General features: G+C 35.3%; 3 protein-coding genes across 10 annotated transcripts; 1 reads left to right on the top strand and 2 right to left on the bottom strand.

Moving 5' to 3' along the window:
* Positions 1 to 21,536: 21,536 nt before the first annotated feature.
* On the top strand, positions 21,537 to 27,656 carry LOC120089361 (importin subunit alpha-9). 8 transcript variants are annotated; one of them, XM_090305791.1, is made up of 12 exons: positions 21,567 to 21,801; positions 22,145 to 22,384; positions 22,831 to 23,229; positions 23,362 to 23,515; positions 23,868 to 23,970; positions 24,463 to 24,647; positions 24,790 to 24,869; positions 25,226 to 25,376; positions 25,858 to 25,939; positions 26,069 to 26,127; positions 26,215 to 26,520; positions 27,076 to 27,656. In XM_090305791.1, the coding sequence occupies exons 3-12, from the start codon at positions 23,225 to 23,227 to the stop codon at positions 27,238 to 27,240; spliced, it is 1,290 nt and encodes a 429-aa protein (XP_090161917.1). In that variant the 5' UTR covers positions 21,567 to 21,801; positions 22,145 to 22,384; positions 22,831 to 23,224; the 3' UTR covers positions 27,241 to 27,656. The 8 variants fall into 8 exon arrangements, with proteins under 8 accessions (XP_038902726.1, XP_090161917.1, XP_090161918.1 ...); XM_090305790.1 differs by having other exon boundaries at positions 21,607 to 21,801; positions 22,171 to 22,384; XM_039046798.2 differs by lacking the exon at positions 22,831 to 23,229 and having other exon boundaries at positions 21,537 to 21,801; positions 22,171 to 22,384.
* Positions 27,657 to 28,269: 613 nt separating this feature from the next.
* On the bottom strand, positions 28,270 to 34,457 carry AAE18 (acyl-activating enzyme 18). Its single transcript, XM_039046796.2, has 14 exons — positions 34,012 to 34,457; positions 33,763 to 33,892; positions 33,409 to 33,662; positions 32,716 to 32,917; positions 32,306 to 32,346; positions 31,589 to 31,717; positions 31,319 to 31,392; positions 30,390 to 30,610; positions 30,177 to 30,271; positions 29,882 to 30,098; positions 29,660 to 29,785; positions 29,345 to 29,443; positions 28,705 to 28,911; positions 28,270 to 28,613 (listed from the first exon to the last, which is right to left on the bottom strand). The coding sequence occupies exons 1-14, from the start codon at positions 34,278 to 34,280 to the stop codon at positions 28,500 to 28,502; spliced, it is 2,178 nt and encodes a 725-aa protein (XP_038902724.1). The 5' UTR covers positions 34,281 to 34,457; the 3' UTR covers positions 28,270 to 28,499.
* Positions 34,458 to 37,683: 3,226 nt separating this feature from the next.
* FUS9 (Ubiquitin-conjugating enzyme family protein) lies at positions 37,684 to 45,561 on the bottom strand. The gene is made up of 4 exons (XM_039046273.2): positions 44,964 to 45,561; positions 39,201 to 39,274; positions 38,906 to 39,053; positions 37,684 to 38,161 (listed from the first exon to the last, which is right to left on the bottom strand). Exons 1-4 carry the CDS (start codon positions 45,199 to 45,201, stop codon positions 38,064 to 38,066), a joined length of 558 nt encoding a protein of 185 aa, XP_038902201.1. The 5' UTR covers positions 45,202 to 45,561; the 3' UTR covers positions 37,684 to 38,063.
* Between the last annotated feature and the right edge of the window lie 26,528 nt (positions 45,562 to 72,089).

Below are 72,089 nucleotides of genomic sequence, written 5' to 3' on the forward strand. Positions count from 1 at the left end.
TATCAATGATAAACTTTTATAACTAGTTATCAACTTTGAAAGGAAACTATTAACTTTGAAAGATTAACATTTAAAGCTATAATTGATAAAAGACTATAAATGGGAGGTCTAAAAGTGACTAGCACCGATATCTACCTAAATCATATCACCAATATCATTAATATAGTTCATTTAATTGATAAATACCTAAGTCATATTTGATATGTGGATATCACCGATAGCTTCTATTAGTGGTTATCACTGATAACTTCTATTAGTGGCTATAGCTTTTAGCAGTTGCTATTAATGATAGACTTTCAACAAATAGAATAAACTTTTATAACGTTGATGCCATCGATATATAGATATCACCTAAGTTCTATGATCGATGTCACTAATATCAATTATTTCATGGTTATCGATGATAACTTTTATCATTGATAACATGCTACCAGCGATAACTTCTGTCATTCCATTTTACCATCAAATAATATGTTATTGTTGATAACTTCTATCATTGATAACATGCACCTACACTTTATTGATAGACATTAAAAGTTATCGCTTTATTAGTGATAACTTCTAGGCATCCCATTACACTTTATTTCGATATTCAAATTTATTATTAAATTCACTAAGTTGGCTATCATTGATAATGATAAACTTTTATAAGTGGCTATGAACTATGAAAGAAAATCTTCAAATATTAAACTATCAATTATATAAAATATTAATGGCTATCACTGTTAGACTTTCATTAGTGAATATCAATTTTGAAAGATTAACACTCAAAGCTACCAGTGACTATTATTGAGAAACTTTTATCATGATTATCAATCATAGACTTTTATCACTAATAGACTTCAATCGCTAATATCTACCTAAGTTCGATATTGCTGATACATGAATATGACTAATATCTATCTAAGTTCTATCATCGATATCATTGATAGCTTCCTAAGTTATCTCATCGATATAGATATCACCGATATCTATCTAATTCGTATCATCAATATCACTAATATATACATAAGTTATATCACTGATATATGAATATCACTAATATCTATTTAAGCTATATAAGTGATATCACTAGTATCATATTATCATCGATTTTAAAACGCTAACATTACTAAATTCATATTTTTCACATTTAAACAGGGCTTTAGTGAATTCTCTTCTAATATTTAAAAATGTGAGTTATAGCCAGTGGATTCTTCAATCAATGATAGAATTATTTGTGTAACTAATTTTTAAGTATATCGTGGCTATCACTATTACATTTATAATATTATGTCATAATAATGAAGTCTATCACGGATAGTTACTAATAGATTCTATAAGTTTTAGACATTTAGTTTTATCTTGAGTATTTACTAATAAATTAGTATACGTTAGTTGATAAAAGTCTATAAGTCATAGACTTCTATCGCTAATTAAAGTAGTCCGTCAATGATAAAAGTCTATAATTTATAGACTACAATAGACTTAGTTTCTTAGTGATATCATACGCTGTTAGTGATAGAAGTTTATTGCTAATAGACTTCAAACTGTTAAAGTCCTAAAAAAAACTATTGCCCTGTTTGATAATGTTCTCATTTCTCTATCTCTCTTTTTATTTTTTAGAAATAAACTTGTTCCTTCAAGGCCAGAAGGCTTTTTAGAGGTGTCATAGATAAAAAAAAAAAAAGAAGATAAAGCCTTCTGACTATTCATAGAAATAAACTTTTTGTAAATAAAATTTGCACCAGACACCTCTAAAACTGTGAAGAAGATAAAGACATGAAAATACTCACCCTCACGTTCTTCCATCATAGATAAAAAAGGGGGAGGGAGTTAAAACTCCTTCCCATAAATTAATTTCAAAAAATTAATTTAACAAAATAATTCAACTAATTATTTTAATAAACTAACATATATGTGTGTGATAACCACCTTATCATATATTAAACTATATGTTATATCAAATATAATGTAACATTTCGATTTTTTTAGGAAAACTTAAGTTAATTATCTCAAATTGCTGAGTTTTAGTTTCCTAATATTTGGAATTTGGAAACAAATTGTTACAGTTGAAGAAGTTTTATTGGTTAATGTGGATTCTTTGAGTATGAGTTTTAAATTAATTGGAAGGGATAATTGAATTATTTGTATAAGAAATTTTGAGTTTTTGTGAAATTTGAAAGGGAAAAGAGAAAATTGTGGTTTTAAGATTTTACCCTCTTTAATTTTGGAACTTGGATCCAAAATTTAAATAAAGAATTAGGAAAAGTTGGTTTATTTGGAAGTAATTAAATCAAGTACTTAAAAAGATTTGTAAATTTGGATTCAAGTTAATTTGGAAAGTTAGAATTTAATTTTGGGATTTAGAATTTTTGGAAAGAAGTGATTTAAAGTTGGTGAATTTATTTTTAGGTTTATTTAATTAATGAGAGAAGAGGTGAAATATTTGAGTTTGATATGACATATTTATTAAGGAAAGGATATATATATATATATATATATATATATATATATATATATATTATCTATGTATTTGTGTGATGGAGAATTAAAAAGAAAAGAAATATGGAATTTTCAAATCCCCACTTTCTCACTTCTCTCTGATTTAGACGAACTTCGGCTGTTGCACTGCCGACATCCACATCCTTTCCTCCATCAAGTTGCAACCGCACCGCTCCGACCTTCACGTCACCGAATCTGCTCGTTGTTAGTCCTCCCCTCTTCCAGTCGTCCTCTGTCGAACGTTGTCGTGAGGTTCGTAGTTTTGGGATAAAATCTAAATGATTTTCATGGTTTTGTTGAGGATCTTGAATACCCAATAAATAACGTGTTTAATTATCATTTCAATCGTGATTTTGGAGGTTGAATTTGAAAATTTGAAGGAGTTTAAAAGGTCGTTAGCGTGCTGTCAAACAGAGTTAAGGTGATTTCGGCAAGAATTTTGGTAAGATTTGGGGCTTTGTGACTTGTTCAATTTGAATGTAATTTATACGAATTAAGTTATTAAGTTTTATTGCTGATTTTGGCTTGATTAAACGCTTAGGTGTGAACCTAAAGGTTAGATTTTATTTTGGTTTATGTACTAGGATTTAATTCAAAGATTGTGGAGATTATAAGGGGTTAGTTGCTCAAATATTTTGCTCGATTAAGGATTCAAGAATTTCACAAAGATTCAATTGCTTTTTGGTTCAACCTAATATCAAGGTAAGTAATCTTACTACCGGAACTGCTCTCGGGCCAGACACTAAATATATGCCAGCATGACAGATGAATATAATGACAGAATGATAACATGATAGATGGATAGTATAGTATGACCGATATATATTTTTGTATGAGAATCTGAAAGATATTTGTGCACATAGAGACTTGCATGCTAGTAAGAGGTGATACTTGATTCACTGAGGGTGTATTTGATATAAGGATATAGAGGCATATATGCATGTTGTATAGCCATGATGTTGAGGTGTATATGTACGTTATAAAACCATATTGTAATAATTGTGATGTTGAGACTGTGATAGTGTCTTTACTGATTAGTTAGATGCCTACTAAGTATTGTGCTTCCTTCGAGATTCACCAGATTATGTTTCCTTCGGGATTCACCAGATTGTGTTTCCTTTGGGATCCACCAGATATTGTGTTTCCTTCAGAATTCACCAGATATTGTGTTTCCTTCGGGATTCACCATATTGTGTTTCCTTCGAGATGCATCAGATATTATGTTTCCTTCGAGATTCACTAGAGGTAGTGGGTATGCTTAACTACAGTAGGATAGAAACCAGTTTGTCATGTATGTATGTGTCCCATGAGAACTAGAGCAGTTTTTATGTTCCGCCAGCGGTAGGCATCTAGAGGATATAGATGCCTAGCCCGACCCCAGTAGTGGGGTTGCTTACTGGGTACTTTATACTCATCCTTTCTCTTGTTGTTATTTCAGGTAAAAGTAGAGATGCACTGGCGATTGACAAGTGGAATCCGTGATTGAGCCACTGAGACCAGTTTTATGCTTCCGCTCATGAGATTTAAATTTCTTTTTCATATTTTTCTTAACTTTCAATTTTGATATTTGAAACTTACTATTAAGAATTACTTTCAAACTTATTCGTTATCATTTACGATTTATAGGTACCCTATTGTTGTTTTTAATATTTGAATTTAATGAAGGGCTTTTGAACTTACCTTATTTATTTAGCATTTATTTCACTATAAAAAAGTGTCTGTTTTAAGTTCCATGCATGCACGTATTTAGTAACAGCCTAACTTGAGTCCTAGGAGGTCAGATCGTTACATATAACATATAACATATAGTTTAATATTGTATCAAATACAATATAATCTATAGTTTTCATTCTCTCATTAACGCATGGTATTTAATATAAATCCCATTTAAAAATTATTATATGAATCCAATTCATATATTCAAATATTTATTTTCTGTCAAATAAACTTTATATTGTAATGTATTAAATACATTATAGAACAAAAACACACACACATAAACTATTGCCTCGCTCAGGGCTTTCACATGTTCCTTCAAGAAGTTTGTCACTGTCTACCATTGACTTTTTGTTTGTCTTTGATTTGTGTCTTTTGTTATAGGAATCTCATTCTTTTCATTATCTTTGTGTTTGATTCATGTTTTTTGTTTTAGGAATCTAACTTCCAGACACAAGTACTCGAAACACAAGATGATTTCGAACTTATTCCAATTTTACATTTGGAAACCCCAAAAACACAATGATTGACACCAGAGTCAGAGGATGGTCAAGTACAAACAATAGGAAAGGAAAAGTTTTGATTCCTCTCTTAAGCTACTTTGTCTTAGATTTAATGTTTATGGACACTGATAGAAGCACTTCTATAAGTCATACTCACAATGATAGACTTCTATCGATAAACTTCTATCATTATCTATCACTGATAAAAACTGAAAAAATTATAATAGAAACTGATTGAAGTCTATCATTGTCTAACTTAGGTAGAGAATAATTACTCATTGTTTTATTGCAGGTAGGGGTGGTCATTCAAACCGCAAAAACTGAACCGTTTCTAAAAATCGAACCAAAAACTCAGTGAAATCGAAAAATGCAGTTCGATCCGGTTTGAAGAAATTTTGGAACCGAATTAATTCGGTTCGGTTCGATTTTACTTTCGAAAACTGAATTTGAAACCGAACCGAACCGTTTTTAATTAATATATATATTTATTTATTTGTATATTTAAAAAAGAGTAAAACTGAATTTAAAACCAAACCGCTTTTAATTTAAAGAATAAAATCGAATTTAAAACCGAACCGAACCGTTTTTTAATTAAAAAAGAATATAACATGGATTTTTTAAAAGTGCCAATACCGTTGAAACCGAACCGAACCGCATATATGTGGTTCGATTTGGTTTCACACTTTAAAAAAATTTGTTTGGTTCGATTTGACCACCAAACCGAATCGTTTTCACCCCTAATTACAGGAAGTATTTGAAGCTGATCAACTTCAGAAGAAGGTAAATATATGCACACAATGATAGAAGTCTAAAAAATCTAAATGATAGACTTAGACTTCTATCAGCATGTATCACCAATAGACGTCGATAGACTTTTATTAGTGTCTGTTATTGATAGACACTTCTTGATAGAAGTCTATCACTTTATTGATTCTTCTGAGGTCTATCACTACTATCAATGATAGACACTGATTGAATTCTATTAATGTTTATCACTGATAGACAATGATATACTTCTATTACTTCCTTGATTCTTATGAAGTCTATAGTGTCTATTTGTGATAAATTTCTATCACAGTGTTATCAATCGTCATAGATAGAAAACAATAACACATTGTATTATTGTAGCAAAATGAATTAGAAGTTGTGGAACATGTAGAAAAAACTGATCATGTTGAGAAGAATAAGGTAAATATCTAGACACGATGAAAGAAAGTGCTTAAGTATTTTAAAATTTTGGATCTCTTGCAGGAAGTTGAGCTTGAAGAATTTAAAGAATCTAATCTAGAGATATGTGATAAAGAAAAAGAGAGAGAGAAGATCAAAATTTAAAAATGAGAAAAAGATAAATATAATTAATGATATTTATAAAATACTATCAATGTCTAACACTATATTATTACTTTAAAATACTTTATTGCAGCCTGTAGAGGAAGAAAAGAATGTTGTTGAGGAGGAGGAGCAAGTTGTTGAGGAAGACACTAATGAAGAAAATGAGAATGAAAAGAATAAAAGAATTGAAAATAAAAGAAAACAACTAAGTGAAAAGATGGTACATAGTTGCCAATGATAGTTTTCTAGATATTTGTACATAGTTGTTGATATCATGATAGATAGAGTGATAATGGTCTATCACTGTCTATCATTAATAAAGAATGATAGACCACTATCATTGTCTATCAATGATAGACAGTTTTTCCATTCTAATATTTATATCACTAACATTCTTTCTTAATACAATTATTTTAGGTTGCTAGAGGAAAATGAAAACATGGAAAGTTTAGACCAAAAGTATTAGATGACGATAACATAGTTGTGAATGAGAGGTTGAAGAGACAAAGAAAACCAACAAAAGGCAATGAACAAAGCCTCTCTAAAAAAAGAAGGAAAAGAAGGAATTAGGGAAAGTCTCCACAACAACAGCAACGTCATTAATGGACAGTGCTCCAAGCTTCGACTCAAACATTTCTCAACAAAAATCTTAAGCTCAATCTCAACCTTTTCCACTAAAATCTCAGAATCTCACTTAACTCCCCAACTAACATAGTGGGGAATGGGAAGTTGTTTAATTTCATCCACTGAATATGATTGGATAACTCTATAAGAAAAGGATTGAAGATTCTACGCATAGTTTTCAAAGAAAAGAAAAATGACCTCTCTAAAAAATTCTCTCAATTTCAATTATAGAGAAGTGTTTCTTTACAGAAAATTTCTTCTCCATATTCCTCTCTCTTTCATTAAATCACTCCCACAAATGAGGCTTGCCAGAGAATACCGGAAGGCTTTTTGGAAGTGTCTGGTGCGAATCGAGTGTTTTTGTTCGTGATTAGAAGGGGTGGAAAAGATTTCAAAGAAAAGGTTTTCAAAGGTATTAATTCGTCATCTATTAACACCATGCTTAATCTATTTCATAGTATGTGTAATTTGTAATGTATGTTATTTAATTATGTATTTTTCTCCCAAAATCAATAATAGAAGCGATTTTACGCTTCCGCTTTGGGATTCACTGTCATTACTATGATATAATGAGATCTATTCATTTGTTCTTAATCATGAACTAAATTCTCTAAGGGGTTCAATTATGTGAATACCCTAGACTTTATGACTTGAGCAATGCTTATGTTTCATACATCTTTGATTTTTGCATTTCCTTTGTTGAGTTTATGGATAAATGTCGTTTAGTTAAACTGGTCACTTAATTTAGTGGTGGAATCTTAATACCGAGAAGATTAGGATATAAACTGATTTTACAAAGGAATATGAGACTACGAGCCTTGAAATAAGATTGTCACATTGCTAGAAATAATGGACACTACTGGATAAAAAAAATTACATGTGAATTAATCTAAGATCCATCTAACCATAGAAATATAGACATTAGTTGCTTAGAGCTTCTAGAGGAACTTGACACAATATCGAATAGAAGAAGTTTTCTATCTATGTTAAGTCAGTGTCCCGGTATGATGCGGTCCGCATTACCCAAGACACATTGCCCTTTTGATTGAAATATATTGTATCTTTGTTCAACACTCTTGTTTACTACTTTTGTCAACATTCAACCTCAAAATCATTTATTTATCTGTTACCCCTTGGTTTGCATAGAAAAACATTTTCTTAGAAAATTGAATTGTATAAATAGTCTTATGAGATTTGACTCTTGCAATACTCAAAGATTTATTACTTCATCGATAGTGTATGCTTGCACTTAGATCATATGTATTCTCATTTTCATCACATACGTTTAGTCGATCATCAGTTGTGTAGAACCACTATAAAAGAACGATATCAATTTCTCTATCTCTATCCTAATTTGTTTTGCAATTAATTTATTATTTTATTTTATTACATTAAATTAATTGCAATATTTGTTCTTTAAATAATTGCTCCTATTCATTTATTTTGATTGGTAGTTTTAAAATTTCTATATTCATTACCAATCTTTTAATCCTAATTAAAGGGTTGTTTTCAAATATAGAAGAATGAATCAAAATATTACAAATATTACAAGATTTCTCTTTTCAAATATAGAAGAATGAATCAAAATATTACAAATATTACAAGATTTCTCTGTCTATCTGCAATAGACTGCGATATAGTCTATCACAATATATTGCAGATAGGCTGTGGTATTTTGCTATTATTTGTAAATATTTTCAGCAGTGTTATTATTTAAAATAATTTTCTATAATTAAATAGGGTGTTTTAAAGTGTGTTTATTAATTTCTTGTTTAATTCAAAATGAAATTATTTGCACGAATTTTTTGTTTAAACTACTTACTAACAAAAAGTGTATTAATATGTTTAATTAGGTCCACGTTAAGAAAAACTCATTAGTTGAAATAAACCCTATTCACCACCTTAGGATTGTCATACCGATCCAACACAACCCACTAAAGTATTTCTAAGTGTGTCTTAAAAAAACGAGGGTTAGATTTATTTTAACAACCATTTTACAATAGCATTATTTACAACTTTAAATAACCAACTCTCATTCCCTCCAACATTTTTAATGAATCGTTAACAATTTTGGCAGTAACCACCTTCGACATCTAATTTCAAAGACAATCACCTCCAGTAGCCAATTCTGGCGACCGCCTATGCAACCAACTCCATCGATCACTCCAACAACCTATTCATTCAATTTAATAGTCATATTTTATAGTAATTTGACATTAATAGAAACATTTTGAGTGTATAGAATACCAAATAAACTTGTGTATAAATTACTTGTGAGAAAATGGAACCAAACACACGAGTGTTTATTATTTTAAGTAGTTTTTATAATAAGTATTTAAATGAAAATCACTTTTTGAAAAGGAAAATTATTTTAAATGACAAAATTGCTGAAAATATTTACAACTAATAGCAAAATATCACAGTCTATCTGTGATAGACTACGATAGATCGCGATAGATTACTATCTGTGTTTATCGTGACTGTGATAGTTTACTATTAATTGTAAATATTTTAGTTCATTTTTCTATATTTGAAAACAATCCTTTTGAAAAACATTTTCCCTAAATAATCTAAACATGTTCTAATATATAACTTGTTTATAGGCACAAACAAAGTGTAAAGCAAGAAAACTATTTATATATGGACAAAAATCATTCATAAAATTGAACAAGCGAATAATATAATAATCCCCTCAGGAATCTTTTTAAATGATTTATACATTTTTAATTAATATATATGATATAATAACTTATATTAGTAATGTGAATTCGTTCTTGAAAAACATATTTGAACAATTATTCTTCTTGAACTATCTTTGAACGACAATCTATTATAAGTTTTTTTTTTTGGATTTATGTATCTAAGTTGGTAAAATATTCTTTTGTGTATAATCAAGGTGGTGGTCTGTACTTGACAACTATCACTTTATATATACGTTTTTGTGTAATAGTATTGAGTTAAAAAATTGGTTGATTTTGTACGGTTCAAAATATAGAGCTTTCTAATTTAGTTAATGATATAAATTTTTAGTCTAATCTCACGTATTTTTAGCATGTTCAACAATATTGGTAAAACCCTAAAATAATGTAACTTAAAATGTAGCACATTTTTAAAAATGGATGGAACAAATACTTTTATTTATATATACAAAAATATATTTAAGGTATTGGTCTTGTATAAGACAAATAAAAAAAAGTTAAAAAAAACAACCATACACCCTAAACATGTAATACTTAAGAACTCAATGTTAAACAAATTAGCGACCCAAAATCATAAAACCTAAACTATAATTAAATATTATGCATCCAAACACAAATGTCTTAAAGTCAGACTAAAATAATATGTATCTTAAATACAAATTATTCAACTCGACGGTCTATTATAACCCTACATATTATAGTCATAAAAATTTAAAGTCAATAAACCTACCATATTTGAATAATAAATTTAAAACAACCATATTATTCCATTAAGTTTTTTAAAAATAAAATATTGATAAAAAAAATTTAAAAAAAATCTCAACAAGTTGCTGTGTTATGGCATAAGCCAAAAAAATATAAGGAAGGGTGCAAAAAGGACAAATCTCAATTTATACCCCTAAATTTTGGGTAGTATCAATTTAAACCCCAAAATTAATAATGATATCAATTTAAACGTTGAACTTTCATAAGTGTGGAAAGAATATTTGAATGAATATTTTCTTTATAGATTTGAGATTCCCATAAGGAATTTATACAAAAAGAATGATTAACTAATTCCTTAATATAAAGCATAAATATATGCATAATACATAATTTAAGGCATAAATATCGCAACACCTTCCCTCAAACTCAAGGTGGTAGAGATAACTTGAGTTTGTGAGTGGATAAACGACTGAAGTAACTAGATGACAGAAACTGAAGCAGAAACTAAAGCAATTCTGAATAAAATCACGGTAGATCTGGACGAAAAACAGAAATCATGAAGAACGAGAATACAGAGAACTTCTAGGTTGTAAACAGGAACTCACGAATTCTAGGTTGGAAACAGAGACCTACATGAAGATCTAACAAAATCCAGAGTTGAAAACAGAGATCTACATAAAGATTAGAAAATAAAACGAAACAAAGATTCCTAAAGTAAAGATTGACAAACTAACAAAAAAAAAACAAGTGTTAAAACCCACGAAAAGAACCCAATTTAGTTAATGAACTAAACTAAAGCCAAACCATAGGACAGAACCAAATCGGACCAGATGAACCGGACCAGTTTGAATAACATGAAGCAGTTTTTTTTTTTTTTTTTTTTTTTTGAGAAATTTCTTCAAAACCCACGATGAAAAACAGGGATCTTAGGAAGAAAGGGCATGAAGTAAATCTGAATTGTGGGCATGATTTTTGGATCTGACAGCAACAAGTAGCAATCTTAGGGAGGACTTTAGCAAATGAAGTCGGCGGACGCTTGCGGGTGGATTTGAGCTAGGCAGCGTAGAGGATTGGCGAATCTGTTTGTACTAAGACAACTCTAGGGTGCTGGCGGAGATGGTTGGAAAAGGCTGGGCTGCGGTGGGATTGGACAGATCTTTGACGGTGATGAGTAACAAAAGCAGATCATGGCTGAACGGCGTAGGAACGAGTCTGGGCGATGCAACAGATCTAAGCAACCGGGAAGTGCATATCGCAGGGGGGAGCACGACGGAATTGACAGCAGATTTGGGCGCAAATCGGGTTGATGAGAGGGTGTTGGGTTGTATGTCCTGAAACTCGCAATTTGTAAAAACATATTCTATTTGCAATAAAGATGTTATTGACGTTTATTCAAAGAGACCGTTGTTGAATATATAAATTGTGCTAGTAAAGACTAAAGCCAATAAGCAAAAGATCTATGACTATTAAATGAATATTAAATCCAATAAGCAAAAGATCCATGACTATTAAATGAATACTTGAACTTTATGTGGAGATATAAGAGTGGATCAAGTTTGATAAATAGTATATAGTATACGGATAAGATTGAATACTTTATTATGCCAATTGGATGTGGCGGCCCATTTTGTAAATATTACAATGATTGTAAAGTGATACAAACGAAGTGATTCTAATTCGTTCATGTGGAGACATGCGAGTAGGGGTGTCCCATGCAATGATTTTACGTAAGACCAGACCTAGAAATAAGTCACTCTTACTTTATAACGTTGTTTACTTTTTAAGACGGACTATTTTCAAAGCGATGACTTAGGTAACTTAACTTTAATCCTCAGTTAACTATGAACTCCTGTTTATTTGGTATTATCCTTAGATTTGCATAGGTGAGGGTTGACTTAACAGTGCCGGCTCAATAAGCCTCCCATTTCAGGGGTAATACCGGGTGGATAGCAAGGGACATAGGGTGCAAGATGGAAATCCCTCTTACCCGCTTTTTAGGGATAGTAGAGAGATTGTTCCCTTACTTTAAGTTATGAACAAGGGGCCCCACTCTCTCGTTGGCCCGAGAGGTACTCGATTTGGTGATTAGATCACAAACCAGTTGTTCATTTGAGGATCAATGGGCTCTAAGGAATAAGAGGTAATCTCGAGGGTAAAATAGCTATTGACCCAGATGTTATTACAAACAACATGTGAAGGGTTAATTTACTAATGATGGTTATACCGGATATAATATATCTAGGGAGTGCAACTACTGGGCTTTAGTGGAGTGACATGGTAGTTAACGAATTGTAGTTAATTAAGTTAAAAAGTTTAGCCGGTTAATCTCGGATCGTTGGAGCCCATGATTTAAATATTATATTAGCTCACAAATAGAATAAACCTTAGAATAGCGTGATGAGTTTAATTTGAAACGTTCAAATTCGAATTAAGAGAATTAGTAATCATATGTGATATAATTATACGTTTAATTAACGAATTAAACGAAATTGAAGAATTGGATATTTAAATATGATTTAAATATTAATTTCATTCGTGATTGTGAAATTGATGTTTAATTAATTTAATATTTAGTATTAAATAACATAATTAATTAATTCAATTAAATTTAAATTGAAAATTGAATTTTGTGAAAATTCATATTTAGAACATCAATGTTGTTTTAATTTAATTTTTGGAAACTTAAATTAAAATTGTCATTAAAAATTCAATCAATTGATTTTAAATCAATTTTAAAATAGAATTGATTTTTTTGGAAAAATCCAATTTCAATTTTGATATAATTGAAATTGACTTCGACTTGTCAAATTGGAAAAACCCAACTTTAGTGGGTTACTCTAATTGAGTCACATTCCACTTTAAATCCACCTAAAACTCCAAGTATGAGGTGTCTTCATAGTATGCAATATGATTGCGTGACTAAAAACAATTAAAACCACCTTGTTTTAGTTGATGGTATGCCATTGTAAAGCTTTTTTTCCCCTCTAAATCTTAGAGATTGAAGAAGAAGTTTTTCGAGTTTCAGCAGAAAAACTCTTCTCCTCTGAAGTTCTTTTCCTAAATTATGTTCATTTTGAGTCTCACAATTAAATCTAAGGTCTAAGAGAATAGTAAGGAAGATCTATTGGTGGTCTACACCTTGTTGCTGATTAGATTGAAGTCTTCAAAGGTGAGTTATTATAAAACTCTTTTTCTTGATATGAACATGCTTACTTTGTTGCTAAAATTAATAAATTAGAGTACTTAATGATTCTGAATTCTTTCGCTGATTGCTTACTTTTTCCATCAATTGGTATCAGAGCAAGATTTACGCACTAAATTCGTGTTAATTTTAGTTTGGTGAGTGTTTTTCACAAGTAGTATGAACATGGTGACTGATATGTTTTTTTTTCTTCCAATTTTGGCATTAAATTCTCTTCAATTTTATTACAATTATTGTAATTGGCTCTTGATTGATGGACCTTAATGTGTGTTTAAGAGTCTGTAATTTTATTAGAGTCAATAGAGTTGAAATTAGGGTGTAACTGAAGAAAGAAGCAAAGGTGGTCAACAACAAAAATTTGGAGATGAAGCTTCTACCAGGTAGCGTTGCAACGCTACCTGTAGAGCATTGGAATGTTGCTTTTCATTTTCACCCCATATTTGAAGATTAGGCCATGGCGTTGCAACGCTGGGACGCAGCCCTGAAAGTGCGCACGTGACCCAAATCGGCGGTCCAAATGAGCCAATTCGGGTCTGGGAGGTCCGATTCAACCTGTTTTGGTTTGGTTCAGCACCTTTTGAAGCTTTGGAAGATCGATTCGGGCGGCTCGGGTTGGTTCGTGCAGTCCATAAGTGTTTGAAGTCGGTTTTGCTGATTATTGTAATAATTTAGGCCTTTTGCTTGTTTAAAAATGCCAAAACTGGTCCATATCAATATATGTTTAATTATTTATGCATGTGATGCATGTTATAATTAAATAAATCTTGTATGTGCATGTAGTATGCCATATAAATTTAAAATTCCACCATAAGAAATATGTTGCATGCATTGAAAGTATGTTATAAGAAATTATAATATGTTGTATGCATGTTTAAGGTTTCAATGTTTAATATAAGTGTTATATTAAATTCTGACAAGCTTGATGAATATTATGGATGCAAAGGATGTCTAAAGTTTTATAAGTTGCTATAAAATTGGGTTAGATATTTATAATCCATGACAAATATAAGTTGCATGCTCACGTAGTTTAACAACTTGTTTTAATAGTTAAAATATGTTGTTATCTTGTAAAATTGTGGTTACAAACTCAACCAATATATAATCCTGTCTAAGGCTAGAGGTAGTTAAGTTGACGGTCTATGGAACACCTCCTACCTGAGGATTATGGCTGAATAGTTAAGCATTGTTAACCCGGTTTTATAAGCACATGTGAGCGATGTGAGATTTTAAAATTGGTTTATCACATAGATATCGTAGATTAAATCTAAATATAAACGTTATACTTGAATAATCACCTAGACTTAGGCTGTTTAATTAGCCAGAATATACCTAAGTAAAAATTTACCCAAAAGATATAGAACCCTTCAGTGGGAGATTAATAACATATAAGATATGTTATTCTTAGTTCTCGTATCCCCAAGAGTTCACACCGTGAGATTCATACTCGGCTTTGCGTCACCTTAAGAGTGACCTCCGTTCGAAAAGTGTTTTCATGGGTCAATAGCAAGGTGATTAGGGGGAAATAGTTCATAGTAAATGGGTGAAGATGTGTGTCAAGGTGTCCTACAGTCTCTTCTATTAGTTTAGACCGTGAGATTTCTATGTTGCGCCTGCTTGTCGACTTTATGCAATCTACGCTAGTCGTTTGACGGCAGCTATCCCCTCGGAGGGTTGTAATATGGGATCCAGAACAACTCAAACTCCATAAATGGATAGGATTTCTTAGGTCCATTCCCAACTTTGACTTTCCACTTTGGTAGCATCGTTGAGGCCGACCTTTGCAATTTGAAAATGGAAGGTTACACTTACAGAATTACTAAGTGTTAGTAAGTTCTTGATCGAAAACGGTAACTAAATAATTATAGGAATAAGAGTTATTCTGGATATAGTATTTAATCAAGAATGTCTTACTTTAGTGAAGGAGTATTTGGCTACCCCTCGGTAGCACTTATTCTGACTCATTATAGTATCGTTGGAAATAAATAATGAAATTTTAGATACATTATTAATTTTGCTAAAATTAAATTGGGTTTAAAAGCAATTTACTAATTGGGATTTGTTTATAATTTCAGCATCTTGAATTCTTCAAATTTACTCTCTTATGACACGTTTAACGGTAATGATTATTCAATATGAAAATTAAATTTACTAGCATATGATGATTTAAAATCTGTTTTAACAGAGAAATGTCCTCAATCTCCCAGTTCTTCTACAGACCAAAAGGTACAACAAAGTAATTATGATTTATTTGTCATTGAGACATGCTTAGTGGAAAATGATAAATTAACCTAGATCTAGATTCAGGCAGATGCTAATCATATCTGTGTTTTCGCTTAGGAAACTAGTTCCTGGAGACAACTTACAGAAGGCAAAACAACCTTTAAGATAGGGACTGGTGAGGTTGTTTCAGCTAAAGTTGTGGGAGATATAAAGTTATTTGTTGGAGATAGACACATTTTATTTGAAAATGTTTATTACATTCCTTCTATAAAAAGGAATTTAATCTTTATCTCATGTTTGCTAGAGCAAAATTACAAAGTCTCTTATGAAAATAATGAAGTGTTCATTATTTCGAAAGGTAGGCAAAACTAGAAATAACTTATACGTGTTAAAACCAACTGAGGTAAAAGCCATTTTGAATATAGAGGTGTTTAAAACAGTTGAAACTCAAAATAAGAAACGAAAGATTTCTCCAAATGCCTATATTTGGCATTTAAGATTATGACACATTAATCTTGATAGGATTGGTAGATTGATTAAGAGTGGACTTTTAAATCAGTTAGAAGATAACTCTTTACCTCCATATGAATCTTGTCTTAAGGGTAAGATGACCAAAAGATCTTTTACAGGAAAACATCTTAGGGCCAATTAGAGCTGGTACATTCAGACCTTTGCGATCTAATGAATGTTAAAGCTAGAGGAGGGTATGAATATTTCATCAGCTTTATAGATGATTATTCGAGATATGACTATATTTACCTAATTCATCATAAGTCTGAAACACTTAAAAAGTTTAAAGAATATATGGTAGAGGTTGAAAACCAATTAGGTAAAAATATTAAAACACTTCGATCAGATCGAGGTGATGAGTATATGGACCTAACATTCTAAGACTATTTGATAGAACATGGATTCAACCTCAACTCACAACACCTGGCATATAACAACAAAATGGTGTAAAAAAAGGGAGAAATAGAACCCTGTTGAACATGATTCGTTCGATGATGAATTATGCTCAGTTTTCTATTTCTTTTTGGGGTAATGTAGTGTATATTTTGAACATGGTTCCCTTGAAAAGTGTTTCAGAAATACCTTATGAGTTATGGAGAGGATGTAAAGGTAGTTTACGTCACTTCTGGATTTGGGGATGCCCAACACATGTGTTGATATAGAAACCAAAGAAATTGGAACGTCGTTCAAAAGTATATCTATTTATAGGTTATCCTAAAGAGACAAAAGGAAGTTATTTTATAATCCTAAAAAAGATAAAGTATTTGTATCGACAAATGTATTATTCCTAGAGGAAGACCACATTAAAAATATTTAACCTCACAGTAAGCTAGTATTAAGTGAGATGTTCAAAGAAACTATAAATAGGTCAATAAGAGGTTTTGATCAAACAGGTTCTTCAACAAGAGTTGTTGACAGAATTGAGAATACCTCAACATAGTGAGAGGGCAACAGCCTGACCACTACATGGATTTAATAGAAGCTCAAGTCATCATGCCTGATGATGGCTTAGAGGATCCATTGATTTTTAAACAGGCAATGACAGATGTGGATAAAGATCGATGGAAAAAGCCATGGACCTCGAAATGGAGTCTAGGAACTTGTAGATCAAATTGAGAGGGTAAAACCAGTTGCAAATGGATCTACAAGAGAAAACAAGGTCAAGCTGGTAAGGTACAAACCTACAAAGTTAGACTCGTGGCAAAAGGGTTTATCCAAAGAGAAGGGGTAGACTATAAAGAAACCTTCTCTTTGGTTGCCATGATCAAGTCCATTAGAATACTTTTGTTCATTGTTGTCTTTTATGATTATGAAATCTGGCAAATGGATATCAAGACAACTTTTTTGAATGACTATCTTGAAGAGAGTATCTATATATCTCAATCAGAGGGGGTTTATTGCACAGGGCCAAGAACAAAAGGTTTGCAAGCTTAATAGATCCATTTATGGGCTAAAACAAGTGTCTCGATCCTAGAACATGTGATTTGATACTGCGATCAAATCTTATGGCTTTAAATAGAATGTTGACAAACCTTGTGTTTACAAGAAAATTGTCAACAAAACTGTAACTTTGTGGTTCTATATGTTGATGATATGCTACTAATTGGGAATGGAGTAGAATTTCTAGCTGACATTAAGACATGGCTAGCCACGCAATTCTAAATAAAGGATTTGGGAGAAACACAATATGTTCTTGGGATTCGAATGTTTAGAACCACAAGAACAGAATGCTAGTATTGTCTCAGGCATCTTATATGGACAAGATGTTGTCTAGATATAAAATGCAAAATTCTAAGAAAGGTATGTTACCTTTCAGGTATGAAATTCCTTTTTCTGAGGTACGTTGTCTTAAGATACCTCAAGAGGTTGAAGATATGAAACGAATTCCATATACATCAACAGTCGGAGCTCGATGTATGACATGTTGTGTACACGTCCCGACATATGCTATGCAGTTGGAATCGTCTGCAGATATCAGTCCAATCCTGGATATGATCATTGGACTGCCGTTAAAAATATCCTCAAGTATCTTCAAAGAACGATGGACTATATACTCATATATGGTGCTAAGGATCTGATCCTTATTGGATACATTGATCCTGACTTCCAAGCCGATGTGGATTCAAGAAAATCAACTTCGGCGTCAGTATTCACTCTAAATGAGGGAGCTATAGTGTGGAGAAGTATCAAGCAAAGTTGTATTACTGACTCCACCATGGAAGCTGAGTATGTAGTTGCATGTGAAGCGGCTAAAGAAGCAGTATGACTCAGAAAGTTATTGATCGATTTGGAAGTTGTTCCAAATATGCATCTACCCATCACTCTTTATTGTGACAACAGTGGAGCAGTTGCCAATTTCAAAGAACCTAGAAGCCATACGCAAAGAAAGCACATTGAGCGAAAGTATCATCTTATCAGGAAGATCGTACACTAAGAAGACGTGATTGTCATGCAGATAGCCTCAAAAAACAACTTAGCTGATCCATTTACAAAGGCCCTCCCTGCTAAAGTGTTCAAGGGTCACCTAATGGGACTAAGACTACGAGGGAGATAGAACTAGGGTAAGTGGGAGAAATATTGGGTATCTGATGCCCTAAGTTTATTGTATTTATTCTCATGTTACTCAACGATGTATATATTTGTATGTAAATCTATTGGAGTTTTAGTCCAAGTGGGGAGTTTGTGGGTTGTATTTCCTAAAACTCGCAGTTTGTAATAACATATTCTATATGCAACAAAGATGTTAATGACGTTTATTCAATACGACTGCTGTTGAATATGTAAATTGCACTAGTAAAGATTAAATCCAATAAACAAAAGATCCATGACAATTATATGAATACTTAAACTTTATGTGGAGACATAAGAGTGGATCAAGTTTTGAGTAAATAGCCAAAACGGTCTATAGTATACGAGTAAGGTGGATGTGGTCCACTTTGTAAATGTTACAACGATTATAAAGTGATATGAACAAAGTAATCCTAATTCATTCATGTGGAGACATACGATTGTAGGCGTCCTATGCAATGAGTTTGTGTAAGACCGAACCTAGAAATAAGTCACTCTTACTTTATAATATTGTTTACTGTTTAAGACTGACTATTTTCAAAGTAATGACCTATGTTACTTAACCTTAATCCTGAGCTAACTATGAACTCCTGTTTATTCGAAATTTTTCTTAGATTTGTATAGGTGAGGGTTGACTCAATAGCACCGGCTCAATAAGCCACCCATTTCAGGGGTAAGACCGAGTGGATAGCAGCGAACATAGGGTGCAAGATAGAATTCACTCTTACCAACTTTTTAGAGATAATAGAGAGGTTATTCCCTTAAGTGCTGACTCCGGGTCATGAACAAGGGGTTCCACCCTCTTGTTGGTTGGACAGGGACTCGGTTTGATGATTGAATCACAAACCAATTGTTCATTAGAGAATCCGTGAGACATAAGGAATAAGAGATAATCTTGTGAGTAAAACAACTATTGACCCAACCATTATTACTAACAACCTGTGAATGGTTAACTTACTAATGATTGTTATATCGAGTGGACACAATATATCTATAATGAAGGGAGTGCAACTACTGGGCTTTAGTGGAGTGACCCGGTGGTTAATTAGGTTAAAGAGTTTAGTTGGTTAATCTCAAATTGTTGGAGCCCATGATCTGTAGATCTATTAGTATTAGGTCCCCCTACTAGCTCGCAAACAAAATAAACTTTAGAATAATGTGATGAGTTTAATTTGAAACGTTCAAATTTGAATTAAAGGAACTAGTAATTATATGTGATATAAGTACACATTTAATTACCAAATTAAACGAAATTAGAGAATTGGATAATATTTAATATAATTTAAATATTAATTTCATTTGTGGTAGTGGAATTGGTGTTTAATTAATTTAATATTTGATATTAAATTAATAGAATTAATTAAATCAATTAAATTGAAAATTGAATTTTGTAAAAATTCATATTTAAAAAATCAATTTTGTTTTAATTAAATTTTATTAAAAATTCAATCAATTGATTTTAAATCCATTTAAAAATAGAATTGATTTTTTTTTTTTTTTTGGAAAATTCCAATTTCAATTTTGATATAATTGGAATTGAATTTGACTTGTCAAATTGGAAAAACCTAACTTTAGTAGGTTACTCCAATTCGACTCACATTCCACTTTAAATCCACCTAAAACTCCAAGTAAGAGGTGTCTTTATAGTATGCAATGTGATTGCATGACTGAAGACAATTACAACTAACTTGTTTCATCTGATGGTCTACCATGTAAAGTTATTGTTGTTGTTTTTTCTTATGAATCTTAGAGATTGAAGAAGTTCTTCGAGTTTTAGCAGAAAAAACTCTTAATCCTTTCAAGTTTTCTCCTAAATTTAGTTCATTTTGAGTTCTACAACTCTAAGGCCCAAAGAGAATAGTATAAAAGATCTATTAGTGGTCTAGTGGTCTACACCTTGTTGTTGAGTAGATTGAAGCTGAATCTGTGGATTGAAGTCTTTAAAGGTGAGTTATTATGAAACTCTCTTTTCATGATATGAACATGCTTACTTTGTTGTTAAAATTAATGAATTAGAGTGTTTAGTGATCCTGAATTCTTTCGCTGATTGCTTGCCTTTTCCATCAGAGGGTTTGTTTTGCGTGGGTGTTTCTAGGCAGCGTGGATTTGTGTGAAGGGACAGTGGATGGGGGCACAAATCGGTGCTGGACAGAGCTGAGAGGCATGTACGACAACGTTGAGCGACGGGTCTGAGGAAAGGATCTACAATCAACGGGTTGTGTGCAACGGAGGAGGAACTGACTGGCAGTGGATTGAATCGGATTTGGGCGGCTACGTAAGACATTCAGTTGAGACAGAACAAATCTGAGACCCAATGGAGATAGATTGGAGGCGAGATGACAGATCTACACGACGCAAGCGAGAATGGTCGAAGAATTACACAAATGAGAGGTTGGGAACAACGGATCTACAAGAGCAGCGACAATAGTGTGCTAGAAGGAGAAAAACGTGGAGAGCCGAAAATCTATGGAGGCTAAAATAGTGCAAAAACCTTATAACTTGGTTCTGATACCTTGTGGAAAGACTATTTTCTCTATTGATTTTAGATTCCCATAAGGAATTTATACAAAAAAGAATGATTAACTAATTCCCTAATATAAAACCTAAATATATGCATAATACATAATTTAAGGCATAAATATCGCAACAATAAGTATATCAATTTTAACTCTTAACTTTTATAACTATATTAATTTAAACCTTAACTGTCATAACTATATCCAAATAAAACATAATGGAGGGTTTAAATTGATACAACCATGAAATTTCAAGGTTTAAATGGATACAGTTGTGAAAGTTTAGAGTTTAAATTATGCAATTATTAATTTGGGGTTTAAATTGATACACCTATGAAAATTCAAAATTTAAATTGATATAATTATTAATCTAGGATTTAAATTGAAAAGTTTAGGATATGAATTGATATTTGACCGGATGATAATATAATAATAATAATAATAACAATTGTCTTATGTGGCAAAACCAGCAAAATACCAAATCTTATGGGGAGACATTTATAATTTCGGCAATTTTCATTTTTCAGAAGCAAAGAAATAATGGAGGCGGCACCCCAATCGGCAGTCATGTGGTACTTGGCCCGCGAAAATTCTGTTCGGATTTCTCCGATTGCGCCGTTCTATAAAGCTTTAATCCATTTCTTTGTTCTGCTCTGAATACATCCCTTCAATGGCTGACTCTAGCTTGCCTTCTCCAAGAAGAGACTCAATCAAGTCTTCGGGTGCGTTCTTTTTCTCTCCCGGCTACCTCTTTTAAGGATTGATTGCAATATTTGAATTTAGATGGTCTTCTTGCTGCTATGAGTTCGAACGTGAGGAATATTGTTGATGTTGTTCGAAAATGAATGAATTTCGTGTAGTTGCGTTCGACATGTTAACTTGGTTTTTGGATGCTTAGTGAAGAAAGAGGAGATTAGAAGTTAATTTGCATCTAATTCCTAAAGGATATGTGTGTTTAATTTGATTGGTATTTTGGGTGGACGGAGTTTATTGATATTTGCAGTAGGAAATGGATGATTTTATTTTCGTGTTGATTTTTATGAACTTCGTTCGTAACTAATGCAGAGAATGCGTCTGTATTCTGTTCTCAGTTGGGAATGTTGCGGCTCATCGAAGAAGACAGCATGCGGTTTCAGTGGGAAAGGAAAGAAGAGACTTGTTGGTGCGCGCGAAGCGCTTCTGCAGAATTGGGATTGGCGATGACACTGTCGTCGACAGTGAAATGATAATGGACGAAGAGTTGTCAATGTTGGAAGTTCAAACTTGTTCAGCAGTGGACGAGCTAAAATCCGCAGTTGCATACCAGTAAGTGGGTCCTTTTCTTTCTCTTATCCTCAGGTTAAAGGGGGGAAAAACACTTCCTTTTATTTTTCATATCTGAAAATCACAACTTGGTTACTTATTAATTGCCTTAACTATCCCGTGGAAGAATTGCTGTAGGGTGAAGAATTTGAGAGATAGGAGGTGCTATTAAGTTACTCTTTTTGCATACCTACTTGGTGCCGTGGATTCATGTAATACTAAGTAGCATGTGTGCTTTCTCTAACTAGTTTAAGAGTTCTACTTTTTTAATAATTTTTCAATTTTTTTTACAATAGTTTAAGAGTTCTAATTTTGGACATGTAAGTTCATGCTCTTAAGAAATCAAGTACAACCACTATCTAGATTGTCTGAGAGCTCTCGTTTTTCAAAGCAAATTTGAAGTATTTATACAATCCATCGAAGCTGATGGGCGTGGTTTCATTTCTCAGACTTGAAATGGGCACCGAGATGAGAAATCATTCCTGATCATTGCTGGAAGCACAGATATAGGAGGAATGCACTAAATTGTGAAACGCATATCAAGTTTGTCTTAAAATTATTAAATTTCTTAAGAGAGCAATGGTAATCACAAGAAAATCGATTTAGACCATATTTACATCCATATGCTATTCATTTGTCTTCATGAAGTAGTACATCATTTGTCAATAGGTTTTCTCCGCCAAAACCAAATATTTTTCCATAATGAGCTGTCAAAGATTTGGACAATAAAATATTGGTTTTGAAAAATGATTGATGTGTTTTAAAATGGACAGACTTGGGCATTGTTTTCTGCCCTTTTGTTTTAGGTGAAGGGGACATGGTTTGACCCCATGGTGAACAGTAATGCAGTAAGTGATGAACATTTCTTAACTTCATTTATAGTTTTTAAATGAACCATTCTCCACTGTTTTGCTATTTATTTGATTGGTAACTAAACAGTTAATATAATTGGTTTTAAGGTCTTGCTATTTACATTGTAGGGGAAAAGGTGCAATGCAGAGGAGAATTCATGCCCTTCGAGAACTAAGACGCTTGTTATCGCGATCAGAATATCCTCCAGTTGAAGCTGCTCTTAAAGCAGGAGCAGTATCTCTGTTGGTGCAGTGTCTTTCATTTGGTTCTCCTGATGAACAGGTAAAAAACAGCTTGCCTGAGACTGGGGTTTGATTGGTTTGAGTTATGTGCATTATAGGTCCAACTGCATTATGCAAATGCAGGGTGCAATTTTCTCACAACGCTGTGGCGAATCATGCTGATTTAAAAAATGGAAATGGAATACGTGACTTTTTACTTCTTATAGCTTGTAGGTGCTTATTGTTGATTGATAGCTTTCAGGAATCTGATTAATGTTGAATTGATATTCAATGACTGTTGAACTTAAATGGGCAATTCAGCATGAATCATCTTTTCTAGGTCTTGTAAAGTAGCAGATATTTTATAGACAAATATTTGTTTTGAAGTCTTTACTTCTATTCGTTTGCTGCAGTTGCTTGAGGCAGCTTGGTGCTTAACGAACATTGGAGCTGGGAAGCCTGAAGAGACCAAATCTTTGTTGCCAGCGTTGCCGTTGCTTATTGCTCATCTTGGAGGTTCACATTACCTATTAAATTTTATTTTCCTCTCTTCTGAAGGCCTGATTCCTGAAATATCATATGTTGAAGTCAAATTATGGTTTTCAAATTAAGCCCTTTATTTGATTATCTGTATTCTTCCTCTTCCAATTTCATGTTGACAGTAAGTTGACATCATTTATGTATAGTATGATTATTAATACTCCTGTTATATGCTTATGATCACTGCTTAACCAACTGTAACAGGCAGACTTTGTCTATACTGGCTTGTGTAGTTTACAATAGTCGAGGTAGTTTCTTTAAATTTTAATATTTACAATGTTATGGAATAATTTGGCTCATTCATTTGGGAAAAGATACAGATGGGGATGAATTGGAGACTTCAAATGTGTATTTGCTAGTGTCCTTCCTGCAAGTTGTCACCAAAATTCTATCAGTAAAAATTTAGATGGTCTTTGCTTTCCCTGTATTAGTTTTTATTTTGGATTTTGACTGCACATTTCTGCGCAGAAAAGAGTTCTCTGCTTGTTGCGGAGCAATGTGCATGGGCGTTGGGAAATGTTGCTGGTGAAGAAAAGGAGTTGAGGAATATTCTGCTTTCGCAAGGTGCTGTACTACCTCTTGCCAGAATGCTGCTACCAAACAAAGGTTCATCCGTTAAAACAGCTGCTTGGGCACTATCCAACTTAATTAAGGTTTGAGTTTTCTTTTACTAGCATAACAAACCTTCTCCTATCAACAACTATATTATGTCATCCTGTACATACCTCAAATCACAAAATTTGAAAGATCTGTGCATTTTTATTCACGGAGTACCTCTTATGTTTTCTCATATAGGGACCAGATTCAAGGGCTGCTACAGAACTAATTAGAATTGATGGGGTGTTGGATGCCATTATTAGACACTTAAGAAAAGCGTAAGTGTAGTTATCAAATTTTGGGGTTCATGTATTTTGATCATAAAGGATTTAATACAATGATAGTCAATAGATATATCCCTTATTCGTATCCTGACTTATTTTTTCTCTTTCTTATTAAGCTTAACTGATTATGTATAATTGAGGGTTATCTACTTTTCCGGAGAATAGTTGTTCCTAACCTAGGTAGAGATGAGATTTAGCACAATGCAAATTTCCCTTGCAACTTGCAAGCATTATAATTCCTCATGATTTTACCTGTACAGTGTTAATACTGCTACTATTTTGAAGAGGAATTTTTCTATGATTGTATAGGTGGGCAGGGTTTTAATTATATTCAAAATTACAAAGTGCAGGGATGATGAGTTGGCAACTGAAGTTGCCTGGGTAGTTGTGTATCTCTCAGCACTCTCAGATGTTGCTATCAGTATATTGGTGAAGAGTGATGTTCTCCAACTACTTGTGGAAAGATTATCAACATCAAATAGTTTGCAATTACTTATTCCGGTAATGACAAACAATGTTGGCGTTCTAAGATTCACTTTTCTGAGTACGGGCTAATGTACAATACATTATCTTGAGATGCTCAATGTACCTTGATAAAGATGTTAAGTGTTTGTATCGATTGTGCATTTTCTCTAAGTAACAATTTTGTATCCATTTTCCTTACCATTTGGTTCTTCTTTAGCATAGAAAGGTCAGCAAGACCAAGTTAATTGCCCGACAAGAGCTTTATAAATGATACCATACGTTCATGCTACAACTACTTGGAGAATGCCTCCTTATAATCTCCTCTTCTGCAAATTATTTTGAATGCCAGGCACATTATTTTGAAGTTGAATTGCTGATCATTTTTAGATCCACTAGCTAGTGTCCACATTAGCACTGCCTGATACTTGGACATTCTATGAATATCAAGCAATTTTCAATGTTTTTTATCAACTACTTTGTGGGTTTCTGATTATTTGAAAAATTACATCTTAAATAGGTGCTTCGAAGTTTAGGGAACCTTGTGGCTGTGGATTCACGTACAATTTCTGCTATTCTCATCCCTGGAAGTGAAACTACAGGTAGGTGATTTACTTTTTTCTCTTGCTAGGAGGGAATCGCGGTACATAGATTTCAATGAATATCAAACTAGGAAATAATCACAGTGACTAGTGAGACTTAAATGGAATATGCAATTCTATCGTTTTCAGGTAGTGTTTTAGAAGTCCTGATAAAATGCTTAAAAACCGAACACCGAGTTTTAAAGAAGGTAATTTTCATTACTTTGTTAAAATATTAACCATCTCTGTATAGATTTGGACTTTGAGTATATTATCTGAATCCCTATTGCAAGTAGGAAGCATCTTGGATGCTGTCTAACATTGCTGCGGGCTCCATGGAGCACAAGCAATTGATATACACTAGTGATGCGATGCCCTTATTGATACGGCTTCTTTCATGGGCACCATTTGATGTACGGAAGGAAGTAGCATATGTATTAGGAAATCTTTGTGTTGTGCCTGATGAAAGTGAAGGAAAAGCAAAACTGCTAGTTGAAAACTTGGTCTCACTTGTTGGCAGAGGATGCCTTCAGGGTTTCATTGACTTGGTAAGATCTGCCGATACAGAGGCTGCAAGGCTAGGATTTCAATTCATCGAGATGGTTAGTATATCTGATTGTTCGTATACAGTGTTTAATTTGGCATTCTTCTCATTTGTTATTTTTCCATGCGTGGGGTTTTTTTGGGTTAGAAAGCATCTTCTTCTTTCTCCACTTATTGAATCCTTAAGTCACCTCATTCTCCACGTTGACCGACTACGTAGGAGCTGAGGGAAGAAAAAAGGGAAGCAATTGGAGGCCTCCCATGGCTTGTCTTGGATTAATAGATTATACAGCTAAAAAATTTAATATTCTTAAGCTTTTCTATCATTTGCCTCCCTTCAATTTCTTGAATTGAAAGTTTATACGAATATAAGCCCTTACAAGCACACTACTTATGTGTTGCTTCCCCCTCCCCTAACCAAAATAACACATTCATATCTTATTACTGACTTTTTGGGAGAAGCCACGATCCCTTCTATACATATTTCTTATTGTTCTCTGAAGACCCAGTGAGTTGGTGATGCCCTCCGATAATGGTCAAGAGGACTTCCAGAACAAACTTTGTTCTACATCTACTTCATATGATCATGCATTTTTTTTGTTCTTTGGCCAAAGGTATTAAGAGGTATGCCAAATGGGGAGGGCCCAAGGCTGGTTGAGCAGGAAGACGGCATCGAAGCAATGGAAAGATTTCAGTTTCATGAGAATGAAGACTTGAGAAATATGGCAAACTGTCTGATCGATAAGTACTTCGGCGAGGACTATGGTCTGGGTGAGTAGACAGTTCCGGCTTCCAAGACTTAGGCTCACTGTTTTCATAATCAAACTTTCATACCTCCGTTCGTGGCGCACTTGAGTTTACTAGCTGCTTTATGAAATTCAACATCCATGGAGGAAGGTAGAATTGAGCTTTCAGTATTATCTTTGTTTATTTGCAACTTTCCTGATGAGTTTGATCAGAGCCTGTCTTACTTGAGCTGTAAAATCTCGCGCACGTCTTTACTATATGGAAAATGCTTTGCAAAATTGGACAAACAAAATGTGATTTTGACGTCCCTTGTCACTCTTCTTTTTTTTTTTTTTGTTCACAATAAGTTGTAGACTTGTATGGGTTTTTGTTATTGTTTCTACAGCTTTAATGGTGACTCCATATAGATAAATACAATCTGGCTGTGTTTGGAGACTTGTATGTAAAATTTGAAATTCATTTGTGGATACAGTAATCCTCCCTTTGGTTGAAGAATTAATGAATGATTTAAATTCTGGTAGTTTATTTTAAAGGAGCAAATTTCGAGCTAAAATCCAGTTTTCAACCGAGACTCTGAAGCGTCATCTTTGAACATAAAATTTTAGAACCATACTTAGTTTGACCAACTTGGAGCATAGCGTAGATTTTGACTAAAAATTATGTGAAAAAGTTATATGAATTTGTCAACATAAGTATAGTTCAACTATTAAAAGTAAGGATAACACAATTCTATCTGAAAAATTTAAATGAATTTGTCAACATAAGTATAGTTTAACTATTGAAAATAAGGATAACGTAACTCCTACATAGTTCAATTGGTTAAAGTTCAAAAGTAATTTTTAACCTATTTTATTTAATAGCACAATTTTCTTTAAGAATGAAAAGTATTTTTTAGCTTATTTTATTTACACACATTTTCAAGGACAAGCAGCATATCAAACCAAAGTAATTTTATTGGAGGCCATGTACTTTCCAATTTTCTTCAAATTGAACAGAGGGATTTTTGCTATTTTTTGCTATCTTAAATGTACTTTTTGAGACTTTCAAATAGCTTAAGGGAATTGATGTAAAACTACTTATTTCAATCTCATTGCAAATTATTATGCATGGAGACAGAGGGATTTTTGCTATCTTTTGCTATCTTTTGCTATCTTGAATGTACTTTTTGAGACTTTCAAATAGCTTAAGGGAATTGATGTAGAACTACTTATTTCAATCTAATTGCAAATTATTATGCATGGAGTCAGTGAACTTCATACAACAATAACTTAGAAAGATGATTCCTTGGCCTCTAAAGTTGACTTCGAAGGGAAAGCTCATCCTTCATCTGTTTCCTCAGAACTCTTCTCAGTAACTTGTTAGAAGCAGTTCGTGGAAAGCTTGGTACAATTTTCACAAACCCAACCTGCAGTTTCATTCATGTCAAAGTTCAAATTTTCTGCAGCTCTTGTTTGTAAAAAAACTGGAAAGAAAATGAACTTTGCTTAAAATGCTACCTTGAATAAGGGGTTAAGATTACTCTGAATTGCTTTTGAGAATTTGACTTTCAGCTCTTGTGGTGACCTTTTATATCCCTTTCTCAGCACCACCAAAATGACTAGTCGTTCTGGACCACCTTCTATAGGTGATACACTAACCGCAGCTGTTTCCAATATACTCTCGTCCACATGGTTGCATATCTGCTCAATTTCAACTGAACTTGTCTACATGTGTTAAAGAAACAGATGTTAAATGATCTAGCAGTTCGTAAAGAAATTATATGTAGCTTTTAACAAAAAGGAATAAGCAAGTGACAAGGTTGGTCGAACTAGCTACTACTTGGCTTCTGTAAGGTGCCCAGTTAGGGATTTTAGTATGATATTAGTAAGGGGCATAAGGGTAACTAGATAGAGAGTTATAAATAGGAGGGTGAGTGAGGGAATGGAGGCAATCGTTGATCTAGGGCTTGAGTTAGCATACTCAAGAGGGCAAGTTTCAAGTTATCTTATAGTTACTCCATCTTTTATATTTCAATATATTTCAAATCTTATTCTAGTTAGAAAGAATCCTAACAACTTTACAAGTCTATTGACTTTTACTAGAAAAATGTCATTCGTGTTAGTAGCAGCAGAAAATCAGAGAAACAGTATGCAGTACCTTGATGCCGCCAAGGTTCATGGTGTCATCGGCCCTGCCTTGAACGACAAAGTAGCCTCCAACACTTCTTTTGATGATGTCTCCATGTCTTCTCAGTTGCTGCAATGAAGTGAATCAAGGTAAAAAGCTATTCTGAATGCCTGCTTACTTATTTAAGAAATGAGATCTCCCTTGCATTCATAATCAACAAATACTATAACCCACATTCATTCGGATGCTGAAGCATAAATACAGATAAGTTTCGTACCAGAAGTCCCTGGGAGATTAAAAGAAATCCATAAACAACAAGAAGGGTGTGCTTGAGCCTGACCATACCATTCCATTGTATTTAGGCATTCCCTTGAAGTAAACTTCATGATGATCAGCGTTTAGCAATTCGCTGCTAGCTCCAAGACATAGAGGGAATAGCCCTATTTCACCAATACAAGGCTGATCTTCTGGCTGTTAATCACAAGAAAACACAGAGAAATATGAGATACTAGATTTCTTCATTGAGAAATTCACTAAATGACATAAATGTCCATTTCTCGCCCTCACATAAGGTATCCCATATTCATCAAGGATGACAAATCCTGTGGTCATAGATGGTGTGCTAAAAGCTCCAAAAGCCTGTGGTTGTAATGGACTTCCCATTATGTAGCATGATGCAAGTTCTGTGCCACCACAACATTCCAGTACAGGTTTGTAATATGACCTTGAGGAAAGCCAGAGATCATCATCGACATTTGACGTTTCCCCAGTGGAGGCGAAACGCCTGCAGATATCAACTTCCAAGTCCATTTAACTGATATTAAACGTTGTAACTCAATCAGAAGTACGTGTAAAATATTACCTTATCTTTGTCCAATCTAAGCCTTCCATGCAACTTGTATCCTTCCAAGTTTTTACCAAGCTTGGAACTGTTCCCAATAAAGTCACTCCTGCATCCTACAACAAATGCAGAGGAAAGAAATGTCTAATATTAGTTGTCTTGGCAATTAAATCGGGTAGTCGGGCTCATAAGCTCTATATAAACTCAAAGAGAGGCATCTAACAAAATTTCCACCTGGACGAACTTTCCAAATCCACGGCCAAGGGGAGATCCATGATAGAGTGCAAGAGTTGCACCAGATAATAAGGATGAGTACACTGAAACTGGGCCCATCACCCATCCTAAATTTGTGGGCCAACAGATAACGTCACCAGCCTGAACATCCATGTGAGCCCAGGAATCAGCAGCAGAGCGGATAGGTGAAAGTTGTGTCCATAAGACTGCTTTTGGCTCTCCTGATATGGACCAGAAGTTTATAAAAACTTGTAACTGCCGATGTCAAAATATCGTATTAACACATTTTCTTCATCAATACACAGTATAACATATGGTCAGTGATGGATATAGCTAGGGCCCGAGCTCCCCTCTCAAACTTTTGCAGTGAAGTAATATTAATTAGTGGAACGGATTATTTAACAAAAAGTGTTCTTGCTATAGCCTCAACCCAGGTTCTCGAGGCCCTACCCACCCCATATTTTGTATTTTTCGCCTCATCTTTATATTAAAAAATGTTAAAAATACTATTTTGGTCTCTATACTTTAAGATTTGTTTCAATTTTAGTTCATGTACTTTCAAGATATAAGATTTAATGAAAGTATATTGATTTTTCTTTTTCATTTTCTTTAACAATAAAAGTACATGGATTAAAATTGAATAAACTTCACGCACCTACCTAAAAAACTTGTAGACCCTCGAATATTTGTCAACCATTCTTGGTCTAAAAACTAGAATTATTGATTAGAATTATAATATTTGATACCTATAGAATAATTACAAAAAGGACCTTTTTAGCCTCAAAATCATACTCTTACTAAACTTGAAGTTAAGCCCCCTCTGACCAAATATTCTGGATCCGCCGTTGCATCCATGCTAGGAGAGAGTCATGATGTAGATGTAGCTGTTTTTTTTCAAAATAATAATAATAAAAAAAAATTGTTTTTACCTGTGGTCCCAGATGAAAAGAGAATGTTAGTCACGGCATCTATTGAATGATATATTGGAGAGTAACAGTTTGATCTGCAATATAAAAATGATCGCATCAGCAGTTCAAATTTTACTGATTCATACATGGTAAAACATAATCAGTACTGTTGGTAATATTTGGAACGTCACCTTCATCTGCAGCAGAATTTAAGTAGGACATTGTTTATTGAACTTACAAGAGGGTAATAAGAAAGCAACAAAACAAGTGTAAACATTGCCATTGCATTACCTTGGAAATTCCTTTGCAGTCGAAAGAAATTCTTGCCATGATAGATCATGTTCCCGCAAATCCACTTCCAGCCTGTTTCCAGTTGCGGGGATCACAATAGCCTTACACGACCCCCCTTCTATAACCCGACTGCAAGGACAAAAATATTCCGTGAGAAATTGCAGTGCCGCTATGAGTTCTTAAAGAACCAAATCTGTGTCAAATGGTAACATCAGCACATGAGCTTCCAAGAAACCTAAGATTAAATCACCGACTAACCAAAAAACTTAGCTAATTGATAAAGATAAATTTAATATTATATCAACACTTAACAATCTCCCTCACTTGTGGGCTTGGAAATTTGTAGAAGACCCACCAAGTATCAATATAATTGGGGAGTAAATAATATTGCAGTAGTCTGAACACATGACCTTCTCTTCTGATACCACGTTAAATCACCGATTGACCCAAAAGTTTAAGCTAATGAGTGAAGGTAAATGTAAAATTATATCACACTTTAACACCTACAATGGAAGAGTTCTAAGTTGACAGATTAATCAAGCTATGAATTATTAATGCCACTCCATCTACAAATATGATTCTTGGTGTATTGCAGATAAAGATACTAGCCACTGTGAAGTGGAATATAAAAGTTTGCATTTTGTCACTGTAACTCATGACTCTCTTGCACCAAAGACCGGGTAGGAAAACGTAGAGTTTTGTGTTGATTAACTTCACCTGTACAAAGGATACTTCTTGCCTCCTCTCAATATGAAATCCTGCTTGAAATATGAAATAAGAATTAAACATTGAAAAACACTGAAAACAAAGTCAAATGTAAAATGTTAATGATATTTGAATATTTCCCTGTTAATGGCAACATATATAATCTAAGCGTCAAATTTTGTATATTTCTTGTTCTTCGCTTTGAAAACAAATACACAATAACAAAATGAAATCTTCAGTTTTCAAAGTCATGTAATCATCAAGACTCAGTTAAATTCATCAGAGGAAAATCAACAACAATAATAAGCTCTATTGAGAAATGACTGCTTAGTAAGAGGTCATTTTCCCCACTCAAAATTTACTATATAAAGCTCATGAGATTCCTCACCTGCCCCTGTTTTTTAGGTTTTTAACAAAATTACCTGAGTAAAGACTCCCTTTGCCTTTGATATACGCAGACGAATTGCAACTTCATTAGCAGCAAAGCTGTCAGCAATAGACACAACAACAAGCCCTGATAGAACAATAGCTAAATATATGACAACTGCATGAACTGTCAATGGCATGTCAATGGCAATAGCATCGCCCTTTGAAAATGTTGCATCAAGTGCATTTGCCACCAACCTGCACAGCATGCCAAGATCCCATTAAAAAGAGTAACATAATTCAGGAGTTTGGTTTCATGTTGGCTCCTTAGAAGAGTGTCAGTGGTTTGATCGCAAACCTCTCCTTCACCTGCCTTTTAGGGAGAAGGGTTGCTTTTGTTAGAGTGTGCACTTCGTTATGAGTTTTATGGGGAGAGAAAAATAGTGATGCTTGATCTCTGGTTAAGTTTTATGTCTCCTTTGGGCTTTGATTTCGAAGACCACTCTTTAGGTAACATTTTACTTAGTTGAATCCCTTTCCTTTAAAGGAGGTTTTTGTGGGTTTGGTTTTTTTATGTCTTTGTATTCTTTCATATTTTTTCCTCAATGAAAGTAGTTATTTATATTGAGAAAAAAAGAGTAATAGAATTGTATAACGCTTTTCAAGAGAATTGCTTAATATGAAACCTCTCTCGTTATAATCAGCAATATAATTTAATGAAACATCGGTTTCTAAAGAGAGGAGCATACATTACTCTCTCTCGAAGTTCTTTGAGAGTCATACGGTTCACATTTGAATTATCACAGCCTTCATCCCTCCACACAACTGCCAAATGATTATCATCTTTTAATGGGCGACTTGAAGGAAGCAAACAACACTCAGCAATATTCAAAATGGAGTCAGGGAGCCATTTTCCATTTGACTTCTCAGTCCTATCTAAAATACACCTCGGTGCTTTTTGAAAAGTAACAGAAAGCTCTTCAAGAACAATTGACCAGTAAATCTATAAGCATCAAAAGGACAAGACAGTGGTCAGAAAAATGAATGCAATTTCCATACTAAAACCAATATGGGTAATCCCAAGCACAGAATAGAATCCAAACCTCAGGATTCTGAGAGGAGAATTTCTGAAACAGGCTGAAACTTGAGATAGGATCTTTATATGAAGCTCCCAACAGCTTTGGACCATGTAACTCCATGATCTTTCCCAAGTTTGTCAGTTTAGATTGATCACTACAAGTAGACAATATTACAAGCAATTAGAGCACAAGGGCAAAGCATCCCAGAAAAATGTGCATTACAAAGACACAGAAACTGTATAAAAATTGAGTGAATGACACGAGAGACATTACAGAGAAGGAAACCAATAGGGAGGAGGTCCATTGGAAGAGACATTCCAATTGGCATAGACAGAGTAATAAAGAAGCCGATGCAACTCATATGGGTACGTGGGTTTCAAGGCTCTTCGAGCCATGAGCTCGCGCCAAACCTCTGCAGGGTCTGATCTTTGGGCCGTGGACACTGCATTTTGAAGAATCCTGTTGAATTCCACAGCTTCATCGAGGTTTAAGCCTGCCTTCACAAAATCTTCAATACCCAATTCCCAAATGCTCTTTCCCATTTGTTCTTCTCTGGGAAATCAAATCTCCATTGAGGAATTATTAAAGGAGACTCTGAAGTAGGCTTCATTTACTGCGTTTTTAAAGACTGGGCAAAAGGGTGTGGCTTCTGATCAGCCACGCTTCTATTCTACCATTTTCAGAATTCATGATTAATGACTTTAAAGGAGCTTCTCTATAGGATGAGGGTAATGACCCCCTTCGGAAATTTATGATTTCTTGACGCAAGGGAAATTGTCAAAATAGGAAGATTAAGGTTTCAACTTTTTTTTTTTTTTTTTTTTTTTTTTTTTTTTTAATTCTTAACGATAGTTTTTATTGGTACATCTATCCTGGTACATATGGAGATTTGTGAAATTTTGATGTAATGTTTCCAAATTTTATATCAAATCCTATGTCTTTTAAATTTTTTTCAAATTTGATTATCTTTACTAAATATTATGCAAATTATTATCTAATTTTTCAAATAATTTCTGTTTTCGCAATATATGAATTTTTAAAATTCTATTCAACATTTTCAATTTTTTGAAAACTTAAATTTTACGAAAATTGGGTAAAATTTGGGATATATATAGAAATTCGGTGTTAATCTTGTTGAGATTCCAGTGACAAAGCTCAAATTTATCAAATTTGGTATTAATTATGTCCGAAATTTCACCAAAAAAACTCAAATATATAGAAACTTGATTATTTTGCTCGGGAATAACACCGAGATCTACGTAATTTTTTCAAATTATATGCAATCTCCCTAAGGGACCGTTTGGATCGAGATTTTCTCATGCCCAAAAATTAAGGATGTTTGGGAATTATATGTCAGCGAATAAAGTTACTGGGAATCAAGGATGACTATGTTTGGTTGTGCATGGAAAAAAAATTGAGAGTATGAAAACAAATCCATGAGGGTTTATGCCCAAATGGACAATATCATACATTGAGGGTTTTGTCCCTATCAAGCATTTGTTGAAATGCCTTGAATCTATTTGTTAGCGCTTCAAACAACGTCCTTATCAAACCTATTCAGAATTCGTATTCAACATATTTATTTATTTGTAGTTATTTACGATTATGACCTTAGGGTTTAGAGTAGTGTGCTATATAAACTGTTCTCACTCTGCCCGTGGACGTAGTTAACACACTGTTAGTGAACCACGTATATTTGTGTGTCGATCTTCTCTATCTCTACGTTCCCTTTTTTGTGTTCTTTAATTGTCGATTTCGTAACAATACGATCGCTTAAATTATCTACACGATCGTTGAGCTCCGCTACACGATCGTTTACAAAATACTATACGATCGCTTAAATTATCTACACGATCGCTGAGTTCCGCTACACAATCGTTTACAAAATACTGTACGATTGTTTAAATTATCTACATGATCGCTGAGCTTCATTACATGATCGTTTACAAAATACTATACGATCGCTGAGCTCCGCTACACGATCGCTGAGTAACAAAATGCTATACGATTGCCTACCAAATGTTATACAATCGCTTACTAAATGCTACACGATCGCTTAGCTCTGCTACACGATCGCCAAGCTCTGCTACACGATCGCTTAGTAACAAAATGCTATACGATCGCCTACCCAAATGCTACACGATCGCTTACCAAATGCTACACGATCGCTGAGTAACAAAATGTTATACGATTTCACGGCTGGAATGAAGGAAAATCGTGGTAGGAAGCGGTAGAAGAAATGAAAACCCACACTTCTCAATGGGTATGCAATTCCTTCATTTGTGTGGGTAAAATATACCTAAGAATTACATTTTCCAAGATAAATAAATAAATCCCACCAACCAAACATGGGTCTTGTAAACTCATTCCCATTCCCACCCTCTTTTCCCTCTAACCAAACGGCCCTAATGTTATACAACTCTGATTTCTACACGAATTTTTAAATTTATTTTTTTATTTTTAAATAATTTACTAATTATCTTTTCAGACTTTTCCAAATTGTGCAATATTTAGTAGTGTGATTTTTTAATTTTGGAAAGATTACATAATATTTTGATCGAGAATTTTTTTTTAAAAAAAACATACTGGTTTTGTAATGTGAAAACTTAAAGGTGATATTACAATTAAAAAAAAAATCCTCAATGTGTAAGTTGATTAAAAGGATCATAAATTCTATATTTATTTAATAATAATTTCGCTTTTAGTTAATTAGGTTTTCCCCTTATTAATGAACTCTATAGAAGAGTTATCTATCGGAACAATATTCTTATTCATCTATTAACCATGAGTAGATCTACGTCAGGGGAATTAGTAATTTGTTGGGAGAAATTGGTGGATTACTTCGGTGACAATTGAAAATCTGGTCTATTTGGAGGAGAATCTGAAAACAGAAATTGAAAACAACGGATTAAATGAAAATAGAATTATATTTCATGTTTTCAGACATGTGTTTGGTAACAAAATTCAGAAATTGAATTCATAATTCTAATAAATAATTGCAAACTAGTGCAAGTTACCTATTAAATATTAATTGATAATAAACTATTATGAATTTTATTTATGAACATGTTTTATGTAGAAAAAATGTAAAATTATTATTTTCTAATAATATATAATTTATTGGGTAAATAGAATTTTTTGTCGATTTGGAAGAAGCTAAAATTAAGATCTTATAATTAATTTGAATTTACCCCTATGGTTTGATTATTTAAAAGGATTTAACAAACCATAGAGACTATTAGGTGAAGTTTTATCAAACCATAGAAACTAAAATCTAAATTTAAAAATCATGACTAACTTTTAATTTTATCATAACCATAGGGACCAAATTTGAAATTTATCATAATTAACATATTACATAATAAATATTTTAATTATTTAAAAATTAAATTGAGTTTATAACATGACATATGCTATATTTCTAAAATCTTTTTAACATTATTTAATATAATTATGCATTTTAAATTTTAATATTCAAATTCTGAATAGAATGAAAACATAAAAATGTTGTTTTCAAAATTTCCACCGTTAGATCACAAAATTCTAAAATAGTTTTTAGAAATATAATTCAGATTGTCTACTAAACACATATTAACTGAATTTAGTAAATCTAAAAACATAAAACAAAATTGGTGAAACCAAACAAGTCGAAAAAGCACGTTTAGGCCCTTTTCTCTTTTTATTGACATAAGCACGTTTAAGCACTTCTCTCTTTTTATGGGAAAAAACAAAAAAACTCTCAGTTTCATATTTTTACAAAGTTGAACTTTCATTTTACCATCTATTTTTCTCTTTTTTTTCTTTTAGAAGAATTACTAAAAGAAATTCATACCACCATAAAATTCTCCTGTCTTTTGAAAATACACATTATTAAAAATAAAAATTAAATTTAAAAAAATAATAATAAATAAATAAAACCAAAGATTAGCAGCAACAGCTAGAATCTTTTGAATCATCCAAGAACCTCCAAGAGACTATTATATATGCATCAGTATATATATAATCATTGGTTTTCCTACAATTGACACCTAAATTCCGAAAGGCTATAACTATAAGTTTTAGTGCACCTTGAACACTTCAAAAGAACATCAACACATATAGAACAGGCTACAAATCATTCATACTATCCGCTTATGCATCCAAGTACTTTCAGGTTGTACTCCATTCCATGTGCAGTTCTCAGAATTTGCTTTCCAGGGTTCTTGATAACTTCTTGCAAAAACACAAAGTAAATTACCAAGTAAAGGGAGAGAATTGGAAGCAATTTCAGAAAATGATATCCAAACAAGTAGAATGCCATGAATATTGGTGGTTTGAGGTTCCATTCACTTAGCAAAACGTAGCGTCCACTCAGCAGCTATCTCGTCGTGTTTAGCTCTGTCTGCCAAGTACAAGTGAGCAACACCAGGTGCATTTGGATCATCTGCAAGAATTAGTAAAATCCAAAAATGAATGTGGGATTCCAAATTTGCCATCAACTAGATCAATTAGCTGTATAGGAAGGTTAGCACATTGACATTCTACGTCTGTCTTCTCTTCTTTCACACAAAACGGACCAACCTTCTCTCTGATCAGGACTCAGGTTAGGTTACCATTAGCAAAGCCCTGCATATTCCTTTTTCACATGATAGTCATCCCACCAGTAATCATTGTAACTAGAAATCTTTTCACTAATATACACATTATCTCTATAGCCAGCATATATTCATGGAGAATCGTATATACTTCAAATTCAATTCAATTTCTCTATGTACAAATCCTCCATTAGTTAGTTCCTATTCCTAGTAAATTCCTTCCAACAATCATTGAATTCCTCGTCCTCCCTTTGAAAACCCAACCTAACCGAGCATATATCTGCATCCTTTCATTTCATTCCCAGTGCTTAAAAGACACACAAAAGACAAGCTGTTTGGTCCAATTTATCTTTAATATTGATAAAAAGTATCAACTCCCCTCTGCAACTTTGGATGGATTGTAATTGTAACTGATGTTAAAAAACTCAATACAGTGCGAAGCAAAGTATTATTACCCATGTCTCAGTTTACAATAATGAAAAAAAAGCAGGTTTAGCTTTAGAGAAGCCCTTAAAATAGAATAGCATATGAACTAAACTACAGTCAGTCTAGGTGGCATAAACAATAAGTTGAAAAAAGTGATGCAAACTCACAAGGGTTGGGATTTGCAAAAATTGATTTCACTGCAATTAACACCTTTGCGATGGTTAACGCAGGACTCCAGTTATCCTTCAAAATGTCCAAACTTGCATTACCAGCAGAGTCGACATTGCAGTGGTAGATTCGGGTTTTAAATACAACCTGCAGAGTTCAGACCCAATCCTTCTTAATAAATAAACATGAGTATAAAACTCAAGACAGTATAGCATCAGGTCAAGAATGGTCATCCGATTCTCACGATGAGGGTTGGTTTTTGTATCTAAATTTTAAGGATGTGAGCAAAAGTACCTTTGGAGGATTAAATGGATAATCACTTGGAAAAATTATGTCCAGGAAAAATATGCCACCTTCATATGGTGTTCCTAAAAAAAGACAGATATTTGTCAATATTTCTACTGTTGAGAAAAGCTAGATAAAATTGATCAGTAATTTTTCCTGATCTATTGGAGATAGTTCAAACACATTCCTCAGATAATAAAAAACACATGCAACTTTGTAGACAAATGACTTGTACTGCGTGTCCACTACAAGAAAGAAAGCGCGAGACGAAAAGAGAAGAAAAGGAAGTGACTTGCTAGTACATGCTTTGTGAAGTCTACTTTATTAAACAATCTAGTAGATAAACATCACTTAGGCATCATATTTCCTTTATTGAATTGTTTATTACTAATATGAGGCATAAAGAGCATAAGCGAAGCATTTCTTTCTATTGTCCGCCTATTAAATAACCATGCCACTAAATATCACTTATGCATCATTTTCCCTTCCATGCATTTTTTCTTGTCTAGTAAACTCATATCAGACACAAATTGTATAAACTAGGCTTTTCTTTCTCTCGTGTGCCCATTCGTCAGTAAGACTTGATATGGAAGCCAACAAAATACATTGTTGTTTTACTAAAAACAATTCACTTGATGCAAAGGAGAAAGGTAATTTTATAGTGATCAACAGCAACACACGACTCCCCCTATATTTATCGTGTTTAGTTGTGTTGTGATAGAAATGAAATTGACAAGCAAAGAAAACGTGAAAGCGTAGACAATAACAATCAACACATTTATTTTATTGACTAACAGTGTGCAGAAAACTAGAGCAGTTTTATTATTAAAAAAAATATCAGATACTACAGATGTAGAGAGACCTCCATGCTTGGCCATTCGGAGTGCTGAATAACAGTTTCAAGGCATTCTAACAAGTTGAAATCCTGACACAGATCTTATGCACTCATTTCATTCATTCACATATATACAACAGTGACGTGTGGCTATTTAGCTAGAGGACACTCTTCCAAATCCTTCGAAGTTTTTGGTATCAAGCAGTCGGGTAATCAAACTCCATCACTGAGCATCTCCTCTAATCATTGTGTATTTTTGGACGATATCGGAAATATAGATGTGAATTGGGTTTGAGCATGTAACTTGGTAGGAAGACCATGGCAGCATCTTGTGTATTTTTGGATGATAATTCAGTTTCTTGCTGAAGATTCATCTGGAAGATTGTGGGTTCGACACTTTAATCTAAAAATTTTTGTTGGTAAGACAACTTTAACCTAAGTTTAGTTTCTCTCCAACGCTCACCCCATTTACTTGGCGTGATAACTCGTGCTAATGCCTTGACAACTAATCTAATCTTTATTGTTTGCACAAAACACACTGCGACAGAGGTGCACAGTGTAACGGTCATGCTTGTCCAGGGCCTGTTGCCCATGGCCACATGCCCAATCCAACCCCTTTCTAGCATATTTTCATGTCCTGTATTGTATTAGTTTAGTTAGCTTGCTTTCTTTACATTTTCATTGTAAGTGACCACTCGCCCTTTTGCATATGCAAGGGCGCCAGTTGGCTTTTTGTTCAGAATGCACTATATGGGGATAAGACTAACCATCATTTCCTCATACCCGGAGTAGTACTCTATAAAGCCGTTGTTGTTGCTTATTGCTTTCTAGTCTACTACAATCTTTCTTTCTTTATTCACACTCACAAATCTTCTTACGAAAACCTTTTCTCTAAACCCGTTTTCTAAAACCGTTTTCCCTAAAACGGGGGTGGAGGTTGCAAGAGGCACTCGGTGTGCCATCGGCAGTCCGTAATCGAGTTGGCTGGCTTGTTCGTGAGCGGAAACAAGTGCCGCACAATCGCTAAGAGAAGCTTCCGAAAGAGCGATTGTGACAGTTGGTATCAGAGCTAGGTTGGCTTATAGAAGGAAGATCAGTGATCATGTCTGCGACGAAGAACCTGAACAAGTCCCATGTGGACAGATTGGTAGAGATGGAAGAGCAAATGCTCTACCTGAGAGAGGTCCCAGATAATGTTCGTTCCCTTGAGACTCGGCTACAAGAAGTTGCCGAGAAAGCCGATGGAATTGATGCGGTGGTAGGCCGCCTAGACGGATTACCCATCAGAGAATTGATGATGAGGGTAGAGACCCTCGAGACCAAAACAGTACGGTCCAGCAACTTTGAACGAGGCGATAGCTCCTCGGGTTCTGTTGCCCACATAGAGGAGCGTGTCGAAGAGCTGGACAGCTCCCAAAAAGCAATACTTCAGATGGTAACCGACCTATCTGAAGACTTTCGATCGACCCTGGATGTCGTCAGAGCCGAGATAGCGGATGTGAGTGCTAGGGTGAATCTCACCATCCGAGCGGTAGGGAACCAGGCCCCACCTGGGGGCGCAGTGGCAGTAAGCCGAATAAAAATCCCGGAACCGAAACCCTTCTGTGGGGTGCGAGAAGCGAAAGCCCTGGAAAATTTTATCTTCGACCTTGAGCAATACTTCAAGGCGACGAACACAGTGACTGAAGAGTCGAAAGTCACAATAGCAACGATGCATCTAATTGAAGATGCAAAACTGTGGTGGAGATCACGATTTACAAACATACAGGAAGGACGTTGCACTATTGATACTTGGGATAGATTGAAACAAGAACTTCGTTCGCAGTTCTTCCCTGAAAATGTTGAGATCTTGGCTCGACGAAAACTCAGAGAGCTAAAGCAAACAAGTAACATCAGGGACTACGTAAAACAGTTTGCAGGACTCATGTTGGACATACGAGATATGTCCGAAAAAGACAAGGTCTTTTGCTTTGTGGAGGGGCTGAAACCGTGGGCGAAAGCAAAACTATATGAACAGAGAGTACAGAATCTCCCCTCTACCTATGCGACAGCTGAACGACTATACGACCTTAGCACTGACTCACAAGATGTGAGGAAGCAATCAACTTCCTCAAATGAGGAAAACAGAAACAGCCGTTCCAGCCCTCCCAGGCCTGGGGGAGGAGACAAGAACACAGGGGGGGACCGTAAACCATCCCAACCGAGATCAGGAAACAACTGGCGGGGGCCGCCACAACAGCATAACAATTACAATCGCCCTCTGTCTTGTTTCATATGTAGAGGGCCACACAGGGCGCGTGAATGTCCAAATCAAACTGCTTTCAATGCTTTTCAAGCCACATTAGCCTCTACCTCCGGAGACGAGGCCGAACTAGAGGAGACGGTAACCGAGCCAGCGGCAGAAATTGAGAATCCCAGGATGGGGGCATTGAAATTCCTGTCTGCACTCCAGAAGAATATGGGAAAGGCGACGGAGCCACTAGAGAAAGGTCTCATGTATGTGGACGCTTGGGTCAACCAAAGATCGGCCAAAACCACTATGGTTGACTCTGGGGCTACCCATAACTTCATGGCGGAAACGGAAGCTCGTCGCCTGAACTTGAATTGGGAAAGAGATGCAGGAAAGATGAAAGCTGTGAATTCCGCAGCCCTACCGATTTCGGGGATAGCGAAGAGAACTCCAGTAAAGTTAGGAGACTAGAAGGGCCTCGTCGACTTCGTGATTGTCAAGATGGATGATTTCGATGTGGTACTGGGGATGGAATTCCTACTTGAACATAAAGTCATACCAGTGCCCCTCGCCAAATGCTTAGTCATTACCGGATCTACACCGACCGTAGTCCAAGCCAGTATCAAGCGGCCAAATGGAGTGAGAATGATCTCAGCCCTCCAATTGAAGAGGGGCCCGGCCCACGACGAACCCACGTTCATGACCATCCCAGTAGAATCGGTTGAGTCCACTGAAGAGGAGATCCCCCAAGACGATCTATTTGTCTTGGAAGAGTATCGGGACGTCAGGCCGAAAAGCTTGCCCAAGTCCCTACCCCCACGAAGGGGGATTGACCATGAGGTTGAGTTGTTGCCAGGGGCAAAGCCGCCTGCCAGGAAGGCATATCAGATGGCCCCGCCCGAATTGGCTGAGCGTCGGAAACAGTCAGACGAGTTGTTAGGTATGGCTCAGCTTAGCTTCAATAGCCAGCAGAGTTCCGCAATCGGAAAGGCGGCCCTCGAAGTGTGCGACAGACAGCCACTCAGGCCACACTTGGTGGACCACCCTTATGCAGGCAAAAGTCCTCAGGCACATAACTTCACTAAAGAGTGGAGCAAAACCCCTGAGATAGCTCGCGCCTACCTAGAAAGAGCATCAAGGAGAGTGAAGAAATGGGCTGGTAAGAAGCAGAGGGCCGAGTTTCAAGCTAGGGACAAGGTCCTGATCAAGCTACGACCGGGACAGTTTCGGTTCCGAGGTCAGAGAGACCAACGGCTAGTAAGGAAATATGAAGGTCCAGTGGAGGTAATTGAGAAGGTCGGGAGAACCTCATATAGGGTTCAGTTACCCTCATGGATGAAGATTCATCCTGTCATCGGTGTGAACCTCCTGAAGCCCTATCATCCCGAACCCGAGGATGGACAGCGGAACATGCTAAGGCGCCCATCGGTCACGATGAAGAGTTTTGCTGAGAAAGAAGTTGCACAAATCTTGGGTAAACGTACGCGCCGTAGTGGAAGACCCAGACGAGAACTGACAGAGTTCTTAGTGAAATGGAAGGATCTCCCCGACGAAGAGATCAGTTGGGAGCGGGCCGAAGACTTGAAGAATGCAGCTCCGGCCATCGCAGGTTTTGAACAAGGTCGGTTGACGGGGACGTCAACCAATTAAGTGGGGGAGAATGTAACGGTCATGCTTGTCCAGGGCCTGTTGCCCATGGCCGCATGCCCAATCCAACCCCCTTCTAGCATATTTTCATGTCCTGTATTGTATTAGTTTAGTTAGCTTGCTTTCTTTACATTTTCATTGTAAGTGACCACTCGCCCTTTTGCATATGCAAGGGCGCCAGTTGGCTTTTTGTTCAGAATGCACTATATGGGGATAAGACTAACCATCATTTCCTCATACCCGGAGTAGTACTCTATAAAGCCGTTGTTGTTGCTTATTGCTTTCTAGTCTACTACAATCTTTCTTTCTTTATTCACACTCACAAATCTTCTTACGAAAACCTTTTCTCCAAACCCGTTTTCTAAAACCGTTTTCCCTAAAACGGGGGTGGAGGTTGCAAGAGGCACTCGGTGTGCCATCGGCAGTCCGTAATCGAGTTGGCTGGCTTGTTCGTGAGCGGGAACAAGTGCCGCACAATCGCTAAGAGAAGCTTCCGAAAGAGCGATTGTGACACACAGCACACCAAGTACTTGAAGGAGCAGTATATACACTCCTTCGAACAGTGAACATCTTCTTCCCTAATCACTTTCTTTAGAATCGTAACTACACATTTGTAGTTGAAGGCAAAAGATATATTTAGCAATCAGATAATAAACCCCATTAGAGTTTCAGTGAGAATCTGTTAAGTAACCGTAAACAAATGAGATAAGCAACATATCTTTTGATGGTTAAAAAATCCAGTTCAGAAACTAAGAATCTCTAACGAAGAAAAAGTGTAATAGCTCACTGAACAAGAACTCTTTCACCGAAGATGATAAAAAAAACTTCTTGAAAAAAGAAAACATATGATATATATATATATAAAGCAGCAGGAAAGTGGAATCCTAACGGCCATACCCAATTGAAACGATGCTTATAAAAAAAAATAAAGTGAAGATCTCGTCTACAAACAAGAAATCATCGGCCAAAGCGAGGGAGAAAAAGGACAACTAACCAAAAACCGTATGAGTAGAGTAGCGATAAACCCGAAAACGTAAAGAAAGAGAAGGGTCGCAGCTACCTGGAGGGCCAAAGATGGTAGCGAACCAGTGGTAAAGATTGTCACCCTTAGGGCCGGCGGAGCAATCGGAAGGCGGGTCTAAGTTAAACTCAGTCATTTCTCTTTGGATTCTCTTGCCTGAAGCAGAAACGGAGGTTGTGGAAGCCCATGAAGTTGGAGGTGCTAAGGAGGTTGAGGAAGACGACCTCCCTCCACCAAAGAGAGGCAGTTGCGGCCGGTGGTCTCGATTTCCCACCATTAGATTTCAGATTTTTGAATCCTACACTGACCATTTGTCGATTATAAATTTGCCCAATTGCTTTAATTGCTAATCGCTAATCGCTACAGACGACGACGGCGACGACGACGTTCAAACTTTATAGTATCTGATTAAACGCAATTGCAGATCAAAATCCCACATTACAATTCAGATTTTGCATTCTAATTGGGAAAGTGTTGAAAATAACACCGATCAACTTTTCATCCTCCAAAATTGACACGGTGTTTTGAAAATTCATTATACTCGTTTTTCTTGATGGATCTCAAACTCGTTTTCTTAGTAGTTCTTGGACAAATTCGATTACCAAGATTTAGTTAAAAAATTCATTTTTTCTAACTTATCTTTTGACTTTTAGATCTTTCTATGTATATATTGGAGAGATTAAACATAGAGATTCTAGTTTTTTTTCTTCAAATATTAGATTATCTATCAAAATCTTATTCAAAATCTTATATATTTTCAAGAGCTTCAACTAGCGGGATGTTGATATGTAGCTGTTTTAACACATCCAAAAATCTTTTGAATTGTTGTTATTGTCTTTCTTCTTCAATGTATTGGGAAAAGAGGGTGGCACTTGCAAGATTTCTCTTGCTTTGTTTTTTTTTTTTTTCTTTCGCCACATCAGGATCTTGTGACGATGATTATGGACTTGTTGTTTTTGGAGCTTCAATATTATCGAGGTTTAAAGTTGTAGAGGATTCATTAGAGTATTGAAAAGTTGAACTATGAAGATCTGTTGTAAATTCAGGGTTATCAAGGTCAATTGGAGTAGTTGTTGGAGTCTTAATTTCTGGTTCTCTTGGAGTCTGTGGTTTCATTGGTTTCACGGGTCTGATATATTGGGTCTTAACAAGCTGCTTATACATTGTTCTCCCACTTTGCAGTGTCACAGCTTGACACTGTTCCTTGCCATTTCCTTGTGGAGCCTTGGTGTTACTTGGTAGGGTGCTTGGTTGCCTATTTTTTAGATCATTAGCGATCTGTCCTACCTACATTTATAGGTTCCGTATTGACGAGGCTTGCGCTAGATCAACGCATCGTTTTTCTGAATATATTCCTTCAAAAGCATTCCAACGATGACGACGCGTTCGAACTTGAGACTTGGTTCTGGTTATAATGAGATCGGTTCAGATCATGTTGGTGGCCTTGGTTGTGCTGATTGAACCCTGGTGGATGCCCTCTGTGCGTTTGCTGCTGAGTATTCTGATGCACATTTTGATGCTGCACATGTTTCTGCCCCGATTGCTTTTGATTCCCTCCCCAAGAGAAGTTTGGGTGATTCCTCCATCCAGGAATATATGTGTTGCTAAAAGGATTATTATGGATGGAAAAGACAGTTTGAGGGTCATATGGACAAACATCAACTGAGTGTGGCTCTCCAAATTGCACACAATTCACCGTCGCAACCTGCGTCATGGTGTTAAGTTGTGCGACATTCTTATTCAAAGCACCTTGATTAATAGCCATGATATGTAGAAGAGAACTTACAGTAGCCATCTAGGCGGCTAATGAGCCTACCGCATCTACTTGTACTATCGCTCATTTCATTTTTCGTCTATCAGCATTCCTTATTCCATATCCATCATCTAGCCAGTCGTCATTGTTTTGAGAAATCTTGTCCAATATCGCCTTAGCCTCAATGTAGGTCTTGTCCATAAGGCCTCCTACTGCAGAGACATCAGCCATCGATTGCAACACTCTATTCAACCTATTGTAGAAAGTCTCCATCAAAACGCAATCGGGGATGCCAATATGGGGGCAATTACGTACAATACCCAAGCGGCGCTTAAATTTTTCGAGTCTATTTGTTCAAAATTCAAGATATACCATCATCTCCTTGTGTTAACAGCTAGAGAGAAGAACTTTTTCATAAACTGTTCGACTAACTGGTCTTAAGACATTATCTCGTTCGGCTCCAAGGAATAGACCCATTTCTTAGCCTCATCACGTAGAGTGTAAGGGAAAAGAGATAACCTAATCCCCTCTGGCATTGCCCCCGAGATAGAGAAGGTATTACACATTTCCACAAAGCTCGTTAGGTGAGCATGAAGATCTTCACCCTGCATCCTTCTGAACTGCCCTGCAGTTTGGATCATTTGAAGCATAATTGGCTTAATCTCAAACCTTGCGTTCTCGTCGATGGTTAGCTGCATGATACCAGGTGAAAAATCATACAAATTTGGGGCCGTATAATTCCTCATGGGAATGTTGCGGTTTACGGTCAGAAAGATAGGGTCCTACTGATCTTGCCCGAAAAGTCCATTACCTCTGGCCTGGTTGTTCTGGTTGTTGTTGTTACTGACCATATTCTTTCTTTGTTTGTTTCTATTTTTCTTCTTTGCGATGAAAAGTTCTCTCAATTTCAGGGTTAATGTTGAATTCAAGTTCAGTACATGTACTCATATACTGTTTACTGCTTGTCGTTTAAGCTAGCAATACTCCAAAAATTAAAAGAGTGTCTGCAAAAACACAAATTCAACAAACAATCAGTTACCAAATCCCCAACAACGGCGTCAAAAACTTATTGCTAATTGTTGCGTTTAATAGATACTATGTTGGAATGTCTTATGCATTGTGCGGTTAACTGTAGTAAATCATGCGCTAGTCACAAATTTCTTATAAATTTCCAAGTATAAACAACTTATAAGTTTCTCGATGTGAACCGAGGTCGAACACAAGGATTTGCAATATGATGGTTTGGAGTGTGTGTGAATGCGGTAGAGACTGAAATAATTTGAAGGTAATCAATTATCATACGATTGACTGAGTTATGTAATGAAAGAATCTAAATGAGCAGAGAATACTTCAATATTAGTTTTGAGGATCTTGCAATTAACAGCAGCTTAAATGTGTAAAAAAAATTGTATGGAGAAGGTAGGGTTTGGGGGAGATCAATGCCACATCTCTAAGTTTAACTTTGAAAGTTAATCCTAACTCGCATCATCCATTCATCGCACACCTTTCGGTAGCTAGCCACACTTGTCATATTTCTATGACTTATGAGTGATGTTGCATTTGAGCATAAGGTTATTTCTATTTCTAGAATTACTTCTTACTTTTCTTAGAAGGTGTTTGATAAATGGGTATGAGTTATTGGGTTGGGTGGGTATTTATTACCCATGTTTGTTAAGCCTATAAAAAAAACCTATGGGTTATTAAAACCCCTTTTTTACCCACTCAAAACTTTCTTTTTTATCCCCTCAAAACTAACTCTAAAATTCAATATATTTTCATTTCTTTCTCTCTTCCCTCATCTTTTCCGTTTGGATCCAGATTTTTTTTTTTTTTTATCGTCAAACCTATGGGTTATTAAAACCCATTTTTTACCCACTCAAAACTCCCATTTTTTATCCCTAAAAACTAACCCTAAAAATCAATATATTTTCATTTCTTTCTCTCTTCCCTCATCTTTGCCGTTTGGATCCAGATCTTTTTTTTTTTTTTTTATCGTCAAACCTTTGGATTCTATTTTCATTCCTTTCTCTCTTCCCTCATCTTTGCCATTTGGATCCCCAAAAATATATTATCCATATTATATAAAAATAAACTGTATGATATGTGAAATAATAAAGTTAAATTAGCAAGATTCAATATATATACATACAATATACCAATTAGTAATTGGGATAATTACCTTCAATATATATACATACAATATAAATATACCAACAACAATATGCAATATATTTTGTTGGTATGTTTTATCAATTGAAGAGAATTAGAATTATTACAGTTTTTGAAAAGAATATATGAAAAATAATATATTATGTTCTACAAATTGAGAAAAAAAATTGAGATTGTCCAATTTATGTCATAAATGATTTGAGAAAATACATGTATATTTGAAAATTAATCAACAATAGCAAAGCATGAAACTAAAAAATAAAAAAATGAAATAAAAAAAAACAAACAGAAAAAAATAGAAATAATCCCATTCACAAAAAAACTCCATAAGATCCTCCAGCTCAACTCAACTCAACTCTGCACAACAAACACAGACAATAATTACCAACTCAACTCAACTCTGCAAATAAACACAGACAATTTAACTCACCATATAATTTAACTTTTCAGATAATAATTACCAACTCAACTCACTCAACTCTCTACTTTTATCATATACCAAACACACTCTTAGTGAGTTCCACAACCACTTACTCTCTCAGGCATTTAGTTATAGCTGCTTGACTCAATGAGTGATCATAAGCAAGCATTTAAATCCTCATACACTTAGTAAACAAGATTACCCATTAAAGATTCAACTTAATTCATGGCATTAATCTTCCCCCTCACCTCATGATAATTAGCAACTCATGGTAAATGAAAAAGTGAAGGTAGAGATAGAGAAAATGATGAAAGTAGACATGATGAGATATATGAATCGAAAATGGAGCAGTTGATTACAAAATGAGTAATCTCTTAGTCAAAATGCAGTACAACTATAAGTAGTAGTAAAGAATAAAGAGGAATGACAGTTGTTAGCAATTTCTTGCTTTCAAGAGATAGATGTCAAGGCTGCTAGTGAAAGAATGAAAGTGTGGACTGGAAAAGGTTGTCTCAGACTCTTGCTTCGGTGAAGCTCCGATGAGAAATCAGAATGAAGTTTGGAAAATGGAAGCTCTCAAAAAAATCTCGAATTCTCTAATGACCTTCTTCATGGGCACCAAGGCTCTATTTATAGAGCTATATGTTGACAATTTTGGGACTCTCGCTCTGATAAATTGTCATCTCTAACGCGATAGATGAAATGTCAGCACTGCAATCATGGTCAATATTCTGAATTTTTCAGCAGAAGATCCGCTGGTACAAGGTCAGAAATCTCGAGGCATGCGATCAATTGTTTGTTCATCAGGTAGAAGTTCAACGCATGCGACCAAGTCTTGCAATCAACTACGAAATAGACATTTTTGGTGCAATTTACTCATGATATGCGGTTAGCGGGAAATTTTTAGTGTACTTAAGCACAAGTATAATATTTAGCATGAATTCCTAGCATAATCAACGCATATTTGCTTATCTAACCTCAATATTATAAGAAAAAGGCTACAATAACTTATATTTCTACAAGTTATCACATCCCCAAATTTAGAATAATGCTTGTCCTCAAGCATATCTTATACTAAGGAAATTCATACTTACTCGACACCTTAACATTACGCTGATTAGCTTCTCAGATTGCCTTTAACCCATACTCATTTATCAAGCTACATTCTTCTCTTGAGCCTGGTTGCTTCTTTAAGGAAATATTTTCTTAATTTAAATTCAGCAAACCTTCGCTCAAAAACCTTTTTCTCATTTCAAAAACTTTTGTATGCTCCCCTCTCCCCTTTTTTTAGACATGTTTATTTTGAAAAGAAAGCATTTTTAACCCTTTGTAGTTACTCATTCAAATTATACAAGGCGTTGAACTTAGTTATGCCCTTCGTTTTGGCTTGCCCCTACGAGTATCATGAAAACATCTAACTACGGTTGCGTGCCAAGTTCAACATAACTCTTATCTTGACGAAGTTTAACTTTCGCCAGATAGTGGAGTTGTTCTTATTAACTACCTTCATTTTGGCTTACCTGCATAGGTGCCATGCGAAGTATCCAACTACAAGCAAGCTCCTTTCACAACTTAAACTTTTATCAGGTTGGATTTTTTCCCTTGCGCTAATAGTGAAGTTCCTTATTTAAAAATATTTTTTTTTAAGATCACCTTATGTAAGTTAAATGCATTTTCTCAGACCTCTCACACCCCCAAATTTTTTAGAGTAGCAAGGTCCTCATTGCCTAAAAAAAGGAAAACATAATTACTCGAAAATTTTGAAAAAGAGGATTGAGCAGAGGCTTGTGTGCATCAAATTTAAGACTGTCAAATGATGAAAAAGCTACTAAGGCTAAGGGAAGTATACGACTCTTAGGGAGTGAACCCGAAAAGGGCATAAGGATCATCTATTGGAATTGGTGTCCTAATTCTCCCGAAGTCTCGTTGTTTGTAATTATACACATTGTTTATGAATAAAATAATTGTTATTTCATTCTGGCATTTACTCATATCCAATAAACAAAGTTCCATGGTTATCTTATGTAAACTTAAGCATGTATGTGAGATATACAAGTGGATCATGTCTTAAGTGATAACTTAAATAGGTCTGTAGTATAAGGATTAAGGTGGGATACTTGATCCTGGTGACACTACGGATACGGCCCGCTTTGTAGAGGTTTGCAAGTGTTGTAAACTACTACAGATACTAGATTCTGACCATTTATGTGGAGACATGAGAGCGGGGGTATCCTATACAAAGAGTTTGTATAAGATCGTGCCACGAGATGATTCATCTCTATATATAACATCGTTGATACTGGAGACTTACATCTCACCTAAACGACCATAGGTGACATAACCTTAATTCTGAGTATTTTAGGAACTCCTACCTTTGAAGGCAGTCCTTTGATTAGTATGAGTGAGAATGGCCAGATTACCAACTTAACATGCCTACCTTTTTGGGAACTTATCTGATCTAGGAGCTGGGAACTCAATTACACAAGATGAAGTTCACTCCTTCTCCGAAGCAAGGGTAAATAGATAGATTGCTCCCTTAAGGGATGATTCTGGGACTTGAACATAGTGGCCACAGTTTCTCTTTAGAAGAGAGGATTCAGTCATAGTAGAACTATGACTTATGTTCATTATATGGATCGGTGGTATTTAAGGAGTCAAATGTAACTACATGGGCATAACGGTTATTGGTCGAGTTGTACTTACGAGCGATCTGTGAAGGGTTGTCGTACTGTTGATTGGTTAAGATGGACACATAATATATTTGTGATAAGAAGAGTTCAACTATCGGTCTTTAGTGAAGTGCCTGGCAGTTAACGGATGGTGAATCTCGTGACTAAAGAGTTTAGTCAGTTATTCATGTACCGTTGGAGCTTCGAGCTACAGGTCCATAAAGTCCCCTTGGTAGCTCAATGGATTCAAGTTGAGGATAAGTTCTTGGTGTTGATTTGAAATGTTCAAATTAACAAGAGGTAATTCAATTATATATGATATGATCGGTGTGGTGTATGAGATACATCAAGTGGAGGATTCATGTAAATGAGATTTATATTAAGTGCCATGGAATAGAAAAAGAGCTATGGTTTATATGTTTCATGAGATGAAATATTAAAACTATAGGTTATAAATATATTATAGTAAGTTAGTTATCATTTATATTTATAATAATATTAATTATTGGATAATTATCTCTTTTTCTCTAATAACTAATTGAGTGGGAGGTTATTGGTGGTTTCATGGTAACTGTGAGATAAAAGGAAAAATATTTTCCTAAATTTAGTGAATGTTAATTTGAGATTTCCACTATCAGAAAGTTCTCACGGATAGGTTGTCAAGTAAATCAGATTTACTAAAGGACAGTTTGGAGAGACTAGATGATCGTGGAGTGTTCCTACACGATAGACACTCAGCTGAACAATTAGCTAAACGATCACATAACTTTAGCTAGACGATCGCATAATTTTTTATAAACGATTGGGCTTCGATCTATACGATAAGCTTTATCTTCTCCCACTTGCTCAATCATTTACACGATTGTTCTCCTCTGGTCTCATCCTCTAACCAAGTCCACACAGAGCCCACACTCTGAATTCTCACCCCGAGAATATTGAGGTAACTTTTTGGCCGTGTCATACTCAACTCGACACAGTCGAGGTTCTGTGGAGACCGTTCGTAGTGTTCGGGGTGTTCGTGACCTTGGTGATCATTTTGTTCAAGTTTATTGTGATTGTGTAGTGTAGCAGTCGTGTTGTACGAACGTTCGAGGCTTGCAGTGTTGCTGATTGTTCGAGCATTCATGATCGAGGGATCTTGAAGATGAATCTTCAAATGTATGGTTAATTCTTTCCCTTGATCTATAGAAAAGCATGCTGTAATTTCTGTTTTGCTCATAACCGTATGTTTACATTTGTGATTATAATTGTAATGTTCATATACGATTGAAATTTGGAAATATCATTCCACTGCTTATGGAAATCCTCATGTCCGATTTTCTTCATCATCACCATTACATATTTATCAACGCACAAAAAGACATAGCATAAAAATGAATTTCAAAAGGATAATGCATGAAAAAAATGACAAGTTGATAACTTGTAGAAATACAAGTTATTCTGCCTCTTTTATCTAAAACAATTAGGAAAAAGCTTTGAAAATGTGATGATTTGCTAAGAAAATTCATAGAAATAATTGCAGGATGAGATCATATGCATTCAACGCCTAATCTGTCTATTTTAAAGCTAAAATCATTTTGTTTGAGTGTAGAATGACTGTTGATGTGATCAAATGAGGAATCTCAATGCTTACATATGATCGCATAGCTAGACAAGTCGATGACTCCAGGCGATGAGAACATGGCGCGACACTTGGGCGGTGAAGGTCAAATCAAAGATTGAAATAGTGGCTGATAAGAAAGCTTTATTGCAGAGCCAATGAACTTCTGACGTGCAACATACAGCGCATCAGGGTATGGAATTTAAAGGACCTTATCTACACAATCATAAGCAAAAGAAGAAAAGTTATCCTCATCATCTATAAATAGCCATGAAATTGCCATGCAAAGATAGAACTATTGGGGTTGATGCCCTAAATCTCGTAGGGTTCTATAGTTTGTAAACCTTGTATGAACAAACATTTCTGTGATTAATAATATTTGACATTTTATTCACTTTGTCTATGAAATATATGATATTTTAGTTATATTAACCACAAACCAATAATCTAACATCCACGGTCATCGTTACAACTTAAACATGTATGTGGAAACATACAGGTGAATCATGTTTAAGTGATAACCTAAATGGTCTATAGTATATAGATAAGGCTGGATACCTTATCCTTGTGACATTACAAGTATGGCCCGCTTTGTAGATGTTACAAATGTTGTAAAGTGCTACAAATGATCCGATCCTAATCATTCATGTATCAGACATGTGAGTAGGGATATTCTATATAAAGGAGTTTGTATACGACCGAGCCACAAAATGTTTAGTCTCGTTATATAATGTCGTTCATAATAAAGACTTTCATTTCACTAGGATGACCATAGGTAACATGACCTTAATTCTGAGTGAATTATGAACTCCTGCCTATGAGGGCAGTTCTTTGATTTGTATGGGTGAGAGTGGCCAGATCACCGACTCAACAAGGCTACCATTTTGGGGATTCATATGATTGGAGAGTTGGAAACTCAGCTACACAATATGGAATTCACTCCTTCCCTAAAATAAGGGTAAGTAGATAAATTGCTCCCTTAAGGGCTGATTCTGAGTCTTGAACAATGTGGCGCCACACTTACTCCTGGCCCGAGAGAGGTTTAGTCATAGTGGGACTATCATCTATTGTTCATTAGAGGGATCAATGATACTTAAGGAGTTAGATATAACTACATGGGCAAAACGGTAATCTGGCCCAGTTGTACTTACGAGCAATTTTTGAAGGGTCATCATACTGTTGATTGGGTATATCTAATGGACACAAAAATATATCTATAATACGAAGAGTGCAGCTGTCGATCTTTAATAGAGTGCCCGACAATTAACGAATGGTAGATATTGTAATTAAAGAGTTTAATTAATTATTCACGTATTGTTGGAGCTTCAAACTACGAGTCCATAAGGTCCCCTTTGTAGCCCAAAAGGATTTAGTTGAGAATCAGTTTTTGGGTTAATTTGAATTGTTCAAATTAATTAGAGGGAATTGAATTATATATGATATAATTAAATAGATTCAATTATATATGATATAATTGACATAGTGTATATAATACATTATAGTTTAATTGGAGGAATAAATATTTGAATGTGATTCAAATATATTATCTACAATGAGATTCATAGTTGTTAAATTTAATATAAATATGATTTATATTAAATGCCATAAAATAGAGAAAAAGAACTATAGTTTATATTGTATGTGATGCAATATTAAACCTACAAATTATAAATATAATATGATAAGTTGGTTATCGTACGTATTTATATTATTAATTATTTGATAATTAATACCCTTTTTCTCTTTAACCACCTTAGTGGGAAGTTAAGCAGATTTTATGGCAAAATGGAATAAATAAAATATGATTTTATTATTCCAATAAAAAAGTTACACGATTTGTGAACAATCTACACGACTTACTCAAAGCTTATACGATAGAGCTTTTCTCTAAACGATTGAGAGGTTCTCTATGCGATAGAGTGTGTTCTTCCTTCAATCGTCTTCCTCCTCCAAACTTCTAAACTCCCTCCTAACCAAAATAGCCAGAGCCCACCACTCCTGGGTTCTCACCCTAAGAATACCAAGGTCACCAAGTGGTAGTGTCCTTCACTTTTGGTTCAAGTATTCTGGTTGTTGTTTGTTTGAGGAGAGTTCATTGCTGTTCAAGGAGTTCGAGTTAGTTCGAGGGATTTATGTAAAGAAGAGTTCTTCAAAGGTATAATCACTTGAACTCCTTTTCTAGATTTAAAAACATATTGTAATTTTATTAAGAATGATCTGAATGTTTTACTGTAAATGTTTATTTTCAATCGAAATGGGATTTGGACGATCTGCTTCCACTCATAGGTTCTCTGTAAAACGAGTTCCTTCAAGAACTTGCTAAGGGAAGAATCAAGAGTAAAAATTCTATCAAATGAGCTTTTTCTCTTACCTCCATTAAAAACCTTAGTGAGAGGTTCGGTTTCCTGTGGGAGTAGAAGAGGAACTCTATCTTTCAATACTTATAGTGAATGAGTCATTAAGGAAGCCGAGGGAAACAAGATATTGTGCACCATGACTTGACTCCCTTTCCCTATTCTCTATCTTAAAGTGTATTTGTATTGTTTAAGCATTGCAAAGACTCATTTCTTTAATATGAATACATATTCATTTCAACTTTTATCCATACTCTCTTTATTCATTACGAGCAGCTAAATCTTTCATGGGTTGAGAAGCATCTAGCTAACATGAACTAAGCAATATTTAAATCATACATTTTACTTGTTTTATGTATGCCCGATGAAATATTTGGATAACTCAAAAGATTATCCTAAGTAGATTAAATCTCAGTTTGAGAAAATTAGAGATTTAGAACTCATAAAACAATAAGAGAGGTTCCTTAGAAATAAGTAACATCTTTTGCATTACACACTCATCACATGCATCCTAAAGATAGGATAATGTGGTCATGCATACTGAGAAGTGTAAGTTCTAATCTTGAGTGCATTGCGTGAACGTATGATTTATATATTCACTTAGGAATTGTTAGCGACTATTCTTCTCAACCCTTTCATCGCATATCTATGTTTCACAACCATCGCATATACTGTTTCACTCAAAGTACAAACCACCATTGCACATAACTTAGTGTTTAAGTAATATAACAAATCAATATGATTTGTAATCAATTGCATCAAAATCAAAGCATTAGACTTCATTGCATACTTGTAAAGCAATCCCTGAGTTCGACCCTGGACTCACCAGGACTCTAGTTGAGCTTGCACTTGGGTTCAATTAGATAAAATAGTGCACTATAGCCTCACAATTAATACTCATTTCATCGCATGTTATGAACGCATCACAAGTCAAGACTAAATAAAGCAGAATAATGAGCGCAAGTAAGCATGGAATTCATTCACTGTTAATAAAGAGTGCGCTAAAGTACAAAAAGTTGAGAAATTTCAAGCAAAGGAAAATCACAAATAGAGAGGAAAAAAAACCCCAACTTCAAAGTAACACCCCTCAAATTTATGGATGTGCTAGAGGGTCATCATTTTGTGGTGCCAGAAGAGCAGGGCCTTGCACATCAAAGAAACACAGAGGCTAGTGAAGATGCAGGGGAACAGTGGGGCCATGCAGGCTGTTAAAAAGTTGAAGTATTCATGGTTTCATTTCGCCTGCATATGCTGGAATTTTCGGATAGTGAAAATAGTGCACTGCACATTTACAAGAGACTAGCGGATGCTGTCCACGTCTTGGTGCACTTCAATGAGAGGTTGATGGAGGGGTGTAAGTTGAGTTTGGAGTTATTGGGCAATGAAGAGTTTGAGCTTATTGAGGGTGAAGGATAAAATGGGGTTGGCGATGGATGGGATGGTGAAGGAATGTGTTGAGGAGATGGGTGAGGCGAGCCATCTAAATTCTCACCAGCTGCGATTCGGTGTTGGTTGGATGGACCAACGCCCAAATCGAGTGGGTCATCAAATTTAGACAAAAGAGGCGGGGAGAAAAATATTTTATGTGGGTCGGAGGGAGGAAATTGTGGCAAAAAGGAGATTTTTTGTGGTTCAGTAAGAGTTGGGTCTTTAGGATTTGTGGGAGGAGAAAGCGAGCTAAAGGTGTCAGGAAAAGGGGACAATAGCAGTAGGGGTCCTTGGGGGCTTGATGACCTTAAGCGATGAAGGAGTGTGGAATTGCTCTTCAGGATTAGGATGTTTTATGCTGGCTCCGGCCGCTTCCTTAACTCTGGCCGTGGACTTTTGACGTTTGGCTGGAAGGGGCTAAGGGTCATTAAGGTCAATGAGAATGGGGCGCTTAAGAGTTTTGGCAAGCTCGAGGCAAAGGGGAGTTCTTTAATATTAGGCACAAAATCTTATTGGTAATGAACCCGTTTACCCTTGCTAGAGGCTCTTTGTAGACATCAAAGCCCATACACAGGAAAATGTTGGTGTGATGGAACGAACACATGCGCATCGGAAGAAAAATGGATCTAAAGTACTATAATTAGATTAATTATAAAGATAAGCATGCATGCAATCAAAAAAGTAAAAGGGGGGAAATACAACCTTTGTAGTCTTTGACTCTTCTCCAAATCAGCTCCAATCTCCTCACAAATGGTTCGTAGACCACCATGAGAGTCTTCCAACTACTCTCCAGCCTTAGAACAGAATGGTGGAGTCCGATGAGTGACTAATTTGGAGAGGAAAAAGCTAAAGCTTTGAAAAGGAAAAAAAAGGATGAGAATATCACATAATTTCATCTAAACCCAGTATGACCAAGAAGTCTTCAAAAGCATTAAACACTCCTTTTAAAGACCATTAGATGCAAACATGCAATTTTGAGTTTGATGAGAATTTGACACTAAAAAATCCACTAACTAAAAAATGTGGGATTTAGTGGGACAAGTGTCTTCAAATGAAGACAACACTTAGCCATGCAAAAGTTGGCATTTCCCACTCACAAATGTTGGATCTTTCCATTAACTTGGTCAAAGTTTGACTCTCAAAGTCTAAAGTCAACAAATTTGAGTTTTTTTACTTTCAAAAATCAAAAGTCAACAATTTGACTTCCATTGCATTTTTGACCTAGTCAATAAATTGACTTATAATGCAATTTTGACTAAATCTATTTAATTTCAAAAATAATTCTAATAATCAATTTTAAAAATTAAATTAATATTAAATAATTAATTGAACAATTTAATTAATTTTATTGAATATTAAATCCAACACTTATCCCAATTTATATGAATCCCTATTCATAATCTTGATATTTAAATATCTCTTATTTTCTCTCTCTTTATGTTTAATTCACAATTAAACATTAGGTTAAATATATCATATATATTAATGCTTTGCTCCAAAATCAAATTTGAACACTTCAAATTCGTTCGTCACACTGTTCTAAAGTTTAGTCCGATATGAGCTAGTAGAAGAACCTCAAAGACCTACAGATCATAGGCTTCAACGATCCGCGATTAGCTGGCTAAATTTTTTAACCTAATTAACCATCATTCATTAACTACCGGGTCACTCCACTAAAGTCCAGTAGTTGCATTCCCCTCACTGTGGATATATTATGTCCATTCGATATAGCCATGATTAGTAAGTCAACCCTTCACAGCTTGTTCGTAATAATGGTTGGGTCAAAAGCTGTTTTACCCCTGAGATTACATCTTGCTCCTTAAGTCCCACTGATCCTCTAATGAACAATTGGTTTATGATCCAATCACTAAACCAAGTCTCTATCGGGCCAATGAGAGGATGGGGCCCCTTGTTCAAGACTCGGAGTCAACACTTAAGGGAACAACCTCTCTACTATCCCTAAAAGCGGGTAGGAATGAATCCTGTCTTGCACCCTATGTCCAGTTATCTACCCGGTCTTACCCCTGAAATGGGAAACTCATTGAGCCGACGCTGTTGAGCCAACCCTCAACCCTACAAATCTAAGGATAATCCCGAATAAACAAGAGTTCATAGTTAGCTCAGGATTAAGGTCAAGTTACCTAGGTCATTGCTTTGAAATTGTCAGTTTTAAATAGTAAACAACGTTATAAAGTAAGAGTGACTTAATTCTTGGTCCGATCTTATGCAAACTCATTGCATAAAACACCCCCACTCCTCATGTCAATACATGAACGAATCAGGATCACTTCGTTTGTAGCACTTTACGACAAATTGTAACAGCTAAAAGTGGGCCGCATCGATAGTGTTACCAGAATAAGGTACACAACCTTATCCGTATACTATAGACCATTTTGGCTATTTACTGAACTTGATCCACTCTTACATCTCCACATAAAGTTCATGTATTCATATAATAGCCATGGATCTTTAGTTTATTGGATTTAGACTTTACAAGTGCAATTCACATATTCAATAACAGTTTTATTGAATAAACATCAATAACATCTTTATTGATAATAAAATACATTTAACATTACGAACTGCGAGTTTTAGGACATACAACCCAAAAAATTCTCACTTGGACTAAAACTCCAGTGGATGATATACAAAGTTGATAATGAGAGAATAAATACAATAAACTAGAGCATCAGATACCCAGTACTTCTCCCACTTGCCCTAGTTCTATCTACCTCACAATCTTAGTCCCACTAGGTGACCCTCGAACACTTTAGCCGAGAGGACCTTTGTAAATGGATCAGCCAAGTTGTCTTCAGAGGCAATTTGCATGACAATCACGTTTCCTCAGTGTAAATACTCAACTTCTATGGTGGAGTCAGCAATACAACTTTTCTTGATACTCCTTCACACTATAGCTCCTCCATTTAGAGTGAATACTAACCCCGAAGTAGATCTCCTAGAATCTATATTGTTCTAAAAGTCAGAATCAGTGTATCTAGTAAGGATCAGATCCTTAGCACCATACATGAGCATATAGTCCCTCGTTCTCCGAAGATACTTGAGGATGTTTTTAGGCAGTTTAATGATCATATCAGGATTGGACTGATATCTGCTGACAATTTCAACTGCATAACATATGCTCGGATGAGTACACAATATGGCATACATTAAACTCCTTACTATTGATGCATATGGAATTCGTTTCATAACCTCAACCTCTTGAGGTGTCTTAGGACATTATTCCTTATACAAATGAATTTCATGCCTGAAAAGTAACATACCTTTCTGGGAATCTTGCATTTTGTATCGAGACAACATCATGTCTATATAAGATGCCTAAGACAAGGCTATCATTCTATTCTTGAGGTTTCGAACGATTCGGATCCCAATAACATAGTGTGCTTCTCCCAAATCCTACACTTCGAATTACGTGGCTAGCCATGTCTTAATGTCAATAAGTAATTCTACTTCATTCCCAATAAGTAGAATATCATCAACATAGAAACCAAAAAAGCTACTTTATCCACATCACCAATTGCTTGTTTAAAAGTCAATGGATCCTCTAAGCCATCATCAGGTATGACGACCTAAGTTTTAGTTAAACCCATGTACCGGTCAGGCTGTTGCAAAACCCTCCCACTACATCGAGGAATTCTCAATTCTTGAGAAAGATATGAAGTAGAAGTTCCATCAATAACTCTTATTGAAGGACCTGCTCGATCAACAACTCTTGTTGATCTATGGTAGTTTCTCTGGTTATCTCACTTAAGCTTATTGCGAGGTTGATGATTTTTAATGTGGCCTTCCTTCAAGAATGTTGCATTTTTTGAAACAAATACTTTATCTTCTTGAGGATCATAAAAGAAACCACCTCTTATTTCTTTAGGATAGCCTACAAATAGGCATACCTTTGAACGATGTTCCAACTTTTTTGGATTTTGCACCAACGCATGTGCTGGACGTCCCTAAATCCTGAAGTGACATAAACTACCTTTACTTCATCTTCATAACTCGTAAGGTGTTTCTGAAACACTTTTCGAGGGAACCATGTTCAATATATACATCGCAGTCTCTATTGCGTAACCCCAAAAGGAACTTGGCAAATGAGTATAACTCATCATAGAACGAACCATGCCCAACAGGGTTCTGATGACATGCAGAAATGCATGTCATCTTAGGCCTTTTACTTAGAATCATGAAGGTTGTTAAGCAGAATATGCAACAATTATGCTATGAATCCATGAGAAAGTGAGCTTGTGTTGTTCAGCATGATGAATCTCGGCTAACCCATTATTATGTGATATTATGCGTTCAATGTTCTATTTTTTAGCTAACGCAAGAAGTGGACGCCAACACGAAAACTGGACCACCGCATAGGCGACCGCATGCAGAGAAACTCTCCATCGCAAAGGTGAACACGTTCGATCAACGCATGGATGTTGCGGTAATCAGCCGCATGTGTCCATCGCATGGAAGTTACACTCGTCAAGCGATTACGGTCATCGTGTAGAGTTGCGGTATTAAGTGAATGCAGTCACTACATGATTGCGTCTACACGATAACGCATACTAATGGGATCAACGCAAGGTTGGTGGAATGAACGCATTAACGCATCTACCTCGAGAAAATCAAAATATGATGTTGAAATTTCACCTACCACGCCGTTGGCAGCAGGGGTTCAGAAAGGACTAAACACGCCGAATGTCAAAATCAGAGAAGTCCATTAATGCTGTCAGCGATCCAGGCTCTATATAAAGAAGCTGATAAGCAGAATTCCAACTAGTCTGGGGATTACCCCTGCAACCCAGGGTTTTCCCTACGACCCAGACAAATACGTGAGAAGTCGCTTGAGAGTACTTCACCTTCTTCATCCATTTCGAGTGACGACCGGAGCCTTCAATCGGAGCTAGATCTCAAGAGAGTCAGCTCTTCCGTCCATTCATGGCACCACCGGCAGCCTTTACGCGCATCCGATAGAAGCAAGTCTTTGCTTCTAGCCGATCATTTCATTTTCCCTCCTTTTCTTACATTATATTGTATAAATTTTGTGATTAAGGAATTAATACATTTTTTTTCAATGCATTTCTCTATTTTTTTCGACTCTATCTCCATCTTCTTTGCTTAGCATCTTTAACCTTCATTGCATTACTTAGTGAGATTTCTTGAGTACCGCATTAGTCATGTGGATTAGGGATATAAAGCATGTAGCAAACCACTGAGAGGTGTGCGTTGCGTGAGTGTGTAAGTAACCTTATTTGCTTAGTGTGAAGCTCTAGTAATGCCTGTCTATAGGCCAACGCAATGCTTGTCTATGAGTAAAGTCAGCAACAACCAACTGCTCGGGAGGGTAAGTGGTTGATCGCATTAAGCAATGTATGCATTGTTCACTAGAGATAGGAATGATCTTATGTCAGCAAAGTTCATGCGGTTACCTTGTCTATAAGCGCATCATTCATCTTTTAGGCATACTTGAGAGAGTAGTCTAAAATCCAAATATAAGACTCGAGAGAGCGGATTGAAACGCATAGGCAAGAATGGGGAACTTAGAGATAAGCTCCGTTTGCTATCACACAGCGTATGCACCCTATGGATAGGATATTGCATGCATCCAGGAAGTAGGATAAGGTGTTATGCGGCTATCACACTCATGTAGTGAGAGCTCGTGAGCGGGTTAGGCAGGCATAGGCTTCCCGAAAATATCGCAGATACACCGCATACGTCCTAGAGTTAGGCTCAAGTGTGTGTAGCATGATCATATGGCTTGTGTTGACTAAGGTTGCCCTTGCGGTCACTCTTAAGTACTTTAATGAAAACATCTCTGCATTTTATCTATTTTCTCATTCATTTGTTTCATGTCAAGAGTTGTCGTGTATCTACCTCTCATGCATATTCTCATTGTGTTGTCTGTTAGTTAGGAGTAGAAGTAGTGTTAGCTTAGAAACCTTCCCATCCATTCTTTTATTCAACCGTCGCATGCACATTACTGCATTCATTTTGCTACAAGTCCCTGAGTTCGACCTTTGAACACTCGAGAAACTTGTGTTCGCGTTATACTTAGCATGAGCGCAAGAAAACTTGTGACATGACGCATGGTCATCGCATACATGTATTAACGCATAGTCATTCCAACGCATGACCATCGACACATGACTATCAACGCATACCTTAAAAACATGCATCGCATATTGCGTCCAAGGGATTTTAGTTGTCGAGTAAATTGACATCTAATTTCCCATCACCAAGTTCTATTCTCTTTTTTTACAATACCATTTTGTTGAGGTGTGCCAGGTGCTATGAGTTGTGACTGAATTCCGTATTCTATCAAATAGTCCTGGAATTTTAAGATGTGCTCACCACATCGATCTGATCGAAGTGTTTTAATCTTTTTACCTAATTGGTTCTTAACCTCTACCTTATTTTCCTTGAACTTTTCTAGGGTTTCTTTGGCTCTAAGACCTTTTCCAAAAAAATATCTCTTTGTCATTTTACCCCCGAGACAGGACTCACAAGGTGGTAATGTCTTCCAACTTGTTTAAAAGACCGTTCTTAACCAATCTCTCAATCTCGTTGAGATTTATGTGACCAAGTCTCAAGTGCCAAAGATAGACATTTGGAGAAATCTTCCTCTTCTTATGAGTCCCAGTAGTTTTAAACATCTCTATGTTCAAAACAGCTTTGACCTCAGTTGGTTTTAATATGTACAAGTTATTTTCTAATTTTGCAGAGAAAATTTGTTTATTTCCCATTTTGATGAACAATTCATCATTTTCAAAATAAACTTTATGATTTTGTTCTAGCAAACAGGAGACATAAATTAGATTCCTTTTCATAGAAGGAATATAATATACATTTTTCAAATAAATGTATTTATCTCCTATAAATAACTTCATATTCCTACTGCTTTGGCTAAAGCAATCTCCTCGGTCCTTACCTTAAAGACTGTTTCACCTTCTGTCAACTGTCTCCAGGAACTTGTTTCCTGTGAGATAGTACATACATGATTAGCGGCACTTGAATCAATTATCCAGATTTTATCGTTTTCCACTAAACATACTTCGATAACAGGTAAATCATATTTATCTTGTTGTTCGAATTCAACATTCTCATCTATATAATTCATAATTTTAGATGAGCTAGAAGATAGAGGAAAATCATCTGGTAAAACTCTTTTGGTGTAATTAACTGCTAATAATTTGTTTGTCGATTTGATTTTACTATTATGTACATCAGAAGTGAGTATTCTAAAATTTGACATTCTGATAAAATTCAAACAAATTCTAATTAGATAATTGTAACTAAATTCAAGATCAAATTTTAGCAAAAAAGTAATAATGTACCTATAACCATTATTTATTTGCAACGATATTTTAGTGAGTCATAATATGTGCTACCGAGTGGCAGTCAGATACTCCTTCACTAAAACAAACAATTTTGACTAAACACTATCCCTGGAATAACTCTTATCCCTATAGTCGTTTAGTTATCATTTTAGGTAATGATCTTTACTAACAACTTAATAATTCTTGTAAGTGTGACCCGCCATTTCAGATTTTATAGAACGGTATAAACTTTCCTCTAAAATAGAAGACAATATCCAAGACAGAACTATAAAATCCTATTCATTTTACTAAAGTCTGGGTTATTCCGAATCCTATGTTACAACCCTCCGAGGGGATAGCGATCGCTAAATGACTAGCAAAAGGCCGCGTAAAGCAAACCAGCAGGTGCAACATAGGAATCTCACGGTTCAGACTAATGAAGGAGACCGTAGGATATATTGACACATATCCTTCACCCACTTACTATGAACTACTTCCTCCATTTACCTTGATATTGACTCAGGTTAATCGAGTGCCTTTACTAGCTTTCTGCTTGAACTGTATTCTTTTTCACGCATCTCTTTCTAGTGGACAGGGCAGCCTAGAAAAGAAAGGAATCAGTCACACTTTCCGAATGGAGGTCACTCCCAGGGTGACACGAAGCGTCGTATGAATCTCACGGTGTAAACTATGTGGAGATGTGGTAGTTGAAATCTATATATTGTATAAAAGACTTATATTCGAACAACTTCCTCTTATTCACCGAAATCTAAATTTAAGCTAAAAAATACTTTCCGAGTGGAGGTCACTCTCAGGGTGACACGAAGTACCGCTTAAATCTGGATTGTGAACTCTTAGAGACGTGAGAGCTAAAAATAACATATCGTATATGTTATTAATCTCCCATTGAAGTTTTCTAATAACTCTATCATATAGAGTTATTAAACTGCTACTAAAGTGTTCTATTGGGTAGATTTATACATAGGTTCTTTTTTGCTAATAAAACAACCCTAAGTCTATGTGGTTTATCCAAATATAACTCTTATAATTAGATTTAACCTACGATATCTAGGTGATAAACCATTTTATTACCTCACATCACTCACATATGCTCATAAAACCGGTTACCAACGCTCAATAATTCGACCATAATCCCCAGGTAGGAGGTGTTCCGTAAACTGTCAACTTAAGTAACCCCAACCATAGACAGGATTATATACCGGTTGAGTTTGTAACCTAGGTTTTATAAGTTTTAACAATTAAACAAGTGGTCAACCTACGTGAGCATGCAACTGTTGATTATGGATTTTAAATGTCTAACCCAATTTAAAACAACTTATAAAACTGTATACATGCTAAACATCCATAACATACATGAGGCATTCAACATTTAATATAACATTTATATTAAATACAAGAAACCCTAACATGCATACTATATATTATAACAATTATAACATATTTTTAATGCATGTAACATGCTTCCTATGGTGGGATTTTAAATCTAAATGGCATACTATATGCACATACAAGATTCATTTAAATATAATATATATCAAATGCATAAATAATTAAACACAGACTGATATGGTTTTAGTTTTGGCAAAAAACAAGCAAATAGAAGCCTAACTATTACAATCAGCTTCAAAACCATCTTTGAACCGCTCGAACTGCTCCAAACCGAAACCAAGCATCTTGAATCGGATTGGATGAGTCTGAACCGGACCAGCCAAAAACACTTTGAGGCTGAACCGGATTGGACCTTGAGAAAACCGGTCGAATCGACTGCTCTCGGTCCAACCTCAAAGTCTTGCAAAGGCTAATCGTGTAGCACTGAAGGCTATCGTCTAGCTCTATCACCTTCAGTTGTGAAGAACTACATGATCGCTTAGTGTTTACCTTAACTAAACGATCGTTTAGCTCCATCGCATAGAACTATAAGATCGCTTAGTGTCTGCCAAAGCTAAACGATCGCTTAGTACTATCGTATAGAACTACACAGTAGTTCAACTCCATCGCTTAGCTATCGCATAGTTATCGCATAACTATCGCTTAGTTCTATCGTATAGAACTAAACGATCGCTTAACACCATCGTCTAGCGCTTCATGTCATCATTTAGTATCTGTCATAGCTTAATGATCGCTTAGTTCCATCGTATAGAATATCATCGCATCGTTCAACATCGTAGGTAAGCGACGTTTAGTTCCATCGCATAGAAACTTCAACACATCGCTTAGCACTTCGTCTACACGATTGCTTAACTCCGTATCTAAATGATCGCTCAGTGCTATCGCGTAGCACTTCATCACATCGCTTAGCGTGCATCATTGTTAAACGATCGTGTAGTACCATTGTATAGTAAATTCAACATATCGTTTAGTTCCCACGCCAAAACTAAACGATCGCTTAATGCTATCGTATAGAAAATTGAATGCATCGTTTAGCTCCCGCAGGTGCACAATCGTCTAGCATTCAACATCACAACGACCAGCGCCCGTTGCTATACGATCATCTAGCTTTTCTTCACACCGTGTAGCATCTGGAACTAGACGATCACTTAGCAACTGGAACCTCAACAACGAAATTGAGCAGAAGCTGAAAAACTGGAACAACAACTCGACCTCCTTCACTTGTTTCTTCAATTACATCTTAATTTCGACTCTAATAACTCCAAATAAATTACAGACTCTTGCTAACACATAAAAGCTCATCAAACAAGAGCCAATTACAAATTTAAATGAGAAATTAAAGAGAATTAAAATGTCAAAACTCAGAAAACCATATCAGCGCATCAGTTTCATATTTCTCATATAGAACACCCACCAAACCAAAAATAAACCAAATTGAATGCTTATTTGATTCTCTGATACCAATTGTAGGATTATATCAGCAACAGCGAAAGCACAAGGATTGTCTAAACATTCAAATTCACTAATTTTGGCAAAATATAAAGCGTGCTCTTGCTGTAAACAAATAAGTTTTAAGACATACCTCTTATAAACTTCTTCAAAGCTCTTTCTCCAGCTGCCATCTTCTCCAAATCTGTTGCAGACCACCTCAAGATCTTTTCCACTATTCTCTTAATGCTCTAGATTGAGTTGTGGGACCCAAAACAAGCTTGAATCAAGGGATGAAGGAGAAATGCTCACTACAATAATCTTGTTGAAGAACTCTTTCTTCAACCCAAATTTTCTCTCAAATTCTCTATAGATTACGTCACCAATTTTCACTCCAATCTCTTCATTATATTGCAGATCAACATGCAAAGGAGAGACTTGCATGAGTTGCAGTTCATGCTTGGAGAAGACAAGGCAAAGATAATGCCATTTGAGTGAGCTACTTAGGTGATGGATAATGGAAAAACTTCTTTTTCCATTTTGTGTGTTTTGTTTTCTAATTTTCCAATTTTATCTACAAATCAAAATTTGATTTTATAAAATCTATTTTGGTTTTAAAAATGAAAATTTTAATTAATTCCATAAATTAATTATTAAATACAACTTAATTAATTTAATATAAAATATTAAATTAATTTTAACACATGTCCATATTTATATATTTAAATCGTATTATGCAAATCTAAGGGCAATCCCGAATAAACAGGAGTTCATAGTTAGCTCAGGATTAGGATCGAGTTACCTAGGTCATATAGGTGAAATAGTCAGTTTAAACAGTAAACAACGTTATAAAGTAAAAGTGACTTATTTTTTGGTTTTGATCTTATGCAAACTCATTGCATAGGACATCCCCACTCCTCACGTCATAACATGTACGAATTAGGATCACATCGTATGTAGCACTTTACAACTCTTTGTAATAACTACAGAATAGGCCACATCCAATGGTGTTACCAGAATAAGGTATCCAACCTCATTCGTGTACCATAGATCATTTTGACTATTTACTCGAACTTAATTCACTCTTATGTCTCCACATAAAGTTCAAGTACTAATACAATAGTCATAGGTCTTAGTTTATTGGATTTAGACTTTCATACAATTTATGAGATCAATAACAAGTATATTGATTATAACAAATGTTTATCATTAAACTGCGAGTTTTTAGGACATAAAACCCAACAATGTCGACCTATTTTAACTATTAAAACGGGTGGTTTAACCTACGTGGGCATGCAACTTATCTTTGTTATGGATTTTAATGTCTAATGCAATTTTAAAACAACTTATAAAACAATAGACATACATTGCATCCATAACATGCTTTTATATAACAATTATATAAATATTCATTCCATGCATTTATTATAACTTATATCAAAAACCATAGAATCCTACACATGCATACTATACATTACAACACTTATAAACTTGCAATGCATGCTATATGTTTATCCTATGGTAGGATTTTAAATCTACATGGCATACAATATGCACACAATTGATAAATTATTTAAATCATACATTCACAATGCATAATTAAATAAACACACTAAAATGGACCGGTTTTGGCATCCTAAACTAGCTAAAAGCTACACTTATTACAATAATAAGCAGAAAAAGGTCTCGAACCACCTTCTAACACTTCGAACTAGCTCGAACCGCTTAAAAAGGGCTTGAACCGACTTCAAAAGCCCAAAAAATAGCAAAAACCGCCAAAAAGGGTCAAATATGGTCCAACAAACTTAAACCGGACCGGTCCAGACCATCTGGACCGGCTGAGCCTCCAAAACCAGGCGCGCGGGTCGGCTGGAGCGGACGGACGCGAGCGCTTGGGCTGGCACGGACGGCTTGGGCGAAAGCTGGGCCGAACACATGGAGCTAGGCCTGGGCGCGAGTGAGCTGGCGAACTGGGCTGCGCGCTGGGTTGGGCCGGGTGGAACATAGAAACGCGTCAGATCGCGGGTGATCTCCGAGTCTGGAGCCTCTACACGCGTCAGCCAGCCACCTCGCGGGTCAGGCGCCTTCCGAGTCGGGGCTTCGAGTCGTGAACCGGGTCTGGGAGCGTATTCCGGGTCTGTGAGTTATTTTGCAACAAATTGGAGCTGTCCTCTTTGTCGGAACCGAGCTATTACAGTCTAATTTCAACTCTAATGACTCTAGCAAATTTACAGGCTCTTTGCCACACAATAAATCCCATAATACACTGGGCAATTACAATAATTATTACAACCCAAGAGGAAAAACGGATGTCAAAACCGAAATTATCCATTTTAGCACACAAGCATTCATCACATGAATCAATACCCACCATATGCATAAATTAACCAAAAATTGAGTACTTTAAGCATGCTCTGATACTAATTGATGGAACGAACACATGTGCAGTGGAAGAAAAACGGATCTAAAGTACTCTAATTAGATTAATTATAAAGATAAGCATGCATGAAATCAAACAGGTAAAAGGGGAAAATAATTCAATATTTGTAGTCTTTGAATCTTCTCCAAACCAGCTCCAATCTCCTCACGAACGGTTTGTAGACCACCACGAGAGTCTTTCCGACTATTCTCCGACCTTAGAACAGGATGGTGGAATCCGATCAGTGACTAATTTGGAGAGGAAAAAGCTAAAGCTTTGAGAGAAAATGAGATGAGATTATCAACCCCTATGGCCAAGAAGTCTTCAAAAGAATTAAACACTCCTTTTAAAGACCAAGTAAACATACAACTTTGAGTTTGATGATAATTTGACACTCAAAATTCCAGTAACTCAAAATGTAGGATTTAGTGGGACAAGTGTCTTCAAATGAAGACAACACTTAGCCATGCAAAAGTTGACATTTCTCACTCATAAATGTTGGATCTTTCCACTAACTTGGTCAAAGTTTGACTCTCAAAGTTCAAAGTCAACAAATTTGACTTTTTTGACTTTCAAAAATCAAAAGCCAACAATTTGACTTCCATTGCATTTTTTACCTAGTCAACAAATTGACTTATTATGCAATTTTGATCAAATCCATTTAATTTAAAAAATAATTCTAATAATCAATTTTAAAAATTAAATTAATATTAAATAATTAATTAAACAATTTAATTAATTTAATTGAATATTAAATCCAACACTTATTCCAATTTATATGAATCCCTATTCATAATCTTGATATTTAAATGTTATTTAAATATCTCTTATTTTCTCTCTTTTAATTCACAATTAAACATTAGTTAAATATATCATATATATTTAACGCTTTGCTCCAAAAATCAAATTTGAACACTTCAAATTTGTTTGTCACATTGTTCTAAGGTTTAGTCTAATATGAGCTAATAGGGACCTCATGAACCTACAGATCATGGGCTCCAATGATCCGCAATTAACCAGCTAAACTCTTTAACCTAATTAACCACCATTAGTTAACTACCGGATCACTCCACTAAAACCCAGTAGTTGTACTCCCCTCACTATAGATATATTATGTCCACTCGATATAATCATGATTTGTAAGTCAGCCCTTCACAGGTTGTTCGTAATAACGGCTAGGTCAAAAGTTGTTTTACCCTCGAGATTACATCTTGCTCCTTAAGTCCCATTGATTCTGTAATGAACAGTTGGTTTGTGATCCATCACTAAACCGAGTCCGGCCAATGAGAGGGCGGGGCCCCTTGTTCAAGACCCGAAGTCAACACTTAAGAAAACAACCTCTCTACTATCCTTAAAAGTGGGTAAGAGTAAATTCTGTCTTGCACTCTATGTCCCCAGCCATCTACCCGGTCTTACCCTTGAAATGGGAGGTTTATTGAGCCGACGTTGTTGAGTCAACCCTCACCCATGCAAATCTATTAGAGTCAGGGGTACCCTGAACGTGTTTTCATGAATTTATCATTTTAGAGCTTTATTAAATGAAATAAAAGTTTTATTTATCTTTGTTTAATCTTTTATTATGCATGCATGCAGTAGCATCTAGAAATTCAAATCATCGTTAGAGTTAAAATATCATTTTGGTTCTTGAACTTTGAAGTTTTTTCAAATTTAATCCTTGGTCTTTGAAATTTATATATATTTTTTAATACAATGTGGGTAGAGAATTTGAATCACATACCTCTTGATCACAAACACATTTGTATGACAATTGAGCTATGCTCACTTTAGATGAAACACTTCATTTTAGTCCTTATACTTTTAATAAATCTTAAATTTAATATTACTACCAATTTATTGTTGTTTAAAAATTATCTATTAATACTTTTACTATAAGTTTATATTTATATGTTAAAATTTTTTGCATGAAAATTATTGTTTTTGTTGCTCTTGTCGTCGTCATCATCAAACCAAATTCAGGAAAAATTAATACGGAGAAACTAAATCTAATATTTATTAAAAGAACTAAAATTTGATATTTGAAGGCATGGAGACAAACTGAACCAACTTGACCAATATTAAAATCAAGATAAAAGCGAGGATCAAAGTTAGTAATTTGAAACGCAACAATTACATCTTCCGTTCATCATCAGTAAACAATTTTTGTATCATTGATAGAGTTGTAAAAGTAATATAAT

This window comes from Benincasa hispida, chromosome 10, assembly GCF_027475165.1.
Source record: "Benincasa hispida cultivar pf3 chromosome 10, pf3_genome.v1.1, whole genome shotgun sequence".
Classification (NCBI taxonomy): Eukaryota; Viridiplantae; Streptophyta; class Magnoliopsida; order Cucurbitales; family Cucurbitaceae; genus Benincasa; species Benincasa hispida.

What these genes read in the sequence shown, in the direction of transcription:
- LOC120089361 (XM_039046797.2), top strand. Translation starts at nt 21,750, where the DNA reads ATGGCTGACTCTAGCTTGCCTTCTCCAAGAAGAGACTCAATCAAGTCT. An exon ending in GCTTATTGCTCATCTTGGAG is followed by an intron (nt 23,971 to 24,462) that starts GTTCACATTACC and finishes ATTTCTGCGCAG; the next exon opens with AAAAGAGTTCTCTGCTTGTT. An exon ending in CACTATCCAACTTAATTAAG is followed by an intron (nt 24,648 to 24,789) that starts GTTTGAGTTTTC and finishes TTTCTCATATAG; the next exon opens with GGACCAGATTCAAGGGCTGC.
- AAE18 (XM_039046796.2), bottom strand. Translation starts at nt 34,280, where the DNA reads ATGGGAAAGAGCATTTGGGAATTGGGTATTGAAGATTTTGTGAAGGCA. An exon ending in TCTCCTCTCAGAATCCTGAG is followed by an intron (nt 33,663 to 33,762) that starts GTTTGGATTCTA and finishes TGATGCTTATAG; the next exon opens with ATTTACTGGTCAATTGTTCT. An exon ending in TGCCTAAATACAATGGAATG is followed by an intron (nt 29,444 to 29,659) that starts GTATGGTCAGGC and finishes ACTTCATTGCAG; the next exon opens with CAACTGAGAAGACATGGAGA.
- FUS9 (XM_039046273.2), bottom strand. Translation starts at nt 45,201, where the DNA reads ATGGTGGGAAATCGAGACCACCGGCCGCAACTGCCTCTCTTTGGTGGA. An exon ending in TACCATCTTTGGCCCTCCAG is followed by an intron (nt 39,275 to 44,963) that starts GTAGCTGCGACC and finishes GTCTTTTTTTAG; the next exon opens with GAACACCATATGAAGGTGGC. An exon ending in TTTTGCAAATCCCAACCCTT is followed by an intron (nt 38,162 to 38,905) that starts GTGAGTTTGCAT and finishes TAATTCTTGCAG; the next exon opens with ATGATCCAAATGCACCTGGT.